The sequence below is a fragment of the Chlorocebus sabaeus genome, chromosome 6 (assembly GCF_047675955.1).
Source record: "Chlorocebus sabaeus isolate Y175 chromosome 6, mChlSab1.0.hap1, whole genome shotgun sequence".
NCBI classification, from domain to species: domain Eukaryota; kingdom Metazoa; phylum Chordata; class Mammalia; order Primates; family Cercopithecidae; genus Chlorocebus; species Chlorocebus sabaeus.
Window position 1 is genome coordinate 45605431 of NC_132909.1, and position 69100 is coordinate 45674530.

The 69100-nt window shown below is 51.5% G+C and overlaps 4 protein-coding genes across 4 annotated transcripts in view; 3 read left to right on the forward strand and 1 right to left on the reverse strand.

The window, feature by feature from the left end:
- The first annotated feature begins 10029 nt into the window (after window positions 1–10029).
- Window positions 10030–12711, forward strand: BST2 (bone marrow stromal cell antigen 2). The gene is made up of 5 exons (XM_007995721.3): window positions 10030–10440; window positions 11251–11317; window positions 11499–11559; window positions 11868–12009; window positions 12321–12711. The coding sequence occupies exons 1-4, from the start codon at window positions 10147–10149 to the stop codon at window positions 11992–11994; spliced, it is 549 nt and encodes a 182-aa protein (XP_007993912.2). The 5' UTR covers window positions 10030–10146; the 3' UTR covers window positions 11995–12009; window positions 12321–12711.
- Window positions 12712–20428: 7717 nt separating this feature from the next.
- On the forward strand, window positions 20429–24433 carry CCDC194 (coiled-coil domain containing 194). Its single transcript, XM_073016817.1, has 4 exons — window positions 20429–20999; window positions 23011–23107; window positions 23513–23645; window positions 24197–24433. The coding sequence occupies exons 1-4, from the start codon at window positions 20529–20531 to the stop codon at window positions 24345–24347; spliced, it is 852 nt and encodes a 283-aa protein (XP_072872918.1). The 5' UTR covers window positions 20429–20528; the 3' UTR covers window positions 24348–24433.
- Window positions 24434–37097: 12664 nt separating this feature from the next.
- Window positions 37098–59649, forward strand: PLVAP (plasmalemma vesicle associated protein). Its single transcript, XM_007995720.3, has 6 exons — window positions 37098–37540; window positions 45837–45933; window positions 46033–46745; window positions 51230–51290; window positions 51455–51536; window positions 58708–59649. Exons 1-6 carry the CDS (start codon window positions 37172–37174, stop codon window positions 58712–58714), a joined length of 1329 nt encoding a protein of 442 aa, XP_007993911.1. The 5' UTR covers window positions 37098–37171; the 3' UTR covers window positions 58715–59649.
- Window positions 59650–68491: 8842 nt separating this feature from the next.
- GTPBP3 (GTP binding protein 3, mitochondrial) overlaps window positions 68492–69100 on the reverse strand; it is a 5439-nt gene continuing 4830 nt past the window's right edge. Inside the window, exon 9 of the mRNA XM_007995716.3 lies at window positions 68492–69100. This exon is cut by the window's right edge and continues 688 nt beyond it. The gene's annotated coding sequence lies outside the window, so the exon portion shown is untranslated.

The window sequence follows — 69100 nt, forward strand, 5'->3', positions numbered from 1 at the left end:
ATAGTGCCAGGATTACAGGCATGAGCCACTGAGCCCAGCCAGAAACATATTAATACTATGAACAACACTCAGCCCTGGGCTGGTTAAGAGGCTGGAGACTGAAAGGTGGTGTTGATTGACCATGGACCCGGGGAAATACCTGCAGTGGGTTAAGGTCACTCTTGTGTGTCTTACAAAACAGAGACACAGATGCTGCCTAAGAACCAGGTCCTCCTGGACCCGGCGCCAGGGAAGGATCTGAAAGGAAAAGAAGAATGCCTGTGATAGGTGTGAGAGAGGAGTGCCACTCACCGTTCACTGCAGCAATAGGGGACAGGTGAATTCTGAATTCTTTTTTTTTCTTTTTGAGACAGAGTCTGTTGTGACCAACCGAGTTATAGAGAAACACCACGCTTTGAGACAAATTAAAGAGTCCTTTATGAGCCGGCGACCGAGAGGCAGCTAACGCCGAAAATTCTCTCGGCCCTGAGGAAGGGGCTACTTTTGTTTTCATACTGTGGTCTAAATAGGGGAGGGGGATTTTAGCTGAAGCAATTTTTACAGAAGCAGAACTGGCAAAAAGTTAAAAAATGAATTGGTTACAAATGCAGTTACGAAAAATAAACAGTTCCAGGTGCAGGGGCTTAAACTATCACAAAGAGATAAATGTAGGGGTTTTGGGTGCCATCCGCCGAGCACGTCCCCAGGAGCTGCTGTGCAGCTCGCCTCAGTATCTTATCAGCAGGTGCATTCCTGGACATGCTTTGAGTCAGTTTTACACTAGCTACGCCTGGAGGGAGGTGAAAGGGTTACAAGTGAAGAAACTAAAATGGAGTCTGTCCAGCTGTCTGCTAGGAGAGAGTCACTCAGGTTAAAACAAGGTAGGGTATCACAAGTCTTACTCTGTCGTCCAGGCTGGAGTGCAATGGTGCGATCTCAGCTCACTGCAACCTCCGCCTCCCGGGTTCAAGCAATTCTGCTGCCTCAGCCTCCCAAGTAGCTGGGATTACAGGTGCCCACCAGGACATCCATCTAGTTTTCTATTTTTAGTAGAGACAGGGTTTCACTATTTTGGCCAGGCTGGTCTCGAACCCCCGACCTCCGATGATCCACCCGCCTTGGCCTCCCAAAGTGCTGGGATTACAGGTGTGAGCCACCACTCCTGGCCAAATTCTGAATTCTTTAGGGGAAGGGAGAGCCTGGGACATAGGCATCCCCTTGGACCCAGTAACCCCGCTTCTGGGAGTTCAGTTTAAGGAAAGCCTGCAGTGAAGTCTGAAACTTACCAAATGACAAGGGCAAACTCAGACGGGGAACTGTAACGTACAAAGTGCTAAGCTAAGCACTTTCTATATATTGCTTTTTCCTGTCAAAGAAAATAAAAATATGAGGATCTTCCAAAGGCAATTTGCCAAAGGAAAAGTTGTTGTTGTTGTTTGTATTGGTTTGTTTTTGAGACATGGTCTCATTCTGTTGTCCAGGCTGGTGTGCAGTCATGCAAACATGGCTCACTGCATCCTTGACCTCTTGGGCTCAAGGGACCCTCCTACCCCTTGGGCTCAAGGGATCCTCCTACTCAGCCTCCTGAGTGGCAGATGACCTGAGGTCGGGAGTTGGAGACCAGCCTGGCCAACATGGTGAAACCTGGTCTCTACTAAAAATACAATTAGCCAGGCGTGGTGTCAGGTGCCTGTAATCCCAGCTACTCAGGAGGCTGAGGCAGGAGCATTGCTTGAATGTGGAGGCTGCAGTGAGCCGAGATCACACCACTGCGCTTCAGCCACCACAGGCGCAGCCACCATGTCCAGCTAATTTTTAAATGTTTTGGCCGGGCGCGGTGGCTCACGCCTGTAATCCCAGCTCTCAGGGAGGCAGAGGTGGGAGGATAGCTTGAGCCCAGGAGTTCGAGACCTGCCTGGGTAATATAGCGAGACCCCGTTCTCCACAAAAAGGAAAAAAAAAAAAAGACAAAAAAAAATTTTTTTTAATGTTTTGTTGAGGTGGGGGATGGGGGTGGAGGGAAACTCACTTTATTGCTCACGCTAGTCTTAAACTTCTGGGCTCGAGTGATCCTTCTGCCTCGGCCTCCCAAAGTGTTGGGATTACAGGCAAGTGCCACCGTGTCTGTACCAAAGGGAAAGTTAGGTCTGGAGACTGAGCCACACAGTACTGAAATTCATTTCCCAAATGCATGGCTGTTGCTTCCTGATTGTCTTAAGTGGTTAAGCATTGTACATTACCCAGATGCCAACAAAAAGAGAAAAAAAAAAAAGCCCTCACACATCTCCAGATGATCACCCTCACGAATTGTTCATATGTAAATTCTTTGCTTACCCCTAAATCTTTTCAAGATGTCCCATAAACAAAGAGGTAACCTTAGGTTTTCAAGCTCTATCTGACCCCTTGTCCAGGCTGTTGAATTTCATCCTGACAGCACTGATTACAAGCTTACTTTCCCCAGTGCAAAACAAAGACAGGATGACATCCATCAGCCCTCCACCAGACCCTGAGACAGCTGCAAAATTAATCTTTCCTTTACTCCTTCTTCAAATGTTTGCCTTATCTTAGGTATAACCATAGTTTCAGTTTCCCTGGCACTAATTAAATTCAGAAGAATGTAACTGATGAGAAATGTCATCACCTACTTTCTTTTTACTGTTTTCTCTGAGTTGATGGAGATACTGTTTCAGTTTTTAATTTATGTGGACATTCCAGTCGACTGGGAAGCAACTGTTATCACACTCCTGCTTTTAAGAAAGTAGAGGCGTAAACCCGGGAGGCGGAGCTTGCAGTGAGCTGAGATCCGGCCACTGCACTCCAGCCTGGGCGACAGAGCCAGACTCCATCTCAAAAAAAAAAAAAAAAAAAAAGAAAGTAGAGGTTGGCGCCCGGCGCGGTGGCTCAAGCCTGTAATCCCAGCACTTTGGGAGGCCGAGACGGGCGGATCACGAGGTCAGGAGATCGAGACCATCCTGGCTAACACGGTGAAACCCCGTCTCTACTAAAAAATACAAAAATCTAGCCGGGCGAGGTGGCGGGCACCTGTAGTCCCAGCTACTCGGGAGGCTGAGGCAGGAGAATGGCGTAAACCTGGGAGGCGGAGCTTGCAGTGAGCTGAGATCCGGCCACTGCACTCCAGCCTGGGCGACAGAGCCAGACTCCATCTCAAAAAAAAAAAAAAAAAAAAAGAAAGTAGAGGTTGGCGCCCGGCGCGGTGGCTCAAGCCTGTAATCCCAGCACTTTGGGAGGCCGAGACGGGCGGATCACGAGGTCAGGAGATCGAGACCATCCTGGCTAACACGGTGAAACCCCGTCTCTACTAAAAAATACAAAAATCTAGCCGGGCGAGGTGGCGGGCACCTGTAGTCCCAGCTACTCGGGAGGCTGAGGCAGGAGAATGGCGTAAACCTGGGAGGCGGAGCTTGCAGTGAGCTGAGATCCGGCCACTGCACTCCAGCCTGGGCGACAGAGCAAGACTCTGCCTCAAAAAAAAAAAAAAAAAAAAAAAAAAAAAAAGAAAGTAGAGGTTGGCTAGGGGCAGTGGCTCACACCTGTAATCCCAGCACTTTGGGAGGCCGAGGCGGGTGGATCACTTGAGGCCAGCAATGGCTCACACCTGTAATCCCAGTGCTTTGAGAGGCCGAGGCGGGTGGATCACTTGAGGCCAGGAGTTTGAGACCAGCCTGGCTGACATGGTGAAACTCCGTCTCTACTAAAAATACAAAAATTAGCCGGGCATGGTGGCGCACACCTTTGATCCCACCTACTCGGGAGGCTGAGGCAAGACAATCACTTGAACCTGAGAGGCGGAAGTTGCAGTGAGCCAGGATTGCACCACTGCACTCCAGCCTGGGCAACAGAGTGAGACTCCATCTCAAAAAAGAGAGAGAGACAAAAGCAGAGGCCTGAGGGAAAGGAGCTGGTCCACCATGATAGAATTTGAGCCCAAGTCTGACTCCAAACCTGCACTCAGGTTCCCCCAGGGCAGGGCTTGTCACGTTTGGTGGCACCTCTGACACTTGGGGCTTAATCATTTACTGTGGGGGGCCATCCTGTACCCTGTAGTGTGTTGAGCAGCGTCCCTGGCCTACATCCCTAGATGGCAGGGGCACTCCCAGCCCCCACGGTGACAATAAAAATGTCCCCTGGAGCAGAATCGCCCCCGCCCAGTGAGTGCCCCAGGGCCAGTGACTTTCCACAGGCATGGAGTTGTCCTCAGATGCCCACCCGGGGCCACATCTCAGTATCCCAAAGTAAGTGAAATATACATGTAGTGTAATAAACAGAAATGAAACAGCTAAGGGACGATTGCAGATGATCTTTGCTCCTTAATTTTTTTTTTTTTCCTTAGCCAGGTGCAGTGGTTCACATCTATAATCCCAGCACCTTGGGAGGCTGAGGAAGGAGGATCACATGAGCCCAGGAGTTTGAGACCAGCCTGGGCAACATACGGAGATCCTGTCTCTACAAACAATATAACTGGGCGTGATGGTGGTGAGTGGCTGTAGTCCCAGCTACTTAGGAGGCTGAAGCAGGAGGATCGCTTTGAGACAAGCCTGGTCAACATAGTGAGACCCCATCTCCACAAAAAATTAAAAATTAGCCAGGTGTAGTACTGTGCATCTGTGGTCCCAGCTACTCGGGAGGCTGAGGTGGGAGGATCACTCGAGCTCAGGAAGTCAAGGCTGCAGTGAGCTATGATCACACCACTGCACTCCAGCCTGGACAACAGAGCAAGAACCTGTCTTTAATAAATAAATAAAAGAAGGGAAATTGGGTGTAGGGAATGTGGGAAATTCTTTCTATTACCCTCCCTGTGTGTTTTTTTTTTTTTTTTCCTGCAAATCTAAAACTATTCTAGAATAAAATATTGGCCGGGCATGGTGGCTCAGGCCTGTAATCCCAGCACTTTGGGAGGCCGAGGTGGGCAGATCACGAGGTCAGGAGATCAAGACCATCCTGGCCACATGGTGAAACCCCATCTCTACTAAAATACAAAAATTAGCTGGGCGTGGTGGCACATGCCTGTAATCCCAGCTACCTGGGAGGCTGAAGCAGGAGAATCGCTTGAACCAGGGAGTTGGAGATTGCAGTGAGCGGAGATCATGACATCGCACTCCATCCTGGGTGACAGAGTGAGACTCTGTCTCAAAAAATCAATTAATTAATTAATTAAAATAAAATGTTTCTTTTTTTCTTTCCTTTTTCTTTTTCTTCTTTTTTTTTTTTTTTTTTTTTTTTTTTTTTTGAGAGAGTCTCACTCTGTCGCCCAGGCTAAAGTGCAGTGGCTCAAACTCAGCTCTCTGCAACCTCTGCCTCCGGGTTCAAGCGATTCTTCTGCCTTAGCCTCCCGAGTAGCTGGGATTACAGGCACCCACCACCACACCTGGCTAGTTTTTGTATTTTTAGTAGAAACAAGGTTTCACCACGTTGGCTAGGCTGGTCTCGAACTCCTGACATCAGGTGATCCACCCGCCTCAGACTCCAAAGTGCTGGGATTACTGGCATGAACCACTGCACCCAACTGAAATATTTCTCTAAATAATAATAATAATAATAATAATAAATAAGAATAAAAAATAAATTTAAAAAAAAAGCTAAAACCAAAAGAATGCCAGGGGCGGGTGCAGTGGCTTACTCCTGTAATTCCAACACTTTGGGGGCCTGAGGCAGGAGGATCTTTGGAGCCCAGGAGTTTGAGACCAGCCTGGGAAACATAGTGAGACCCCCATCTCTACAAAAAATAAAAAATTAGCTGGGTGTGGTGGTGCACACCTGTAGTCCCAGCTACACCGGAGGCTGAGGTGAGAGGATTGCTTGAGCCCAGGAGGTCAAGGCTGCAGTAAGCTATGATTGCACCACTACACTCCAGCCTGGGCAACAGGACAAGATTCTGTCTGAAAGGAAAGGAAAGGAAGGGGAGGGGAGGGGAGGGAAAGGGATAGGGAAAGGGAAAGGAAAGGGAAATAGCATAACAGTCTCCATTTCTAATTTTATTGCAAAAGTAATTGTGGTTTCTGCCATTACTTTTAGTTAACATAATTAATGTAATTAATGCCATTAAAAGTCATGGCAGGCTGGGCGTGGTGGCTCATGCCTATAATCCCAGTACTTTGGGAAGCTGAGGTGGGCGGATCACGAGCTCAAGAGTTCGAGACCAGCCTAGCTAACACGGTGAAACTCCGTCTCTACAGAAAATACAAAAATTAGCTGGGCGTGGTTGCAGGTGCCTGTAATCCCAGCTACTCAGGAGACTGAGGCAGCAGGATTGCTTGAACCCAGGAGGCGGAGATCAGAGGTTGCAGTGAGACAAGATCATGCCAATGCACCCCAGCCTGTGTGACAGAGCGAGACTCCATCTCAAAGAGAAAAAAAAAAAAAAAAGGCTGGGCGCAGTGGCTCAATCCTGTAATCCCAGCAACTTGGGAGGCTGAGGCAGGCGGATCACCTGAGGTCAGGAGTTTGAGACCAGCCTGACCAACGTGGAGAAACCTAAACCTCTCTACTAAAAATACAAAATTAGCTGGGCATGGTGGCACATGCCTGTAATCCCAGCTACTCAGGAGGCTGAGGCAGGAGAATTGCTTGAACCCAGGAGGTGGAGGTCACGGTGAGCCAAGATTGCATCATTGCTCTCCAGCCTGGGTAACAAGAGTTAAACTCTGTCTCAAAAAAAAAAAAAAGTAATGGCAGAGGCTGGGGGCGGTGGCTCATGCCTGTAATCCCAGCACTTTGGGAGGCCAAGTCGGGCGGATCACTTGAGGTCAGGAGTTCGAGACCAGCCTGGCCAAAATGGCAAAACCCCGTCTCTACTAAAAATACAAAAAGTAGCCGGGCATGGTGGCAGGCATCTGTAGTCCCAGCTACTCAGGAGGCTGAGGCAGGAGAATCGCTTCAACCCAGGAGGCAGAGGTTGCAGTGAACTGAGATCACACCACTGCACTCCAGCCTGGGCGACAGAGGGAGTTTCCCTCTCAAAAAAAAAAAAAAAAAAGTAATGGCAGAAACCACAATTACTTTTGCACCAACCAATATGTATAAATATATTATATATTTTAAAATATAAAATAAAATATAGGCTGGGCGCAGTGGCTCACGCCTGTAATCCCAGCACTTTGGGAGGCCGAGGTGGGCGGATCACCTGAGGTCAGGATTTCGAGACCAGCCTGGCCAACATGGCAAAACCCTATCTGTACCAAAAGTACAAAAATAAACCAGGTATGGTGGCAGGTGCCTGTAATCCCAGCTACTTGGGAGGCTGAGGCAGGAGAATCGCTTGAACCCGGGAGGCAGAGGTTGCAGTGAGCCAAGATCGTGCCACTGAACTCCAGCCTGGGCATCCGTCTCAAAAAAAATTAATGAATTAAATAAAATAAATATGTATGTACTAAATATATATATGTATTTTTAAGTCGAGATAGGGTCTCGCTATGTTGACCAGGCTGGTCTCGAACTCCTGACCTCAAGCAATCCTCCCATCTTGGCCTCCCAAAGTACTAGGATTGTAGGCATGAGCCACTGCACCCATCCCATCATTTGTAATTTTAAAGGGAAGAGCAACAAACTTTCAGTTTGCAGAGCTGGGACTGTTTGCAGCTGCAAAATTTAGAGAGGACATCAATCTTTTATTATCCACATTTTACAGCTGGGGAAATCAATGCTAAGAGAGGAAATTCATTTGCCCAGGGGCGCGCCACCCCAGTCTCCAATGTGCAATTCATGCAATTGTGATTTCCGACCTGGTCCCAAACTGACCCTAAAGTTTGCAGGCCAGAACACTGCTGCTCAAATAAGTCAGCTTAGTCAAATAAGTCAGGCAAAGGTCGTGTCTTTTCACCTGGAGTCCTGGCCAGGCTGGTAGGTCCCTCCTCCTGGGACGAGTTCACCCTCAGACTTTTCAGCAAGATCATCTCCCACAGCTTGTTAATTGGTTCTTGGTTCTAAGTGTTTTTTTGTTTGTTTGTTTGTTTGTTTAAGAGATGGGGTCCCACTTTATTACCCAGGCTTGAGTGCAGTGGCACAATCATAGCTCGCTGCAGCCTCAAACTCCTGGGCTCAAGTGATCCTCCTGCCTCAGCCTCCCGAGTAGCTGGGACCACACGCACATACCACGATGCCTGGCTCTAAGCGGCTTTAATGGGGTCCTTCTGAGGGATGTTGGAGTGAGGGCCTGGGGGGCAGTTCCCCAGGCCTTCTGGGAGGCCTGGGCTCTGGCCTTGACCTCGCCTGCTGTCTGGCCCTGCTGAAAACAGAAAAACATGGAAATGGCAGACCTGACAGAATCTGGGCTGTGGTCAGGATGTGACTGAAGAAGCCACAAGAAAAACACTCAGTCCCCTTTCAGCCGTCATGCCCAGCAGTCGGGCGCCTATAACGGGGCCTGATTTCCTGTAAGAAGCCCTGGCTCTCTTGGCCCCATGGACAGCAGGTCGGTGCAGCCTGAGTGCTCCCCCAGCCCCGGTGTCCAACAACCCTAGCACCCGCCCCATCCCAGGCTTCTTCCAGGGATGTCTCCCAGGACCGTGGGGTTTAGCACATCCCAAATGGAGCCAACTATCTTTCCTCAAAGAAAAATCCCCACTAGGCCAGGCACGGTGGCTCATGCCTGTAATCCCAGTACTTTGGGAGGCAGAGGCAGGCAGATCACTTGAGCTCAGGAGTTCGAGACTAGCCTGGTTAACATGGTGAAACTCCGTCTCTACTAAAAATACAAAAAAACTAGCCAGGCGTGGCTGGGCGTGGTGGCTCATGCCTGTAATCCCAGCACTTTGGGAGGCCGAGGCGAGTGGATCATCTGAGGTCAGGAGTTCGAGACCAGCCTGACCAACATGGAGAAACTTAAACCTCTCTACTAAAAATACAAAATTAGCTGGGCATGGTGGCACCTGCCTGTAATCCCAGCTATTCAGGAAGGCTGAAGCAGGAGAATCGCTTGAACCCGGGAGGCAGAAGTTGTGGTGAGCCAAGATCGAGCCACTGCACTCTAGCCTGGCCAACAAGAACAAAACTCAGTCTCAAAAAAAAAAAAAAAAATTAGCCGGGCCGGGCCACACCCGTAGTCCCAGCTACTGGCAAGGCTGAGGTGAGCAAATCAGTTGAATCTGGGAGGTAGAGGCTGCAGTAAGCCGAGATCACGCCACTGCACTCTGCATTCCAGCCTGGGCGACAGAGCAAGACTCTGTCTCAAAAAAAAAAAAAAAGAAAAGAAAAGAAAAGAAAAGAAAAAGGAAAGAAAAGAAAAGAAAGATCCTCGCTGTATGTCCATGTTCAAGCATTATCTTCCCATCCATCTGCCCTGAGCCACAGGCCTGGCAGGTGGCATGCGCATCCATTGAGCACCTACTGGATACCAAAGCACTTTACTGGCATCTTCTCCCTGGCCACTCCTGGAGAGGCTGGCCCTGTTATTCCCCTCTACAGATGAAGAAACAGGCTCAGAGAGTTTACTTGGTATCCTGGAGTCCCAGGAGCACTTTTTCTGAAAGTTGAAGCCTGTTTCCTGCGGGTGCCAGGACAGAGTCCAACATTGTTTGTTGACTGGGGTATCCTCTCACCTGGGTTGTGTGTGCCTATCCAGTCCCCCAGTTTTCAGCTGGCTCCAGTCTCACCTGCTGCTCACACACCTTCCATGGCTTCCATGGCTCCCATAGGCCCCTCGGTGGGGACAGGGGCACTGGATGAAGCCCTGCTAGTCACCACAGAGACACCTGAACACAAAACCAAGTCCCTAGGGTCAGACCCAGGCCCTGCCCTCACTCAACTGTGCAATCTCAGTTTCCCCAGGTGGAGACTGGACCAACAATGATGGCCTCTGCCTCTTCAGGTCATGGTACGATGAATACCATGGCCTAGGCACTCAGTAACACACAGCAGAAGCACAGGGACTTAAGATGGAGTGTCCCAGGCAGCCACAGTTGGGAAGGGCCCCGAGGCCTTTTAAAGCAGGGTTGAAAAAAAAGCCCACCTCCTTTCTGGGAAACTGAAACTGAAAGCCTAATTAATCCTCTGCCTGTAGGTGCCTCATGCAAGAGCTGCCGGTCAGAGCACTTCCTGGAACTTGCTATTGGTCAGGACAGCTCCTATGCTAATAGGGGGTGGCCCATAGAAGATTCCAGTACCCTCCCCTAACTTCAGGCCCGACTCCCTTCAGCTAGAGGGGAGATCTGGATGGCACCTATTTTGTATGACTATTGCAAAATGCCCATGGATGACACTTGCAAGGAAGACGGGGACAAGTGCTGTAAACTGGCCGTAGGAATTCTGGGGCTCCTGGTCATAGTGCTTCTGGGGGTGCCCCTGATTTTCTTCATCATCAAGGCCAACAGCGAGGCCTGCCAGGATGGCCTCCGGGCAGTGATGGAGTGTCGCAATGTCACCTATCTCCTGCAACAAGAGCTGGCCGAGGCCCAGCGGGGCTTTCGGGACGCAGAGGCCCAGGCTGTCACCTGCAACCAGACTGTGGTAAGCACCTCAGCTCCTTTGGATGGCCTAGTACTAGGGGGTAGGGAGGACAATAATCTCTCCCCAGAAATCTGGCACAGGGTGGGTCTCCAGGGAGATGCAAGGGAGGTCCCAAAACTGTTCCTGGGCCCCCACGTCAAGGGACCTAGGTTCCCTTACCAGAGTATGGGGGCCTCTAACCCAGTCCAGAACACTGGTGTAGGGGCAGGGTGTTAAAACTCTCCAGAGCCCCCAAATCAGGGACCTCAGTATTCCCCCCGGGACTTAGGTGAGTTGATAAATTCTTTCCACGGCACTGGTGTTGGGAGCCTTGAAGCTCCTAGTGGGCACCAGTCCTGGGGGAGTAGAAAGCCCTATTCAGGGTTGAAGGGGGACCTCACCAGACCCTGAAAAAGGGGGCTTTTGAAATTTTCACTTCATCACTAAGAAACTGAAATATTCACCTGGGTCCTGATATGGGGGATCTTGAAACTCTTGCTGAGCATGTCACTTGGGCTGGGAAATCCCACTGCGTTCTGGATTTGGTAGGGCCCTCTAACTTTTCTTGAGCCATAGACCAGGCAATCTGGAAACGTCTACTAAAGTGTGGTTATCGACAGTCTCCAACTTGCCATGTAGGGGGGTCTCAAAACTCCCATTTTGAGGACCCACATGCTTATGGGTGGCCCTGGGAGAGTATGTGGTTGTGGCTGTTCTTTAAGGTTGGAGAACATGGTGCAGAGAGGGTTGGAAGAAAACCTGAAAGGGTTTGCATTTAAGGGCAGCAGCCAAACTCCCCAGGCCAGAACCCCAGATTCTGACTCTTCTTAGATGGACCTAATGGCTTCCCTGGATGCAGAGAAGGCCCAAGGACGAAAGAAAGTGGAGGAGCTTGAGGGTGAGAAACAGAGAAGGGAGAGGGCGAGGGAGGGGTGACTCAGCTATGGAAGAGGGGGTGGGGGCAGGGAGACCAGGGCTGGAGGTTGGGGGAAGGGGGAGGTCCTGTCCCAGAGTGGGGCCCGGCCCCAGCATGGCCACGTGCTGCCCCGCCCCCTGATTCTGTCCTCCCACCCCACCAGGGGAGATCACTACATTGAACCACAAGCTTCAGGACGCGTCTGCGGAGGTGGAGCGACTGAGGTCAGAGATAACCTTCCCCGCTACCCTCCACCCGCCACACTCCTCTCACCCCCACGTCCCTACCCCGAGACCCAGAATCTCTCCTTTGCTCCCAAAATCCCCATTGCCCCAAGGGGTAAGGTTTGAGTCCCACAAAAGGACAACTTAGCCCCCAGGGTCACAGAGCCATGGGTGGCCCCAGTCCACTCCCTCCCCAGTGACTTGGATTGGGGCGGTGCGGGGGGAACTCCCGGGGGCGATGGGCTTACAGGGAGGGCGGCAGGAGCCAGGACGAGCAGATGCCTGATTTGCCCCCATTTGCACCGCAGAAGAGAAAACCAGGTCTTAAACGTGAGAATCGCGGACACGAACTCCGCCAGCTCCCAGGACTCCAGCTGCGCGGCAGAGCCCCCGCTCCTGATTCTGCTGCTGGGCTTGGGCGCTCTGCTGCTGTGACATCCCAGGAAGCTGGTCAGTGAGGAGGGGGTGGCCCCGGGAGGGAGAAGAAAGCTGGGGAAGGGGGTCGGGGAAGCAAGGACTCCGAAGTCTGGAGAGAGGGGCTGCAGGGGGAGGGACTGGGTGCTGAGGAGAGGGGCCTTGGGGAAGGAGGGAGAATCCAGCGAGAAGGGCGACCTGGAGCGGGGGTGGGGCTTATAGCAGTATGGGGCGGGGCTATGAATGAGGGCGGGTCTATCGATGGAGGGGAGGGGCTTATGATGGGTGGGGCGGGGCCAGTGTCTACTGCCTCCAGTCTGCCCTGAGTCCCTCTTCTGGTCCTTTAGGCATATCTTGGAAGGTCCGGTTCCTGCTTGGCTTTTCGCTTGGACATGCCCTTGATCTCATCGGTTCTGAGCGGGTCATGGGGCAGCACGGTTAGTGGGGAGGGCACGGGGTAGCTGGAGAAGGGTCTCTGGAGCAGGTCTTGAGGGGCCATGGGGCAACCCTGGGTGTGGGGACACAGTCGAGTTGACCCAGGGCTATCTCCCTCCAGAACTAGGCAGGGAATGAGTCCCCCCTCTTGCTTCCCGCCCTGAGATTGGGCATGGGGTGCGGTGGGGGGGCACGTGCTGCCTGTTGTTACGGGTGTTTTATTATTTTGCCGGGGGGTGTGCTTTTTCTGGGGTCTTTGAGCTCCAAAAAATAAACACTTCCTTTGAGGGGGAGCACACCTTACTCTCGAGTTCCTGAAGTGTCATTGTGTTAGTCCCTAAGCGTCGGGGCCGCCCCTGCCGGTGAGAGTGGACTCCCCGTTGATGACAACACCTCCCTTCCCTGCTCCAGGACGTTTTCAGGAGCCCACGGAGTTCGGGGAGGCACCACCCCGGTTCCTCCCAGCCCTCGTCTCTGCTGGGATCAACGTAAGGACTGTGCACCCTCATCAGGGCTCACCGTTTCCCACGTGTTTTTTTCTCATCTCCTCCCTAGAGCCTCTCCTGATTCCTGGGGATCCAGTGAGGAAACTGAGGCTGTAACTGAGAGTAACCTCGCCTTGCTGCCCCTCCGGCCTGCAGAAAATGCTGGGCTGGGATTTAAACTGGGATCTGTACACACACATTGTCAGAATGTGTCCCCCTCCTTCATCCCCCCACACTTCTTTTTTTTTTTTTTTTTTTTTTTTGAGACAGAGTGTCACTCTTGTTGCCCAGGCTGGAGTGCAGTGGTGCAATCTCAGCTCACTGCAACCTCCACCCCCTGGGTTCAAGCGATTCTCCTGCCTCAGCTTCACCAGTAGCTGGGATTACAGGCACGCACCACCATGCCCGGCTAATTTTGTATTTTTAGTAGAGATGGGGTTTCTCCATGTTGGTCAGGCTAGTCTTGAACTCCCGACCTCAGGTGATCTGCCCACCTCGGCCTCCCAAAGTGCTGGGATTACAGCCGTGAGCCACCGCCCACAGCCCTTTTTTTTCTTTTCTTTCTTTCTTTTTCTTTTTTGAGACAGAGTTTCACTCTGTCACTCAGACTGGAGTAGAGTGGCACGATCTTGGCTCACTGCCAACTCTGCCTTCTGAGTTCAAGTGATTCTCTTGCCTCAGCCTCCCGTGTAGCTGGGATTACAGTACTACACCACCACACCTGGCTAATTATTGTATTTTTAGTGGAGATGGAGGTTTCATTACGTTGGCCAGGCTGGCCTCAAACTCCTGACCTCAAGGGATCTACCCATCTTGGACTCCTAAAGTGCTGGAATTACAGGCATGGGCCATCACACCTGGCTGGATTCCCCAAACTCTTATTTATTGTGCAGTACCCAGCTCTGGGAACCTCTCCCCCGGAGAGTCTCTGTGCTTCTTCACAGTTGAGGGCTGCAATCCCGACAGACCCTTCACCCACCTTGTTGGATACTCGAAGACCTCTTAGTCCCTTCCTTATCTGTTATCTTACTTCCTCCAAGTTCTCTCCGAATCCCGGCCATTGTCTCTGCAACTGCAACTCCTGTTCGTGGTAATGGGGCCAGGAGCCTCTTGTCCCAGATTTCTGTACTGTCCTAAGGTCCCACAGTCCCCGGCCCAGATGGTCAGTGGGATTAAAAAAAACAAAAAAAAAAAACAAAAAAAAAACTCTCTGGCCAGGCACAGTGGCTCATGCCTGTAATCTCAGCACTTTGGGAGGCCGAGGTGGGTGGATCACTTGAGCTCAGTTCAAGACCAGCCTGGTCAACATGGTGAAACCCCATCTCTATTAAAAATACAAAAAAAAAAAAAAAAAAAAAAAAAAAATGGCCAGGCGTGGGGGTTCATGCCTGTAATCCCAGCACTTTGGGAGGCCGAGGTCGGTGGATCACAAGGTCAGGAGATCCAGACCATCCTGGCTAACACGGCGAAACCCCGTCTCTACTAAAAATACAAAAAAATTAGCTGGGAGTGGTGGCACGCACCTGTAGTCTCAGTTACTCGGGAGACTGAGGCACGAGAATCATTTGAACCCAGGAGGTGGATGTTGCAGTGAGCCGAGATCACGCCACTGCACTCCTGCCTGGGTGATAGAGCGAGACTCCATCTCAAAAAAAAAAAAAAAAAAATTAACTGTGAGTGGTGTCTCGTGTCTATCGTCCCAGTTACACAGGAGGCTGAGGCAGGAGAACCACTTGAACCCAGGAGGTGGAAGTTGCAGTGAGCTGAGATCACGCCACTCTACTCCAGCCTGGGCGGCACAGCAAGTCTGTCTCAAAAAAAATAAAAATAAAACCAGGCCTCCACCTCCATGGTTCCTACTGCTCTCCCAGGGAAGGGTCCCCAAATACCCCCCCTGCCACAGACCTCCCTGGCCCTCTTGCCCCCTCACTTCCTCTTGCTCACCACCTCCACCTTTCCTGATCCCAAGCTCCTTTTTGCCTCAAGGCCTTTGCCCAAGCTCTGCCTGCTTCCTGGAGCACCCGTTCCTCACTCCCAAGGTCTAGGGCAGGCTCTCAGCCTCAGCAGCGTTGATAGTTTGGGCTGAATGGTTCTCCGGGTGTGGACCATCCTGTGCATTGTAGGATTTTTGTTTTTGTTTTTGGTTGGTTTTTTGTTTTGTTTTTTTTTTTTTGAGACAGAGTCTCGCTCTGTTGCCCAGGCTGGAGTGCAGTGGCGCGATCTCAGCTCACTGCAAGCTCCGCCTCCCGGGTTTACGCCATTCTCCTGCCTCAGCCTCCAGAGTAGCTGGGACTACAGGTGCCCGCCACCTCGCCCGGCTAGTTTTTTGTATTTTTAGTAGAGACGGGGTTTCACCGTGTTAGCCAGGATGGTCTCAATCTCCTGACCTTGTGATCCGCCCATCTCGGCCTCCCAAAGTGCTGGGATTACAGGCTTGAGCCACTGCACCCGGCCTTTTTTTTTTTTTTTTTTTTTTTTTTTGAGACGGAGTCTGGCTCTATCTCCCAGGCTGGAGTGCAATGGCGCGATCTCGGCTCACTGCAACCTCCGCCTCCCGGGTTCAAGCGATTCTCCTACCTCAGCCTCCCGAGTAACTGGGATTGCAGGCACCTGCCATCATGTCCAGCTAATTTTTGTATTTTTAGTAGAGATGGTGTTTCACCATGTTGGTCAGGCTGGTCTTGAACTACTGACCTGAAGAAATTCACCCACCTCAGACTCCCAAAGTGCTGGAATTACAGGCATGAGCCATGGCGCCCAGCTGCATTGTAGGATGTTAAAGGGCATCCCTGGCCCCCACCCACAGATGCAAGTAACACCCTCCCAAGTTGTGACAATTAAAAATGTTTCCAGGCTGGGCATGGTGGCTCACGCCTGTAATCCCAGCACTTTGGGAGGTCAAAGGGGGAGGATTGCTTCAGCCCAGTAGGTCAAGACCAGCCTGGACAACATAGGGGAACCTCCATCTCTACAAAAATTTAATAATTAGCTGGGCATGGTGGCACATGCCTGTAGTCGCAACTACTTGGGAGGCTGAGGCAGGAGGATCGCTTGAGCCTGGGGTGTCAAGGCTGCAGTGAGCCAAGATGACACAATTACACTCCAGCCTGGGCAACAGAGCCAGACTCTGTCTCAAAAGGGAAAAAAAAAGTCTCTAGATGTTGCTAAGTGTCCCCAGGAGCAGGGCGGGCCCTCACTTCTGTGGCCCTGGCTTGCAGAAAAGCTAAAGCCGCTTTGCAACTACTAAGCTATTTCATCCCCACCAACAGCCCCGGTGAGGCCTAGGGTAATTAGTGGACTTTTTCAGGGTTTTTTTGGTCTTTTTTTGTGGTTTGTTTGCATTTGTTTTGTTTTGTTTTGTTTTGTTTGAGATGGAGTCTTGCTCTGTTGCCCAGGCTGGAGTGCAATGGTGCGATCTCGGTTCATTACAACCTCCACCTCCCAGGTTCAAGTGATTTCTCCTGCCTCAGCCTCCCAAATAGCTGGGATTACAGGCACACATCACCACACCCGACTAATTTTTATATTTTTTAGTAGCGAATGGGTTTCACCATGCTGGCCAGGCTGGTCTCGAACTCCTGACCTCAGATGATCCGCCCGCCTCAGCCTCCCAAAGTGCTGGAATTACAGGCGTGAGCCATCGCGCTGGCCAACGTTTGTATTTTTAGTAGAGATGGGGTTTCACCATGTTGGCCAGGCTGGTCACAAACTCCTGACCTCAGGTGATCCATCCGCCTTGGCCTCCCAAAGTTCTGGGACTACAGGCATGAGCCACCGTGCCTGGCCCTAATTTTTTTAATATTTTGTAGAGATGGGGTCTCACCATGTTGCCCAGGCTGTTCTCAAACTCCTGGGCTCAAGTGATCCTCCCACCTCAGTCTCCCAAAGTGCTTGGGTTACAGACATGAACCACCATGCCAAGCCTTGTTAAAAGAGTTTTTTCCAGGGCAAAGTGTGAGGGCAGAGTCTATCCAGGGCCACAGGGACACCGAAGAATGAGGATGAGTGACTCCCATGCAGGGAAAAGTGTGGATCACTTCTTTTTTATTCGAGAAGGAGTCTTGCTCTTGTCACCCAGGCTGGAGTGCGATGGCACCATCTCAACTCACTGCAACCTCTGCCTCCCGGGTTCAAGCGATTCTCCTGTCTCAGTCTCCTGAGTAGCTGGGATTACAGGTGCCCACCACCACGCCTGGCTAATTTTTGTATTTTTGGTAGAGACAGGGTTTTGACATGTTGGTCAGGCTAGCCTTGAACTCCTGTCCTCGTGATCCGCCCGCCTAGGCCTCCCAAAGTGCTGGGATTACAGGCGTGAGCCACCTCTCTTCCCGGCCTGGATGGGTTATAAAGCCACAAACAGAGGTGCTGAACAGAAATACATTTCCCATACAAAGGCTAGCATACAGATAGGAGATTAGATTGGCTACTATTGACTATGCCCTAAGGGGGTTGCTTAAACATTCTATTGTAAAGAGGTGACAGTCACAAGAGTCTCTATCTCCAACAACATTTAGTCTAGGCTTGAATGAAGACTAGGAAGTCTAGTTAATGTGGAATATCTCCCCACAAAGAAAGGTCAGGGGCTGGGCATGGGGTGGCTCCGTGGCTCCCAGTGGTGGTAATCCCAGCATTTAGGGAGGCTGAGATGGGGGCATCGCTGGAGGCCCAGGTGGGGCATTGCTTGAGCCCAGGAGGTCAAGGCTGCAGTGAGCCGTGATGGCGCCACTGCACTCCAGCCTGGGTGACAGAGTGAGATCAGGTCTCAGGAAAAAAAAAAAAAGAAAGAAAAGAAAAAAGAAAGAAAAGAAAAAAGAAAGAGGCTGGGTGCAGTAGCTCACCCCTGTAATCCCAGCACTTTGGGAGGCTGAGGTGGGCAGATCACTTGAGGCCAGGAGTTTGAGACCAGCCTGGCCAACATAGTGAAACCCCATCTCTACTAAAAATACAGAAGTTAGCTAGGTGTGGTTGCAGGTGCCTGTAATCCCAGCTACTTGGGAGGCTGAGGCAGGAGAATCTCTTGAACCTGGAAGGCAGAGGTTGCAGTGGGCTGAGATTGTGACATTGCACTCCAGCCTTGGCAACAGAGCAAGACTCCATCTCAAAAAAAAAAAAAAAAAATTAGCTAGGAGTGGTGGCAGGTGCCTGCAATCCCAGCTACTCAGGAGGCTGAGGCAGGAGAAGCGCTTGAACCCAGGAGGCAGAGGTTGCAGTGAGCTGACATTGCACTCCAGCCTGGGTGACAGAGAGCAAGACTCCATCTAAAAAAAAAAAAAAGAAAGAAAGAAAGAAAAGGAAGGAAGGAAGGAAGGAAGGAAGGAAGGAAGGAAGGAAGGAAAGAAAAGAAAAGAGAGAAAGAAAGAAAGGTTGATTCAGTTTCCAGGGCTTAACTATTACCCCTTGACATAATAAATCTGGACGTTCCTAAAATTTTATTTTTTTTTACACGCCTAAATTCTGGACCCACCAAAAAAGAGAACAATTACTCTGATTCTTTGAGTTTTCATTAACTGAACTCATATCACTGGCAGAAAGACTAAAGTCTATCAACATACCTGAATAGACTTTTTTTGTTGTTTTTTGAGACATGGTCTCACTCTGTTGCCCAGGCTGGAGTGCAGTGGTGTGATCTCGGCTCACTGCAGCCTCCACTTCCTGGACGCAAGCAATCCTTCTGCCTCAGCCTCCTGAGTAGCTGGGACTACAGGTGCACACCACCACATCAGGCTCATTTTTAAATTTTTTGTAGAGATGGGGTCTCACTGTGTTACCCAGGCTGGTCTGAAACTCCTGGGGCTCAAGTGATCCTTCCACCTCCACCTCATTGCTCCTATTAATCTTCCTTTTGTGAGTTGATTTTTCAAGGAACCTTCAGAGGGTGAAGGGGAAGATCACCCAGTTTGATGGGAAAGGCGGGGGTTGGGGGGAGAATCAGTCACACACATAAAGATACAATCACTTTTTATTTTTGAGACAGAGTCCCACTCTGTCACCCAGGCTGGAGTCCAGTGGCACCATCTCTGTTCACTGCAACCTCCGCCTCCCTGGTTCAAGAGATTCTCCTGCCTCACCCTCCTGAGTAGCTGGGATTACAGGTACCAGCCACCACACCTGGCGAATTTTTTTTGTTTTTTAAAATAAGACGGAATCTTGCTCTTGTCGCCCAGGCTGGAGTGCAATGGCGTGATTTCAGCTCACTGCAACCTCCCCCTCCTGGGTTGAACCCATTCTCCTGCCTCAGCCTCCCAAGTAGCTGGGATTACAGGCACCCGCCAGCAAGCCTGACTAATTATTGTATTTTTAGTAGAGAGGAGCTTTCACCATGTTGGCCAGGCTGGTCTCAAACTCCTGACCTCAGGTGATCCACCTGCCTCAGCATCCCAAAGTGCTGGGATTACAGACGTGACCCATAGCACCTGGCCTACAATGATCTTTTTAATGTCAGGGCGCTAGGAGCTGATCAAAAGCGGGTAGTGTTGGAGAGGGGGACTTTCTGTAGGAGGGGACCTGACAGCAGAGCAGCAATTAGCCAGGCAGAGGAGGAGAAGGTGTAAAGGCCCTGCGGTGGGAATGCACTTGGAAGAGCTTTGGGGAGGCCACAGGAAGGCGTGAAGAGGAAATGACCATGAAGGTGTGATCAAGTCCTTTGCAGGTGTAAGGAGGGAGAGAAGGGGGAGAGGGAGATAGAGGAGAAACAGGAAGAGGAGGGAGGAGGGGGAGAAGGGGGAGTAGGAGGAAGGAAGGGGAGGGGAAAACGGGTTGTATTCTAAGAGGGAAGGGGAGCCAGAGCCCAACTGTAATCACGTTGTAACATCGCCCCCTGGCGGCCCAGTGGGGAGCAGGCGGGAAGACGGGACCGGTCCACTCTTGTGTCTACCCTCTGGTCCTCTTAACAGCTAGTGTAGCAGCCTAAGCTCCACCAACTGTAAGTCAGTGGTGTGTCCTCCCATCTCCCAACTCGGTTACCCCATCAACAGAATGGGAACCACAGGCCGGATGCGGTGGCTCACGTCTTTAATCCCAGCACTTTGGGAGGCCGAGGTGGGACGATTGCTTGAGCTCAGAAGTTCAAGACCAGCCTGGGCAACATAGCGAGACTCTCTCTCAAAAAAACAAAAAACTTAAAATGAGTCAGGCGCAGTGGCTCACGCCTGTAATCTCAGCACTTTGAGAAGCCGAGGTAGGCAGATCATCTGAGGTCAGGAGTTCGAGACCAGCCTGGCCAACATGGTGAAACCCCGTCTCTACTAAAAATACAAAAACTAGCTGGGCGTGATGGCGTGCGCCTGTAATCCCAGCTACTCAGGAGGCTGAGGCAGGAGAATCGCTTCAGCCAAAGAGGCGGAGGTTGCAGTGAGCCAAGATCCTGCCATTGTGCTCCAGTTTGGGCAACACATACACACAAACTTAAGATTAAAAAATAATGGAAACAACATATCCCCAAATGATAGCCAAGCACTTCCTTTGCAGATGTGGTCTTTGGCGCTTCCCACAGATGTGCCAGCTTGATTCCTACCAAGCCCTATCGAGCAGGAGTTAATACTCTCCCCATTTCACAGAGGGAGAAATTGAGGCACAGAGGGCAGCACGTGGGATGCAGGAACCCAGGATCCCTCGTCCTTTCTTGGGCTCGACGGGATGGACCAGTCCCTGGAGGGGGTCCAACCCCTCCCAACGGACTCGGGAAGCCACGGCCAGGCTGGGCGGAACCGTGGGTGTCCCTGGCGCCCCAAGGTGCCAATTAAATATTCGTGGCCGTCTGGGGCCAGAGTTGTGGACCGCGGCATGGCCGAGCCGGGGCCGGAGCCCGGGCGTGCCTGGCGGGTGCTCGCTCTGTGCGGGGTGGCCGTTTTCCTGGCTGCAGCAGCGGCCGGCGGGGCCCTAGTAGCCTGGAATCTGGCCGCCTCGGCTGCTCGGGGATCTCGCTGCCCGGAGCTGGGGGCCAATGCCACGGCGCCGCCCGGGGACCCGCCGCCTGAGGTCGACGAGCTGCGGCGCCTGCTGGCAGCGGCTGCCGAGCGGGAGGAGGCCCTAGCCAGGCAGCTGGACCAGGCAGAAAGTATCCGGCGAGAGTTGGAGAAAGCATTAAAGGCCTGTGAAGGCCGCCAGGTAGGTGGGCCGGGTGGAGAGGGAGCTCGGGAGTCCAGAATGTTGGGATAAGAGAGGGCCTGCCCACACATCCCCAGGATTCCCTCCCTGTGCCTCGGTTTCCCCAGTTCCTAGACTTGAGAAGGCATTGAGAATAGCGCCCTAATGCCTTCCAACCCTTAGATGTCAAGTTCACCATGGAGGCTACCTTCTGATCAGAAAAGCGGATCACCTGAGGTCAGGAGTTTGAGACAAGCCTGGCCAACATGGCGAAACCCTGTCTCTACTAAAAATACAAAAATTAGCCTGGCGTGATAGTGAACGCCTGTAATCCCAGCTACTCAGGAGGCTGATGCAGAAGAATCGCTTGAACCCGGGAAGTGGAGGTTGCAGTGTTCTGAGATTGTGCCACTGCACTCCAGCCTGGGAGACAGAGCAAGACTCCATCTGAGAAAATAAAAAAGTCTCATTGTCCTTCGCTATTTGCCAGATAAATGGTGTCTGGAGAAACCCCAGACCACTGGAGGCCCTCCCCCATGTGCCCACTCAGCCCCACTCCAGCCAGTTTCCAGCAGCCCTATTTTGAGAGAGGAACACACATGTCACCTGTAATTAGGAGGCTAAAGTTGGCCTCTTGGGGGAGGTACCTGCTAGGTTCTCCTTTTCCTCTAACCCTTCAGACTTTTTTTTAACCCTTTCTAGCCCTGAGCCTTTCAAAAGAACTGTCCTCAAAATCCCAGCCATTTCCATTTATGGAGTGACTACTGTATACCTCTGGGCACACCCCCCATTCCACCCCAACCTCCCAGCCCAGCCGAGGTAGTGCAACATCTGAATATTAAAAAATCAAAATGCAGCCGGGCGCAGTGGCTCACGCCTGTAATTCTAGCACTTTCGGAAGCCAGGGTGAGTGTATTAGTTGAGGTCAAGTGTTCGAGACCAGCCTGGCCAACCTGGTGAAAACCCATCTCTACTAAAAAATACAAAAATTAGCCAGGTGTGATGGCACATGCTTGTAATCCCGGGCGGAGGTTGCAGTGAGCTGAGATCCCACCACGGCACTCCCGCCTGGCTGACAGAACAAGACCCCATTTCAAAATAAATAAATAAATAAATAAATAAATAAATAAATAAATAAAATCAATCCAAATAAATCCCTACCCCTTTTCTGCCCCCACCAAGAGAAGGGACTGGGACAGTCGAGGTTAAGAGCAGCCTACTCTGAGTTCAAATTCTGGCTCTGCCCCCTTACTGTAAGATGCACTGAGGGAGCCGGACCAGTCGTTTTGCAGAATATCCAGAGGAAACCTACACATACCCCAGAAATTCAATCATTGTCAACCATCAAATTGCCCTCTGTTGGTTTTTGTTGTTGCTTGGTTTTGTGTTGTTTAGTTTTGTTTTGAGACGGAGTCACACTCTGTTGCCCAGGCTGGAGTGCAGTGGCGCGATAGCTCACTACAACCTCCACCTCCTAGGTTCAAGCAATTGTCCTGTCTCAGTCTCCCAAGGAGCTGGGATTACAGGCGCCCACCACCACACCTGGCTTTTTTTTTTTTTTTTTTTTTTCGGAGAGATGGGTTTTTCACCATGTTGGCCAGGCTAGTCTCAAACTCCTGGCCTCAAGTGATCCGCCCGCCTTGGTCTCCCGAAGTGTTGAGATTACAGGTGTGAGCCACAACGCCCGGCTCACTGTGTTGGTCTGAAATCCCTTCAGCGAGTCCCAGATGGAGCTGAAAGTGGAACTTGAATCTGACAGCAGAGCTAAGCACTCTCCACTATCCAGTGGCTTAGGGTTGGTGGCACTGGACCTGGGTAGAGATCTCCCCCCAGGCAGGCAGCTGTCACCACTCGGTGCCCCAGGCTTCAGAAGCCACTTCTGTGTTTTACAACTACAAGGCCCCAAAGGACGTTCCACACAGCTTAGGACACAGGGTTGCAGGTGGCTTCTCACTCTCCCCAAAAGGGCCAGGCCGATTCACTCCTCCCCTCCTCCGCCTACACCCCCTCCCACTTCCCCTCCACTCTTCAGAGCCGGCTTCAGACCCAACTAACGACACTGAAGATTGAGATGGACGAAGCCAAGGCACAGGAGACCCAGATGGGGGCCGAGAACGGGGCACTGACAGGTGCGTTGTGGTATAAGGGAGTGGGCAGGGATAGAGGTGGGAGGAGCCTAGGTGAATCCTAGTTATCCAAACCAGCATAATTGCAAACGTAATGCAAACAACACAGAAATAAACGCAATAACTTATTAAACGAATGAAAACAACATGCAGAGGCCATGCAAATGTCACAAAAACAACGCAAACATTACAAAACATGCAAACGCCTTGTAAACGACTCACAAAAGCAATGCAAACCTATGAAAAGCTATGCAAATGGCACGTGGAAGCCATGCAATGGTACGCACAAATTTAATTCAAATAAAGGAAAGCGTGCAAACGGCATGCAGACTATCAACTTGGATTCCGGCGTGCGTGGGGCGGGTGGGCGCCGGCTCTCCAGCCTGACCCCGACCCCTGCGCCCGCAGAGGCCCTGGCGCGCTGGGAGGCGGCGGCCACGGAGTCTGCGCGGCGGCTGGACGAGGCTCTGCGGCGCGCAGGCGTGGCGGAGGCCGAGGGCGAAGCCTGTGCGGCCCGGGAGGCGGTGCTGCGCGAACGCTTGTGAGTGAGGGGCGGGCCCGAGGGCGGGGGCGGATGGACGGGGAGGGCGCGACCAATGCCTGCGCAGGGCTACATTCTTTAGGCCAATCATTAATTTGGGCGTGGGATTGTGGGCGGGGCATTGTTATTTAATAGGAGGTTCCTGGAGTTGGAACCTAAAGATGGAGAGGGGAGATGGGAGCGCTCTCTCTTGGGATTCCAGGCTGGGGCGAACATTCTAGAAACTTAGGTCTCCAGGATCCAGCGTCGGTGGGAGCCCCGAGAGGGACGGGGAACGGAAGAGAAGGGTGCAAAGAAAAGGAAGTATCGAGGAAGAGACTGGTGGTCTGGAGATAGAGCTTCTGGGGATGTAGCTGGGAGTCTCTAGGGAGGCGTCCCGGGAATGACTGGTGGTGGCGAACGGATGCCGGATCCTGGGGAGCGGGAACCCTGGGAGATGGGGATCTCTGGGGATGGAGTTCCCAGCAAAGGGACGCTTGGGCGGATGAGGGCTGGCGATGTCTGGGGACAGGGGACCAGAGGCTGACAGCCCCCTTCCCCCTTCCCGGCAGTAACGCCCTGGAAGCCGAGATGAGCCCCCAGCGCAGATCGCCTCGGCCGCGTCCCCGTTCGGGGTCCCGACCCCGGCCCAGCCCTCGCTCGCGCTCTCGCTCCGGACCCTCCGGGGGCTGCCGGCGGCCGGCGCGGCGCGCACGAGGGTGAGTCGACCCCCAGCCGGAAGGGGGCTTTGGCCAGGAGGACAGACATGGTGGGGGGGTGTCTGCGGGGACGTGTATAGAGGCGCCCCCACGCTGGATGCGACGCTCAGCTTTAGACCGTGGAGACGCCCTGAACGGAAACTTCACAGAAAGGAGCCTCAGCCCTCTCTCCCCGACCATGTAAAGTGCTTATTCTACAGACAGGGAAACTGAGGCCCAAGTGATCATGCAGTGAGCTAGTGCTTAGCTGGGATTTGAAGTCCCCTCTAACAACAATGTTACCGACATCCCACAGATATGAAGACTGGAGGTCTAGCCCTGGCTCAGGAGTAACCGGAAAGGGTCACTTTCCCTCTCTAGGTCTCAGTTTACCCTATCTGTAAAATGGGTGATTGGACTCATGATAGGGAGCTGATTTGACAACAGAAGCTGACAAAGGTGGCACAATAGGAAAACTGCAAATCCCTCACCCTGTGAGAAGGGTACAAAACTCCCAGATGGAATTTAAACAAAAATAACCAAGTAACACGTTTGTTTTTGGTTTGGTTTTGAGATGGAGTTTTGCTCTTGTTACCCAGGCTGGAGTGCAGTGGCGCAATTTGGGCTCACTACAACCTTCATCTCCCAGGTTCAAGCAATTCTCCTGCATCAGCCTCCCAGGTAGCTGGGATTACAGGCCCCCACCACTACGCCCAGCTAATTTTTGTATTTTTAGTAGAGACAGGGGTTACACCATGTTGGCCAGGCTGGTCTTGAACTCCTGAGCTTAGGTGATCCTCCTGCCTCAGCCTCCCAAAGTGCTGGGATTACAGGCGTGAGCCACTGCTCACGGCCCATGTTTTTAACCTACACTGCAACAAAGGTGACTTATGCCTGAGATGGAGCAATGGTTCAATATTCCCAAGTCTGTTAATTGCTATACTAATAGATCAAATGAGGAAATTTATAAATTGTAAGGAAAAAAACACATCAAAATCAGTACCAAGGTGAGGACGTCCACTGTCAAGTAGTTTTTTCTCTGGGAGTACTAGCCAATGCAATCACACCAGAAAAATAAAAGCTGCAACTAAAAGGAAGAGAATCTATAGGTTGAATCACAAGAAAGTGCTGTTTATTTGGGTAAAAAACATTGAAATATGGACAATTTTATATTGCTCAATTTCACATGAATGTATTAGTGGGTTTTCTTGTTTTTCTAACCTTTAAACATTTTTAGCTTGTTATCTAAATTTAACCTTTATGTTTGGCATAACTTCAGACTTACAGAAAAATTGGTAGATTAATCTCCAACTTCTGAACAACACGAAGGTTATGGACGCCAGTCTCCCATGCAGTTGAAAATTCACACATAACTTTGACTCCTCCAAACTCAAGGCTGGCCAGGTGTGGTGGCTCATATCTGTAATCCCAACATTTTGGAGGCCATGGCAAGAGAATCACTTGAGCCCAGGAGTTCGGGACCAGCCTGGGCACCATAGCAAGAACCTGTCTCTACAAAGAATATCAATAATTAGCTGAGCATGGTGACATGCATCTGTAGCCCCAGCTACTTGGGAGGCTGAGGCGGGTGGATCACGTGAGCCCAGGATGTCAAGTTTGCAGTGAGCCATGATCACACCACTGCACGTCAGTCGTCTGAGTGACAGAGCAAGACCCTGTCTCAAAAATTAAAAATGAAAAATGAAAACTAGAAAAAAATTATTAAGAAAGTCATACTGGGCATGGCGGTTCATGCCTGTAAGTCCAACATTTTGGGAGGCTAAGGCGGGACGATTTCTTGAGACCTGAAGTTCAAGACCAGTCTGGGCAACATAGCGAGACCCTGTCTCTACAAATAATTGTTTTAAAATTCTTTGGGAGGCTGAGGCGGGTGGATCACTTGAGCTCAGGTGTTTGAGACCAGCCTGGGCAACATGGTGAAACCCATTCTTTACCAAAACACAAAAAAATTAGCTGGGCATGGTGACATGCACCTGTGGTCCCATCTACTCAGGAGACTGAGGTGGGAAGATCACTTGAGCCTGAGAAGCAGAGGCTGCAGTGAGCCAAGATCATGCTACTGCACTCCAGCCTGGGTGACTGGAGCAAAACACCTTCAAGAAAAGAAAGAAAGAAAAAGAGAGAGAGGGAAAGAAAGAAGGAAGGAAGGGAGGGAGGGAGGGAGGGAAAGAGAGAAGAAAGTAGCCAGGCTTGGTGGCATGCACCTGTGGTCCCAGCTACTTGGGAGGCTGAAGCAGGAGGATCACTTAAGCCCAGGAGGTGGAAGCTGCAATGAGCCGTGATCATGCCACTGCACTCCAGACTAGGTGACTGAGTGAGACCCTGTCTCAAAAAGAAAGGAAAGAAAAGAAGGAAAGAAAGAAAGAAAGAAAGAAAAAGGAAGAAAGGAAGGAAGGAAGGAAGGAAGGAAGGAAGGAAGGAAGGAAGGAAGGAAGGAAAGAAGGAAGGAAGGAAGGAAGGGAGGGAAAGAAGGAAGGAAAGAAGGAAGGAAGGAAGGGAAAGAAGGAAGGAAAGAAGGAAGGAAGGAAGGAAAAAGAAAAAAGAGGCCGGGCGCGGTGGCTCACGCCTGTAATCCCAGCACTTTGGGAGGTTGAGGCGGGCAGATCACGAGGTCAGGAGATCGAGACCATCCTGGTGAACACAGTGAAACCCCGTCTCTATTAAAAATACAAAAAAATTACCAGGCATGGTGGTGGGCATCTGTAGTCCCAGCTACTCAGGAGGCTGAGGCAGGAGAATGGTGTGAACCCGGGAGGCAGAGCTTGCAGTGAGCCGAGATTGTGCCACTGCACTCCAGCCTGGGCAACAGAGTGAGACTCTGTCTCAAAAACAAAAATAAAAATAAACAGAAAAGAAAGAAAGAAAAAGAAAAAGTGTCTGTCCATCCACAGTGGAACGCTATGCAACCACCATTTTTTTTTTTTTTTTTTTTTTTTTTTTGAGACGGAGTCTCGCTCTGCCGCCCAGGCTGGAGTGCAGTGGCCGGATCTCAGCTCACTGCAAGCTCCGCCTCCCGGGTTTACGCCATTCTTCTGCCTCAGCCTCCCGTGCAACCACCATTTAAATGGCCAAAGCAGATCTTCTCTAACCTCCACCTCTCGGGTTCAAGCGATTCTCCTGCCTCAGCCTCGAGTAGCTGGGATTACAGGCACCCACCACCACGCTCAGCTAGTTTTTTGTATTTTTTAGTAAAGACGGGGTGTCACCATGTTGGCCAGGCTGGTCTCGAATTCCTGACCTCGTGATCCACTCTCCTTGGCCTCCCAAAGTGCTAGGATTACAGGCGTGAGCCACCGTGCCCGGTCCCCCGACATTTTTTTTTTTTTTTTTTTTTTTTTGAGATGGAGTCTCGCTCTGTCGCCCAGGCTGGAGTGCAGTGGCCGGATCTCGCCTCACTGCAAGCTCCGCCTCCCGGGTTTACGCCATTCTCCTGCCTCAGACTCCCGAGTAGCTGGGACTACAGGCGCCCGCCACCTCGCCCGGCTAGTTTTTTTTTGTTTTTTTTTTTTTGTATTTTTTAGTAGAGACGGGGTTTCACCGTGTTAGCCACGATGGTCTCGATCTCCTGACCTCGTGATCCGCCCGTCCCGGCCTCCAAAGTGCTGGGATTACAGGCTTGAGCCACCGCGCCTGGCCTTTTTTTTTTTTTTTTTTAATGCAGGGCTTAGGGAGGTGACTTTATCCAAATATCTCTGAAGAAGACACTGGTCACAGCCTCCATCTCTGGGGAGTAAACCAGGGCTCTGGTAATTGGCAGGGGACATACTCTCATGTTTCTCTATGTACCCTTTGTAAAAATTGCATTTTTAAAAACCATGCACATGTATTACTTATTAAAAATTAAAAATTGTTTTTAAAAGTGTCTGGGCTGAGTGTGGTGGCTCGTGTTTATAATCCCAGCACACTGGGAGGCTGAAGCAGGAGGATCACGTGAGCCAAGGAGCCAGAGACAAGTCTGAATAATGTAGGGAGACCACTATCTTTACGAAAAGTTTTAAAATTAGCCAGGTGTAGTGGTGCGCACCTGTAGTCCCAGCTACTTGGGAGGCTGAGGCAGGAGAATCGCTTGAACCCTGGAGATAGAGGTTGCAGTAAACCAAGATCACGCCACTGCACTCCAGCCTGGGCGACATAGTGAGACCCTGTCTCGAAAACTAAATAAATAGGCTGGGCACGGTGGCTCACACCTGTAATCCCAGCACCTTGGGAGGCCGAGGCAGGTGGATCATCTGAGGTCAAGAGTTTGAGACCAGCCTGGCCAACATGGTGAAACCCCATCTCTACTAAAAACACAAAAGTTAGCGGGGTGAGGTGGTGAGCGCCTGTAATCCCAGCTGCTCGGGAGGATGAGGCAAGAGAATCACTTGAACCTGGGAGGCAGAGGTGGTAGTTAGCCCAGATTGTGCCACTGCACTCCAGCCTGGGTGACAGAGCAAGACTCCATTTCAAAAAAATAAATAAGTAAATACAAATAAAAATTAGCTGAGCGTGGTGGTGCACACCTGTAATCCCAGCTACACAGGAGGTTGTGCCAGGAGAATTGCTTGAACCCTGAAGGTGGAGGTTGCAGTGAGCCAAGATCATAGCCACTGCGCTCCAGTCTGGGCGACAGAGTGAGACCCCTGACTCAAAAACTAAGTAAATAAAAATAAATTTAAAACATTCCTAAGAGGCTGGTGTAGAGAGGGGATTGGAAGCTCTTGGAACTCTGTCAGAGTTCCACCCCCTTTAGCCAGTCCTGCTCATGATCCTCCCACACACCTGGGGTTTGTGGGTGCCTGATCAGGACTTTCACCTGAGAGGGGCCTCACCTGGAGGCTCTGCCTATGGGGAAAATGAGGCTGCGGGAAGAGGAGATCTAGCTGTTGTGTTCCGCTAACGGCCACCAGGGGCCGCCCCAGCCAGCAGATCCGATTGCCGCCTCCTGAGGGCCCAGAGTTTTGAGAGTCGGACAGGGTGGGTCTGAAACCCCCTCCCCCGGCCCTGGCGTCAATCCAGAAGCCAGCAGGAAATGGTTCCTCCTTCTGGAGTCAGCCAGAGCTGGAAGCCTGGAGACTGGCCTCGCTCCAGCCAGGACCCTAGGGACTCAAGACCCCCTCACCACAGGACTGTGTGGTCCAAGAACTGGCCCGTGTAAAGGGCAGGGCACAGGGCTGTCCACGGGAACTGTCATTGTCACCATTATGCATTTATTTATTTCCCCTGCTGGCTCCATCTTGGCCATGCCTGAGGGACTCCTGAACATGAGTTCTGAGCCAGCCGTGGTGGCTCACTCCTGTAATCCCAACACTTTGGGAGGCCAAGGTGTGCTGATCACTTGAGATCAGGAGTTCGAGACCAGCCCGGCCAACATGGTGAAACCCCGTCTCTACTAAAAATACAAAAAATTAGCTGGGTGTGGTGGTGGGCATCTGTAATCCCAACTACTGGGGAGGCTGAGGCTGGAGAATTGCTTGAACCCGGGAGGAGGAGGTTTCAGTGAGCTGAGATCGCGCCACTGTACTCCAGCCTGGGTGACAGAGCGAGACTCCGTCTCCAAAAAAAAAAAAAAGAGTTCTGAGGATAGAGGGTGACAGGGAGCCATGACAGATGTGTGAGCAGGAGGGGCACAAGTAGAATTAGTGTCAAAGAATGTTGGGAAGCAGGGAATTTGAGGCTGGAGGCTTTGAACCCCAGGGAAGTCATAAGACAGAGAGTCGGTGAGTATTTGAGGTGACTTGAGAAGGACAGGCCGAGAACTAGGTCTGCACTGAGGCTCCCCAGATGCCCAGAGAGGCAAACAGCACTTCTCAGTGACACTTGCCTCCCACCCTACAGAGCCAGCCACTGAGCTGTCCTTGTTCTATCTCCCTGTCTCCACCTGTCTAATGATCCCTCTTGGTCTCTGTTGGTCATCTCTCTCTCAATCTCTCTCTCTCTCTTTCTTTTCTTTCTTTCTTTCTTTTTTTTTTTTTTTTTTTTTTTGAGATGGAGTGTCACTCTTTTTGCCCAGGCTGGACTGCATTGGCGCGATTTCGGCTTACTGCGACCTCCACACCCGAGTTCAAGTGATTCTCCTGCCTCAGCCTCCTGAGTAACTGGGATTACAGGTGTGCACAACCACACCCGGCAAATTTTTGTATTTTTTTTAGTAGAGATGGGGTTTCTCCTTGCTGGCCAGGCTGGTCTTGAACTCCTGACTTTGTGATCCGCCCGCCTCGGCCTCCCAAAGTGCTGGGGTTACAGGTGTGAGTCACCGCGCCGGGCCAAGTTTTGTATTTTTAGTAGAGACAGGATTTCACCATGTTGGGCCAGGCTGGTTTCGAACTCCTGACCTCAAGCGATTCACCTGCATCGGCCTCCCAAAGCGCTGGGATTACAGGCGTGAGCAACAGCACTGGGCCTCTGCTGGTCATCTCTCGAAGTGTCTTTCTGTCTCTGGTTATCTCTGTCTGTCTACCCCTGTCTCCAGGGCACCATCCTGGGTAATCCCTACCCATGGCCACACTGCAGCTCCCCTCCCATAGCTGGAGGAACAGGGGTAGGGGACAAAAATGGAAAGTCCATAGTAGCCATGGCAGGAGGGGACATGGGCCAGCTGCAACCTAACCTTTCCAGCCCCCCAATCACAGGCAAGGAAGTGGGTCCCTGTTTTTCTTTTGTTATTTATTTATTTATTTATTTATTTATTTATTTTTTGTTTATTTTTTTTTTTTTTTTGAGACGGAGTCTTGCTCTATCACCCAGGCTGGAGTGCAGTGGCCGGATCTCAGCTCACTGCAAGCTCCGCCTCCTGGGTTCACGCCATTCTCCTGCCTCAGCCTCCCGCGTAGCTGAGACTACAGGCGCCCACCATCTCGCCCAGCTAGTTTTTTGTATTTTTTAGTAGAGACGGGGTTTCACTGGGTTAGCCAGGATGGTCTCGATCTTCTGACCTCGTGATCCGCCCGTCTCGGCCTCCCAAAGTGCTGGGATTACAGGCTTGAGCCACCACGTCCGGCCTTTTTATTTATTTTTTATTTTTTGAGATGGAGTTTTGCTCATGTTGCCCTGGCTGGAGTGCAATGGTGCAATCTCAGCTAACTGCAACCTCCATCTCCTGGGTTCAAGCGATTCTCCTGCCTCCTCCTCCCCAGTATCTGGGATTACACACATGCGCCACAACACCTGGCTAACTTTGTATTTTTAGTAGAGATAGGGTTTCTCCATGTTGGTCAGGGTGGTCTCGAACTCCTAGCCTCAGGTGATCCACCCACCTCAGCCTCCCAAAGTGCTGGGATTACAGACGTGAGCCACTGTGCCCGGCCTAGGTCCCTATTTTTCAACAGGGAACACAGAGTCCCAGAGATCACAGGTTTCCCCCACCCCACAGAAGGACTCTCTTCGCTGCCTCTGTCACCTCCAAAAGCACAAAACTTAATTTCACTTCCATTAACCAAAAACCAAACACGTGCACGTAAAAGTGGAGGGTTGGCCGGGTGCAGTGGCTCCTGCCTGTAAAGCCAGCATTTTGGGAGGCCGAGGCGAGAGGATCACTTGAGGTCAGGAGTTCAAGCCCAGCCTGGCCAATACGGTGAAACCCAGTCTCTATTAAAAATACAAAAATTGGCCGGGCGTGGTGGCTCAAGCCTGTAATCCCAGCACTTTGGGAGGCCGAGATGGGTGGATCATGAGGTCAGGAGATCAAGACCATCCTGGCTAACACGTGAAACCCCGTCTCTACTAAAAAAATACAAAAAACTAGCCGCGCGAGATGACAGGCGCCTGTAGTCCCAGCTACTCGGGAGGCTGAGGCAGGAGAATGGCATGAACCCGGGAGGCGGAGCTTGCAGTGAGCTGGGATCGTGCCACTGCACTCCAGCCTGGGCGAAAGAGCGAAACTCCGTATCAAAAAAAAAAAAAAAAAAGAGAGAGAGAAAGAAAGTCAGGCGCCGTGGCTCACGCCTGTAATCCCAGTACTTTGGGAGGCTGAGGCAGGCGGATCATGAGGTCAGGAGATCGAGACCATCCTAGCTAACTCGGTGAAACACCATCTCTATTATAGGCACAAAAAACTAGACAGGCGTGGTGGTGGGCGCCTGTAGTCCCAGCTACTCAGGAGGCTGAGGCAGGAGAATGGCATGAACCCGGGAGGTGGAGGTTGCAGTAAACCGAGATTGTGCCACTGCACTCCAGCCTGGGCAACAGTGCAAGAATCTGTCTCCAAAAAAAAAAAAAAATAGTGGAGCGTTTACTGAACTTCACCGAAATCTTTCTTCACCAGAAATATCACTTCCTCAAGGACCTTCCTGAAGTTCTGAGTGATTTTTTTTTTTTAACTCGTGTCTCTATGAGGACTTCAGTGTCAGTTTTCAGGGAGTGACACAGAGTTGACTTCCTCATGACAGTTTTTCCTTCTCCACTCAAACAAACAAATGAAACCAAATCAATTGTTTTCTGTTTAGAAAAACAAAAGGGTTTAAAAAGCAAGCCTGATTTTCTGATGCCCCTCCAAGGGAATTTGAAGGGATTCATTTGCAAAATTTCCTGTGAACATGACAAATTGTTTTCAGGAAAAAACCCAACACTCACGTCAGGGCCGATGCATTTGACTTCATGTAGATTCTCGATCAGGCGCTCACGTTCTCCCTCCAGATTTTTCTGGTCAAGGACACAAACAGAACATTTTCATAAAGTCCATGTTGGAGATTTCAGACCTTGCAGGCAAGTATGTCAATGAAAACAACTTCTTTGAAGGACAAATTGGTGACAACTATCAAAATGTAAAAATGTGCCCACTTTGAGACCCAGTAATTTCATTCATTTCTGGAAATTTGATTTTCTTTTTTTCTTCCTTTTTTTTTTGAGACCATCTCACGCTGTCACCCAGGCTGGAGTGCAGTGGTATGATCTCGGCTCACTGCAACCTCTGCCTCCTGGATTCAAGCAATTCTCCTGTCTCAGTCTCCCAAGTAGCTGGGATTACAGGCGCCCACCACCATGCCCGGCTAATTTTTGTATTTTTTATAGAGACGGGATTTCAACATGTTGCCCAGGCTTGTCTTGAACTCCTGGACTCAAGCGATCCACCTGCCTTGGCTTCCCAAAGCGCTTTGGATTACAGATGTGAGCCACTGCACACAACCAGGAAATTTGATTTTTTTTTTTTTTTTGAGATGGAGTCTTGCTCTGTCACCCAGGCTGGGGTGCAGTGGCCGGATCTCAGCTCACTGCAAGCTCCGCCTCCCGGGTTTACGCCATTCTCCTGCCTCAGACTCCCGAGTAGCTGGGACTACAGGCGCCCGCCACCTCGCCCGGCTAGTTTTTTGTATTTTTTAGTAGAGATGGGGTTTCACCGTGTTAGCCAGGATGGTCTCGATCTCCTGACCTCGTGATCCACCCATCTCGGCCTCCCAAAGTGCTGGGATTACAGGCGTGAGCCACCGCGCCCGGCCGGAAATTTGATTTTAAATCTTCTTTTATTTATTGAAACAAAAAACTCAGCAACAATCTCAGTGCCCATGCGTCATTTTATTGTAATGTATCTGGTGAAAACCTAAACAGCCGGCCAAAGGAGTCAATGAATCTCAAAGACATAATACTGTGCAAAAAGAGGAAAGTCTATCTTTACCTTTTTTTTTTTTGAGACGGGAGTCTTGCTTTGTCGCCCAGGTTGGAGTGCAATGGCACGATCTCCGCTCACTGCAACCTCCGCCTCCCGGGTTCGAGCAATTCTTCTGCCTCAGCCTCCTGTGTAGGTGGGAGTACAGGCACCCACCACCACATCCAGCTAATTTTTGTATTTTTAGTAGAGATGGGGTTTCACCACATTAGCCAGGCTGGTCTCGAACTCCTGACCTCGTGATCCACCCGCCTCAACCTCCCAAAGTGCTGGGATTACAGGTGTGAGCCCCCGCGCCCGGCCTACCTTTTTTGTAAGGGGAAAAAAAAAAAAAAAAAAATCAGGCCTGGTGCGGTGGCTCACACCTGTAATCCCAGCACTTTGGGAGGCCGAGGTGGGTGGATCATGAGGTCAGGAGTTCAAGACCAACATGGTGAAACCCTGTCTCTACTAAAAATACAAAAAATTAGCCAGGCATGGTGGCATGTTCCTGTAGTCCCAGCTACTCAGGAGGCTGAGGCAGGAGAATCGCTTGAACCCGGGAGGCGGAGGTTGTGGTGAGCCGAGATGGCGCCACTGCACTCCAGCCTGGGCGACAATACCAGATTCCGTCTCAAAAAAGAAAACTGGCTATGTTGTCTTCACTTGATTTTTGTTCTGTGTTTGTTTTGGGAGGGTTTTTTTTTGAACAGGCTCTCAAACTTGTGGGGTCAAGCGATTGATTCTCCCACCTCTGGCTCCCTAATTGCTGGGATTACAGGTGTGATCCACTGTGCCTGGCTATCTCCACTTCGGACAGGAGAAAACTGAGGCCCAGGGAGGGAAAGTCACTTCTCCAAGGCCACAAAAGCTGGTAGGTGACACAGTCAGAACTCAACTCCAGAACTCTAAATTGTAACGCTGGGTTCACTCAGACTACATTGCCCCCATTACGGAGGATGTTCTTCTCCTGCACAGCTCTGGGGGGCTCTGGGTGGGGCTGGCCAACCTGGAGAAATGGCTGGTTGGGCATCCATGGCAACCCCCAGCCCTCCTTCCCCCACTAGCAGCCGCCGCCGACGCCGCTGGGAAGGGTCCGGAATCAGAATCAGGAACCACCGGGTAGCTGCAAAGGTCAAAGGTCAGACATGGGTTTCCTGCCCACCCCTGGGAACTTCCTTCTTCTCAACTCTACTCTTGCCTCACTGAGCACCACCCTGGAATACCCCTCTGCTCTGTCAACGACCCCTCCCCACTCTGTTACCCTGGCTAATGGGAGGACGGGTCTGCACGCCCCAGCCTTCACACTCCCCTACAGAAGACAGCAATTGCACACTTGTGACCTGTCCGGAGTCCAGCCTCCTTTCCAGCTCCCTGCTCCTGTCCCTCTAGCCCACCCTGACTCCACGGGGTCGGGAGGTACCCGTCCCAGTCTGTCTCCCAAGACTGGGAGTTGCTTGTGGCTGGGCTTGGGACTGATGCGTCTTGGGGGGTGCCTGGCATCACCCAGTGTGGAGCAAACAAAGAAGGGACTCCAGGGAGCGTTTTTCTGGAGCTCCTGATTCTGGGAGATAGGCAGGACACACAGAATCCTTTGCTTCCTGGTCCCCAAGACCCCTCTGGGTCCAACTGTGGGGGTGACCCACAGCGACGCCAGAAAACTCCCATGGTTTTTTGGTTGGTTTGTTTTTGTTTTTGAGACAGAGTTTCTCTCTTATCTCCCAGGCTGGAGTGCAGTGGCCTGATCTCACCTCACTGCAACCTCTGCCTCCTGAGTTCAAGTGGTTCTCCTGCCTCAGCCTCCCAAGCAGCTGGGATTACAGGTGCCCGCCACCACACCCAGCTAATTTTTGTATTTTTAGTAGAGATGGGGTTTCACCACATTGGCCAGGCTGGTCTGGAACTCCTGACCTCAGGTGATCCGCCTGCCTTGGCCTCCCAAAATGCTGGGATTACAGGTGTGAGCCACTATGCCCAGCCCCCCCATAGGGTTTTGAGTGTTGAGGGAGGAATCTCGGTCCCACCTATCCACCACTTCTCATTCACCATCTCACGGAGCCCCCAGCAGTGCCTCCAGCAGGAAATGATCCTAATCATAACAACAGCCACAGAGTGACCAGGCACCGGTTATACCCTGTCTCACAAAGGGGAAAAGTGAGGCACAGTCATGTGAGGCCTCCCGCCCAAGCTCTCACAGGGAAAGCCAGCTCTTCCCAGCTCTAAATTATTGAGCTCTTCATTATTCCTTGTGCTGCAGTTTCCTGGAGCATTTATTGAGCACCTAAGTGAACAGGGCTTTGTGGGCAATGACAGAGCTTAGGGAGCCAGCGCCACCACCATCCATGGCTCAGCCCTCCGTGATGCCCTCCTGTGCAATTACTGATCACCTACTGCTTGTCCATCCCTACGCTAGCTAAGCGTTTCACACTATTTTTGTTTTTTTGAAACATAGTCTTACTCTGTACCCCAGGCTGGAGTGCAATGGCACGATCTCTGCTCACTGCAACCTCCCCCTCCTGGGTTCAAGCAACTATTCTGCCTCAGCCTCCTGGGTAGCTGGAATTACAGGCATGCACCACCACACCCAGCTAATTTTTGTAGTTTTGGTAGAGACGGGGGTTTCACCATGGTGGCCAGGTTGGTCTCGAACTCCTGACCTCAGGTGATCCGTCCACTTTGGCCTCCCAAAGTGCTGGGATTATAGGTGTGAGCCGCCGCGCCCGGCGCATTTCCCACGTTTTGTGGCATTTAATCAGCACCGCCCCAGTGAAGTGGGTGCACGTCTGTAGCCAGCCTGTCTCAAGGTAAGTCAAGCCGCCTGAACTAACCGCGTGAGACCCTGAGGCAGCCCCTTCTCCTCCCTGTGCCTCAGTTTCCTCTGCCATCCAAGGGAGACAGTAACACACCTGGCATGATTCAGTGATCTAATCACAGCAGGGACTGAGAACAGCACCCGCCACCAAGTACAGGCGAACGCGAGGCTCAAAGAGGCCGAGAATGCCTGACCAGCCAGCCAGCGCCCCACCCAGCATTAATCAGAGGGGTCCAGCCGGTGCCCTGGCTCTGCGCCCCCAGCCCCACCCCCGCCCTCTCACAGCCAGAGTGGGAGTGTTGTGATAACCCGCAGCCCCCGTTTCCTCCGGGCCAGGAAGGAGCCAGGCAGAGGAAGTATTAAGAGGAGTAATATAAGCACTCCCCCCTGCGAGGCGGGGGCCAGAGCAGGCCGGGTGGCAAGCAGGGACGGTGCACTAGACGGCAGGAGTGAGCAAATGGGTCTGGCCATGGAGCACGGAGGGTCCTACGCTCGGGCCGGGAGCAGCTCTCGGGGCTGCTGGTATTACCTGCGCTACTTCTTCCTCTTCGTCTCCCTCATCCAATTCCTCATCATCCTGGGGCTTGTGCTCTTCATGGTCTATGGCAACGTGCACGTGAGCACGGAGTCCAACCTGCAGGCCACTGAGCGCCGAGCCGAGGGCCTGTACAGTCAGGTCCTGGGGCTCACAGCCTCCCAGACCAACCTGACCAAGGAGCTCAACCTCACCACCCGCGCCAAGGATGCCATCATGCAGATGTTGCTGAGTGCCCGCCGCGACCTGGACCGCATCAATGCCAGCTTCCGCCAGTGCCAGGGTGACCGGGTAAGGCTGTGGGCAGGACACTTGTCCTGGGGACCCTGGGCAAGCCCCCTCACCTCTCTGAGCCTGAGTTTCCTCATCCAAGAGAGGGGGACAATCACAGGACAAATATTCTATTTTCTTATGAGACACAGTCTCGCTCTGTCTCCCAGGCTGGGGTGCAGCGGTGCAATCTCGGCTCAATGCAACCTCCGCCTCCTGGGTTCGAGTGATTCTCCTGCCTCAGCCTCCTGAGTAGCTGGGATTACAGGCACGTGCCACCATAACCGGCTAATTTTTGTATTTTTGGTAGAGATGGGATTTCACCATGTTGGCTAGGCTGGTCTCAAACTCCTGACCCCAAGTGATCCACCCACCTTGGCCTCCCGAAGTGTTGGGATTACAAGCGTGAGCCACCACACCCAGCCGACAGATTTCTTTTCTTTTCTTTTTTTTTTTTTTTTAAGAGCCAGGGTCTCCATCTGTATCCTGGGCTGGATGGAGTGCAATGGCTATCATAGCTCACTGCAGCCTCAATCTCCTGGGCTCAAGTGATCCTCTTGCCTCAGCCTCCTGAGTAGCTAGGACTACAGGTATGTGCCACCACACCCAGCTAATATGTTTATCTTTAGCAGAGATGAGGTCTCACTATGTTGCCCAGGCTCGTCTCGAACTCCTGGGCTCAAGCAATCCTCTGACCTCAGCCTCCCAAAGTGCTGGGATTACGGGGTGAGGCACTGCGTCCAGCTAATTTTTTTTAAATTTCTTTTCTTTTTTTTGGAGACAGGGTCTCACTCTGTCACCCAGGCTGGAGCACAGTGATGTGAGCATAGCTCACTGCAACATTGACATCCTGGGCTCCAGCTATCCTCCTGCCTCAGCCTTTCGAGTAGCTGGCACTATGGACGTGCCACTATGCCCAGGTCATTTTTTATTTTTAGTAGACATGGGGTCTCGCTATGTTGATCAGGCTGGTCTTGAACTCCTGGGCTCAAGCAGTCCTCCCTCCTGGACCACCCAAAGTGCTAAGATCACAGGTGGGCACCACCATACCTGGCAATTTTTTTTTTTTTTTAGATGGAGTCTCGCTCTGTCACCCAGGCTGGAGTGCAGTGGCACGAACTCGGCTCACTGCAACCTTCACCTCCCAGGTTCAAGTGATTCTCCTGCCTCAGCCTCCTGAGTAGCTGGGATTACAGGCACGTACAACCACACCAGCTAATTTTTGTATGTTTAGTAGAGACGGGGTTTCACCATGTTTGCCAGGCTGGTCTCAAACTCCAGACCTCAAGTGATCCACCCCCCTCAGCCGCCCATAGTGCTGGGATTACAGGCATGAGCCGCCATGTCCTGCCCTGGCGCCCTGGATAACTTTTTTTTAGAGACAGAATCTCACTATGTTGCCGAGGCTGGTATGGAACTCCTAGGCTCACCCTCATAAAGTGCTGAGATTACAGGCATGAGCCACCATTCCCAGCCAGCAACCTTTTTTTTCTTTTTTTTACTGTAAGTATATTCCATACAATATTTGAGATATAATTTTGAAAAAATTATTCATTGTCTTTTTGGAATCCAAGTTTAACTCTCTTCCTGTGTGTTAACTGGCAGTCCTGAGCCCATAACTTACTATGCGTAAAGCTCCCAGAATGTGCCAGCACACACTAGCTGCAAATAAGTAGTGACTGAAGACTGGCTACAGTGGCTCACACCTGTAATCCCAGCACTTTGGGAGACCGAGGCAGGAGGACCACCTGAGTCCAGGAATTCAAGACAACCTGGGCAACATGGTGAAACATTGTCTCTACAAAAAGTACAAAAATTAGGTCAGGCAGGCCGGGCGCGGTGGCTCAAGCCTGTAATCCCAGCACTTTGGGAGGCCGAGACCGGTGGATCACGAGGTCAGGAGATCGAGACCATCCTGGCTAACCCGGTGAAACCCTGTCTCTACTAAAAAATACAAAAAACTAGCCAGGCGAGGTGGCAGGCGCCTGTAGTCCCAGCTACTCGGGAGGCTGAGGCAGGAGAATGGCGTGAACCCGGGAGGCAGAGCTTGCAGTGAGCTGAGATCCAGCCACTGCACTCCAGCCTGGGCAACAGAGCGAGACTCTGTCTCAAAAAAAAAAAAAAAAAAAAAATAGGTCAGGCGTAGTGGCTCACACCTGTAATCCCAGCACTGTGAGAGGCCGAGGTGGGTGGATCACTTGAGGTCAGAAATTCGAGACTAGCCTGGCCAACCTAGTGAAATCCCGTCTCTACTAAAAGTATAAAAATTATTAGCCTGGTATGGTGGCATGTGCCTGTAGTCCCAGCTACTCGGGAGGCTGAGGTAGGAGAATCGCTTGAACCTGGGAGGCAGAGATTGCAGTAAGACGAGATCTCACTACTGCACTCCAGCCTGGGCGACAGAGGGAGACTCTGTCTAAAAATAGATAGATAAATACATACATACATACATACATACATACATACATACATACAAAAATTAGCCAGGCATGGTGGCGCATGCCAGTAGTCCCACCTACTTGGGAGGCTGAGGTGGGAGGATGGCTTGAGCCCAGGAGGTCAAGGCTTCAGTGAGCCAAGATGGTGCCACTGTACTCTAGCCTGGGAGACTGAGTGAGATCCTGAATGGAAAAAAAAAAAACAAAAAAAGGATGGACTGAATAAAAGTTCAGAGTGTTTTGTTCCTATTCAATTCTAGCACGTATAAACAGTCCATATTTGCCGTATGCTGCGTGTTGAATTTAGAAATATTAACTCATTGCCAAATCCCAGGAAGTAGGGAGAAGCTTTCGTTGTTTTGTTTTGGTTTTTTTGACATGGAGTCTTGCTGTGTCACCCAGGCTGGAGTGCAGTGGCACGATCTTGGCTCACTGCAAGCTGGGCCTCCTGGGTTCACTCCATTCTCCTGCCTCAGCCTCCTGAGTAGCTGGGTCTACAGGCGCCCGCCACCACACCCGGCTAATTTTTTGTGTTTTTAGTAGAGATGGGGTTTCACTTTGTTAGCCAGGATGGTCTCAATCTCCTGACCTCGTGATCCCCCTGCCTTGACCTCCCAAAGTGCTGGGATTACAGGCGTGAGCCACTGCGCCCAGCCCAGCTAATTTTTCTATTTTTAGTAGAGACCGGGTTTCACCGTGTTAGCCAGGATGGTCTCGATCTGCTGACCTTGTGATCCGCCCACCTCAGCCTCCCACAGTGCTGGGATAACAGGCGTGAGCCACCGCGCCCGGCTGTTTTGTTTTGTTTTGTTTGAGACAGGGTCTCCCTCTGTTGCCAAGGCTGGAGTACAGTGGAAGGTCTTGGCTCACTGCAACCGCTGCCTCCCAGGCTCAAGCAATTCTCTTGCCTCAGCCTCCCAAGTAGTCAGGATTACAGGTGTGCCCCACCATGCCCGGCTAATTTTTGTATTTTTAGTAAAGACAGGGTTTCACCATGTTGGCCAGGCTGGTCTCAAACCCCTGACTTGAAGCGATCCACCTGCCTTGGCCTCCCAAAGTGCTGAGATTACAGGAGTGAGCCATTGTGCCCGGACAGCAGAAGTTTTAAACCCTTTGCAGGCAGGAAAGTGAAGGCATGAGAGGGGAGTTGACTTTCTTGAAGTGTCAGAAACAGGCGGGCTCTCTGGGCACAGTCACAGCTGCAAATCTGGGGTCTCCTGGAGACCTTTGCGCCACTCTCGCACCCTAGCTTGTGTCAAACACACTAGACAATTATCCCCATGTTCTCAGACACAACTTTGTCCTAGGGGTGTCCTGCCTGCCCTGAGACATTGTGGGGAGCAGGTGTGGGGCTCTCTCCTTAAGGGTGAGGTGGGTGAGAGATGGGAGGGTGGGGTGAGGAAAGGCTGAAGAGGCAGCTTCGAGGTCTTCCAAGGAGGTGACCTGGCTGGCCAAGGCCAAGGCAGTGGCAAAGACAGGCCTCCCGTAGGACCTCAGACGGCCCAGCCCTCCGCACTGGGCAGGAAGGTAAGCTCAGCCCCTCAGACCTGCGCAAGGCAGAACTCGGTCTCCTCACCTCAGACCCCTAATGGCAGGGCCATACTTTCACCTTAACCCCCTCGCTCAGAGCCCCAGGGGTAGGGCCCTGTCTCCATCCCCAAAACCCCAGGGCAAAGCACTGTCTCCCCAGATGCCCAGAGTATGGTGGGTCTCATCTCAGCCCTCTAAGATGGGGTGGAACACCCCTCAGTCTCCAGGGCACAACTGTGCCCCTTCCCTCAGACCCTCCTAATAGGGTCCTGCCTGCCCCCTCAGATCCTCAGATGAGAGCCCTGCCTCCCCTCTCAGACCAGAACCTGGCTAACTGGTGTCTTTTCTTTTTTCTTTTCCTTTTTTTTTTTTGAGACAGAGTCTAGCTCTGTTGCCAGGCTGGAGTGCAATGGCACGGTCTCCGCTCACTGCAACCTCCACCTCCTGGGTTCAAGCAGTTCCCCTGCCTCAGCCTCCCGAGTCGCTGGGACTACAGGCGCCCACCACCACGCCTGGCTAATTTTTGTATTTTTAGTAGAGACGGGGTTTCACCGTATTGGCCAGGATGGTCTTGATCTCCTGACCTCGTGATCCACCTGCCTCGGCCTCCCACAAGTGCTGGGATTACAGGCGTGAGCCACCACGCCCGGCCAATTTCATGATTTTTTGTACATTCACAGAGTTGTACATTCATCACCATGATCCATTTTAGAACATTATTTTAGAACATTTTCACCTTCCCAGAAGAAAACCCACATCCCCATCAGCAGTCACTCCCCATTCCCCTCCCCCAACCCCTGGCAGCCACCAACCTGCTTCCTGTCTCTATGAATTTGCCTGTTCTGGGCATTTCATGTCAATGGAATGTCGCACAATGTGGCCTTTTGTGTCTGGCTTCTCTCACTTGCACATCATGATTTTGGGGTTCACACACATTGCAACACGGATCAGTGCTTCTTTCCTTTTTATGGCTGAATCACGTTCTATGTATGGAAGGAACACATTTTGTGCCTCGATTCATCTGCTGACAGGCATTTGGGTTCTTTCCACCTTTTGGCTACTGTGAATTGAGCTGCTGTGGACGTTACTGGCAAGTTTATGTGAGAATATGTTTCCATTGCTCTGGGTATATGCTGAGAAGTAGAATTGCTGGGTCACGTGGTAACTATGTTTAACATTTTGAGGAACTGCCAGATTTTCCCAAAGCAGTTGCAACATTGTACATTCTCATTAGTACTGTCTGAGAATTCTGATTTCCGCATATCCTCATCAACACCTGTTACTGTTCATTTTGGGGTTTTATGGGTTTTTAAAATAGCCACTCTCGTGGGTGTGAAGTGGCATCTCACTGTGGTTTTGATTTGCATTTCCGTAATGGCTAATGATTTTGAGTATCTTTTGATATACTTGTTGGTCATTTGCATATCTTCTTTATTTTTAATTTTAATTTTTTTTTTTTTTTTTGAAACAGAGTCTCACTCTGTTCCCCAGGCTGGAGGGCAGTGGCACAATCTCGCCTCACTGCAACCTCTGCCTCCTGGATTCAAGCGAGTCTTCTGGCTCAGCCTCCTGAATAGCTGGGACTACAGGCATGCGCCACCATGCCCAGCTCATTTTTGTAATTTTAGCAAAGATGGGGTTTCGCCATATTGGCCAGGCTGGTGGTGGGCAGATCACTTGAGGTCAGGAGTTCGAGACCAGCCTGACCAACATGGTGAAACCCTGTCTCTACTAAAAATACAAAAATTAGCCAGATATAGTGGTGCACACCTGTAATCCCAGCTACTCAAGAGGCTGAGGCTGGGGAATCACTTGAACCCGGGAGGCGGAGGTTACAGTGTGCCAAGATCGTGCCACTGCACTCCAGGCTGGGTGACGGAGAGAGACCCTGTCTCAATAAAAAAAAAAAAAAGAAGATTGTTTTTTTTAAAGACTCTTGTTTGCCTCATGAGATGGTGCTAGCATTTGTATTAATTTGCTAGGGCTTCCATGACAAGGTATTACAGACTGGGTGGTACCAAGATCAAAGTGTTAGCGGTGTTGGTTCCTTCTGAGGCTGTGAGGGAAGGATCTGTTCCTGGTCTTTTTTTTTTTTTTTTTTTTTTTTTGAGACTGAGTCTCACTCCAGCACCCAGGCTGGACTGGAGTGCAGAGACGTGATCTCGGCTCACTGCAACCTCCACCTCCCCGAGTTCAATCAGTTCTCTGCCTCAGCCCCCCGAGTAGCTGAGATTACAGGCACCCACCAACACGCTCGGCTAATTTTTTTTGTATTTTCAGTAGAGACGGAGTTTCACCATCTTGGTCAGGTTACTCTTGAACTCTCCACCTTTTGATCCACCCGCCTCAGCCTCCCAAAGTGCTGGGATTACAGGCGTGAGCCACCGCAGCCGGCCTGTTCCAGGTCTTTCTAACTGGGCTTGCAGGTGGCATCTTCTCCCTGTGTCTGCTCTTGGTCTTCCTTCTGTCCGTGTCTCTGTGTCCAAATCTCTTCTCTTTATAAGGACATCAGCCATGTTGGATTAGAGCCCACCCTAAGGACCTCACCTTAACTTAATTACCTCTCTGAAGACCCTACTTCTGCCAGGAGAGGTGGCTCACGACTATAATCCCAGCACTTTGGGAGGCCGAGGGGGGCAGATCACCTGAGGTCAGGAGTTTGAAACCAGCCTGGCCAACATGGTGAAACCCCATCTCTACTAAAAATGCAAAACTTAGTTTGGCCAGGCGCGGTGGCTCACACCTGTAATCCTAGCACTTTGGGAGGCTGAGGCGGGCGGATCACCTGAGGACGGGAGTTTGAGACCAGCCTGGCCAACATGGAGAAACCCTGTCTCTACTAAAAAATACAAAATTAGCCAGGCGTGGTGGCACAGGCCTGTAGTCCCAGCTACTGGAGAGGCTGAGGCAGGAGAATCACTGGAACCCAGGAGGTGGAGTCTGCAATGAGCTGTGATCACTCCACTGTATACTAGCCTGGGCAACAGAGTGAGACCCCGTTTCTTAAAAAAAAAAAAAAAAAAAAAGGCCTGGCGCGGTGGCTCAAGCCTGTAATCCCAGCACTTTAGGAGGCCCAGATGGGCGGATCACGAGGTCAGGAGATCGAGACTATCCTGGCTAACACGGTGAAACCCCATCTCTACTTAAAAAAATACAAAAAACTAGCTGGGCAAGGTGGCGGGCGTCTGTAGTCCCAGCTACTTGGGAGGCTGAGGCAGGAGAATGGCGTGAACCCGGGAGGCGGAGCTTGCAGTGAGCTGAGATCTGGCCACTGCACTCCAGCCTGGGCGACAGAGCCAGACTCCGTCTCAAAAAAAAAAAAAAAAAAAAAAAAATTTAGGGCTGGAAGGCCCTGGCGGATGGATCCTTTGAGCTCAGGAGTTCCAGACCAGCCTGGACAACATGGTAAAACCACCATCTGTAAGGAAAATACAAAAAATTGGCCAGGAGTGGTGGCGCATACTTGTAGTCTCAGCTCCTCGGGAGACTGATGGAGGAGGATTGCTTGAGCCTGGGAGGTCAAGGTTGCAGAGTGAGCTGAGATAGGGCCACTGCACTCCAGCCTGGGTGACAAAGTGAGACTTTGTCTAAAAAAAAAAAAAAAAAACGAGCTGGGCACGGTGGCTCAAGCCTGTAATCTCAGGACTTTGGGAGGCCGAGGCGGGCAGATCACCCTGAGATCAGGAGTTCAAGATCAGCCTGGTCAACATGATGAAACCCTGTCTCTACCAAAAACACGCAAAAAAATTAGCGGGTCGTGGTGGCAGGCCCCTGTCATCCCAGCTGCTTGGGAGGCTGAGAAAGGAGAATTTCTTGAACATGGGAGGCAGAGGTTGCGGTGAGCCGAGATTGCACCACTGCACTCCAGCCTGGGCAACAGCAACAAGAATGAAACTCCGTCTCAAAAAAAAAAAAAAAATTCAGTTGACCATAAATGTGGATGTAATATTTTTAAAGTTCATCCATGTTGTAGCATGTATTTATACTTTGTGTCTTTTTATTTCTAGATAGTAGTAACTGTAAAAGCTTTTGAAAATCAGACAAATATCCACTATATTTTTATTTATTTATTTTTGTTTGTTTGTTTTATTGAGATGGGGATCTCGCTGTATTGCCCAGGCTGGTCTCAAACTCCTGGGCTCGAGTGATCCTCCCACCTCAGCCTCCTGAGTAATTGGGACGACAGGTGTGAGCTGCCACACCTGGCTTCCAACATCCCCTCAATAAAGGGACCGTGCTCTTGTGAATTCAGCTCACTCCGGCCACTAGGGTGCTCGATCTGGGTCCAGGCAGTCCCGGGGGCAAGACACTAAGCTCTGTCCTGCGCCCTTCCCCTCCCTTCCGGGCAGGTCATCTACACGAACAATCAGCGGTACATGGCTGCCATCATCTTGAGCGAGAAACAATGCAGAGAACAATTCAAAGACATGAACAAGAGCTGCGATGGTGAGTACTAAGGCCGCAGGGAGCCGGGGTGGTAGACTCCCCGCCCAGTGCTTGCGGCAGCCCCCAATCTTCCTGGGTCTCCTGGTCCTGTTTCCTTAGCCTTGCTCCTCATGCTGAATCAGAAGGTGAAGACGCTGGAGGTGGAGATAGTCAAGGAAAAGACCGTTTGCACTAAGGATAAGGAAAGCGTGCTGCTGAACAAACGCATAGTGGAGGAACAGCTGGCTGAATGTGTGAAAACCCGGGCGCTGCAGCATCAAGAGCGCCAGCTGGCCGAGGAGCAACTGCGAAAGGTTCAAGCCCTCTGCCTGCCCCTGGACAAGGACAAGTTTGAGATGGATCTTCGTAACCTGTGGAGGGACTCCATTATCCCACGCAGCCTGGACAACCTGGGTTACAACCTCTACCATCCCCTGGGCTCGGAATTGGCCTCCATCCGCAGAGCCTGCGACCACATGCCCAGCCTCATGACCTCCAAGGTGGAGGAGCTGGCCCGGAGCCTCCGGATGGGTATCGAACGCGTGGCCCGCGAGAACTCGGACCTCCAACGCCAGAAGCTGGAAGCCCAGCAGGGCCTGCAGGCCAGTCAGGAGGCAAAACAGAAAGTGGAGAAGGAGGCTCAGGCCCGGGAGGCCAAGCTCCAAGCCGAATGCTCCCGGCAGACTCAGCTAGCGCTGGAGGAGAAGGCGGTGCTGCGGAAGGAACGAGACAACCTGGCCAAGGAGCTGGAAGAGAAGAAGAGGGAGGCGGAGCAGCTCAGGATGGAGCTGGCCATCAGAAATTCGGCCCTGGACACCTGCATCAAGGCCAAGGTGGGCATGCGGGCCCCAGAGGGAGGCTGCAGTGGAGTTAGGTCCAGATGCCAAGGGGGTGGTGGTGACGTTGAACTTGGAGTTGGCTTTGAGGATGGCTTCCTGTTCTAGGCTGGGTGAATTACGACTCTCTAGGATCAGGCATTAAGATCAGGATAGAGCTTGGAATGGGGATGGGCATTGCGAAGAGTGTAGGGTTAAGAATGGAATTAGAGTGCCGGGCACAGTGGCTCATGCCAGTAATCCCAACACTTTGGAAGGCCAAGGCGGGTGGATTGCCTGAGGTCAGGAGTTCGAAACCAGCCTGGCCAACATGGCGAAACCCCTTCTTTACTAAAAATACAAAAATTAGCAGGGCATGGTGGCAGGTGCCTGTAATCCCAGCTACTCAGGACTCTATCTCAAAAAAAACAAAAAAAAACAAACCTGGAATTAGAGGTAGGGTGGATATTGGGTCTAGGGTTGGGTGAGGGGGTGGATCTAGAATTTCTGTTGCCTTTGGGTTTGGGTTGAGTTGAGGCATGGAGGGCGGATTTAGGATGGATGCTGTGATGACCCGTTGGTGGCTATCCACTCTACGGATGGTTATAGGATTGTAGTCATGTGGATGGAGAAGTTTGTTGGCATTAGGATTGGGGTAGAGTTTGGAATTAGGAATGACATTGAGGAAGGATTAAGAATTGAGGCTGGCTGGGCATGGTGGCTCACACTTGTAATCCCAGCACTTTGGGAGGCTGAGGTGGGAGGATAGCTTAAACTCAGGAGTTCAGACCAGCCTGGGCAACATAGCAAGACCCCCCACCCCAGGCTGGGTGTGGTGGCTCACGCCTGTAATCCTAGCACTTTGGGAGGCCGAGGTAGGTGGATTGCCTGAGCTCAGAGTTTGAGATCAGCCTGGGCAACACGGTGAAACCTCGCCTCTACTAAAATACAAAAAATTAGCTGGGCATGGCAGCGTGTGTCTGTAATTCCAGCTACTCGGGAGGCTGAGATAGGAGAATCTCTTGAACCCAGGAGGCAGAGGTTGCAGTGAGTCAAGATCACACCATTGCACTCCAGCCTGGGTGACAGAGCAAAACTCTGTCTCAAACAAACAAACAAAACACAAAACTCCATCCCTACAAAAAAAAAATACAAAAATACAAAAATTAGGCCAGGTGCAGTGGCTCACGCCTGTAATCCCAGCACTTTGGGAGGCCGGGACGGGTGGATCACGAGGTCAGGAGATTGAGGCCATCCTGGCTAACATGGTGAAATCCCATCTCTACTAAAAATACAAAAAAAAATTAGCCAGGTGTGGTGGCAGGCGCCTGTAGTCCCAGCTACTCAGGAGGCTGAGGCAGGAGAATGGTGTGAACCTGTCAGCCAAGATCATGCCACTGCACTTCAGCCTGGGCGACAGAGCAAGAGTCTGTCTCAAAAAAAAAAAAAAAAAAAAAAAAAAAAAGCCAGGTGTGGCAGCACACACCTGTAATCCTGGCTACTTGGGAGGCTGAGAAGTGGGAGGATTGCTTGAGCCCAGGAGGTTGAGGCTGCAGTGAGCCGGAATTGCACCACTGCACTACAGCTTGAGTGAAAGACCAAGACCTTATCTAAAAAAAAAAAAAAAAAAAAAAAAAAGGAAATCATGTCCTTTTCAGCAATACGGATGCAACTGGAGGTCATTATCCTAAGAGAATTAATGCAGAAACAGAAAATCAAATACCATATGCTGTCACTTATAAGTAGGAGCAAAATATTAGGTACAAACAAGGATGGGAACAACAGACACTGGGGTTCCAAAATGGGAAAGGGAGGGAGGGAGGCAGGAAAGGGTTAAAAACCTACATTTTGGGTACTGAGTTCATTGCTTGTTCAATGAGACCATTGGAAACTCAGACCTCTATGACTGGGTGCAGTGTCCCACACCTGTAATCCCAGCACTTTGGGAGGCCAAGGTGGGTGGATGACCTGAGGTCAGGAGTTCGAGACCAACCTGGCCAACATGGTGAAACCCTGTCTCTACTAATAATACAAAACTTAGCCAGGTTTGGTGGCAGACGCCTGTAATCCCAGCTGCTTGGAAGGCTGAGGCATGAGAATCGCTTGAACCCAGGAGGCAGAGGTTGCAGTGAGCCCAGATCGCGCCACTGCACTCTAGCCTGTGTGACACAGCAAGACTCTGTCTCAAAAAAAAAGAAACCCAAACCTCTGCATCATGCAATATACCCAGTGTAACAAACCTGCACACGTCCCCACTAAATCTAAAATAAAATAAAATCTGCTCCAAATCCTAAAAAAGAAAAGTGAAAGAATTCAGGCTGGGTTTGAGTGTAGGGAGCTGGTGGATTATTCTACTGTTGGGATTGGGATTGGGGTTAGGGTCAGAGTTAAAATCCTGTATTTCAGTTGAGTTGAGGAACCAGGGGAGTTGGTTTAGCGTTGGGAGTGATACTGGGGTGAGGATGCCTAGAGGAAGAGTTGATGTGAAGGTTGAACTCGTGTTTAAGTTGGGCTGAGATGAGTTGTTGGTCACTGCTGTGTCTAGAGTTGACTTGAGTTAAAGTTAGGATTTCACTTAGGATTTCGTTGATTTTAGAACGGGGTTGAATTTGGAATTTGGATGGTGAGAAAAGCTTGCAAATTGAGTCAGGGATGCTTGTAGGGGGTGAGGTTGGGTGAAGAATGATCTAGGATCTCATTTGCTTTGGGACTGAGTTGAAGCACTGAAGTCGGATTTGAGGCTCTGGTAGTTGGAGGTGACTGGTGCATCTAGAGATGCTTAAAGGTTGCAGCCAAGGGTGAATTTCAGATTTCACTGGCATTGACATAGGGATTGGTATTGACAATGGGTTAGGAGTTGAGCTCGGGTTGGTTTAGGGTGACTGGTGGAAGGCTGAGTGGGCTTGGAGTTGAGTTGAAGGATTGGGTGACCCTGGGTTATGGCTGGGGAGACATTGGGGTTGAGTGACGATCAGGGCTGGGTTGAGAGTAAAATCTGGGGTAGATGCCAATCTTGGGGTGGAACTGGGTTGAGGTGGATTTGGGGTAACTGACCAGCTTAGGACGGTTTCGGGTTAATATCAGGGGCTCTATAGGGCCTTAGAATTAGGGTGAAGTTTGGGTTGGGATTGGAACTGAGTGTGGGTTTAGGATGGGAGCTGGGTAGAGGCTGGGGTCTGGGGTTGAGTGGGTGTTGAGCATGACATTGCACAAGTGTTTGTAGGAGGGCATGGTGGAGGCCAGGGCTGGGGCTGGGGAAATGGATATTTTCTCTCCTTTTTTTTGAGACAGAGTTTCGCTCTGTCGCCCAGGCTGGAGTGCAGTGGTGCAATCTCAGCTCACTGCCACCTCCACCTCCCAGGTTCAAGTGATTCTCCTGCCTCAGCCTCCCTGAGTAGCTGTGATTGCAGGTGCCTGCCACCACGCCTGGTTGATTTTTTTTTTTTTGTATTTTTAGTAGAGATGGGGTTTCACCATGTTGGCCAGGCTGGTCTCGAACTCCTGACCTCAGGGGATCCGCCCTCCTCGGCTTCCCAAAGTGCTGGGATGACGGACGTGAGCCAGCACGCCCTGCCGGAAATGGATATTTTCATAGTGGTTGGGTCAAGAGAATGGTTGAAGTCAGAATGAGATCTGAAGATACGGTCAGATCCAGTTTATAATTAGGATTGGGTTTAGGTTGGGGCTTGATTCTAAGTGAGACTGACTTTTCATGTTGGGATCAGATTTTAGGTGATTGAGTTCAGAACTGGCCTTGGATTTCAGGTTTTGGGGGATTGGCTCAGGGATATTCCAGGGGTGGCATTTAGGATCGGGGTCCAGTTGGTCTACAGGGTAGGCTGACTTCAGTCTGAAGGGGGCTGTGGTGGGTGAGTAGACTCCGATGGGGTCATGGGTTGGACCTGGATTCACCCTGAGGCTCTGATGGAGATAGGGGTAGGCCAGCTCTGCAGCATGGGGCCTCGGGACTGCTGAGGTGAGCAGTCCCACAAGTCCCCAAGCCATCTGAAGTCTTGTGGTGGGTGCAGGTGATTCTATGTTCATGACCATGTGTGTTTTTCTTCATGGGGTCTGTTACGCTGCCCTGGAAGGACTTTAGAGACACTGGTCTTGACGGGCATGAAAGGGCAGAACCCGGCTGGGCGCAGTGGTTCATGCCTGTAATCCCAGCACTTTGGGAGGCCGAGGCAGGTGGATCACCTGAGGTCAGGAGTTCGAGACCAGCCTGGCCAACATAGTGAAACCCCACCTCTATTAAAAATACAAAAAATTAGCCAGGCATATTGGCGCGTGCCTGTAGTCCCAGCTACCCAGGAGGCTTAGGCAGGAGAATCGCTTGAACCTGGGAGGCGGAGTTTGCAGTGAGCCAAGATCACGCCACTGCACTCCAGCCTGGGCAAAAAGAACGAAACTCCATCTCAAAAAAAAAAAAAAAAAAAAGGGCAGAAGCCTGTCTGGGAAGCCCTGGCTTCTACCAACCTCCCTCCATCTTTCTTTCACAGTCGCAGCCGATTATACCAGTGCCACGGCCCATGGGCCCTGTCCCCAACCCCCAGACCATCGGTGAGTGACAAAAGACAGAGCCAGGTAGGGGAGGGGCCCCTTTCCACCTCAAACCCCACCCCAGCCCAACTCTCCAACTCCCCTGGGCTGCCAGCCCATCCCTAGCCCAGGGGCAGGGGCTACTGAAGCTATAGTTCAAGCCTCACCTCTCCCTCCCTCCACAGACCCAGCTAGCCTGGAGGAGTTCAAGAGGAAGATCCTGGAGTCCCAGAGGCCCCCTGCAGGCATCCCTGTAGCCCCATCGAGGTAAGGCACTAGGCAGGCTGCAGTTGTTCAGTCTTAGGGCTGTGGGCAAAGCTAGGACCAGGACTGAGGGTGGAGGGAGGCTGATCTCACACTTGCTTCTTCCTTAATTGAGCACTTGCTGTATACGTGTATGGTTGGGCATAAGGGACACAGCAGTATCCAAGACACACCCAGTTCTGTCCTCACGAAACTCCCTGAGTAGTGGGTGAGACAGTGTCATGATGGGACTACCAAGGAGCCTACAAGTATTAGGCACCTACTGTGAGCCCCACGCCGTTCTAAGTACTTTGCAAGATTAATTCATGTAATCTTCACAACTAAACAACAATAGTAGGGCAAACTACTATTCTACCCACTTTCCAGATGAGGAGAGTGAGGCACAGAGAGGGCATGCATTGTACCCCAGGGAGCACAGCACAACTGAGACACGAACCCAGGCCATCGGACCCCAAACAGGCAAGAGAGAGCCTTGGTGAGGAGGAGCTGGAGCATGCGGAGCTGGCCTCAAGGAAAGCAGGGGGAACCGTGTTCCAGGCAGCAGGAACAGCCAGGTCAAAGGCCTGGAAGCTGGATAGGGGTGAGGGAAGGTAATGAGCAAAGGAAGAGAGTGGGGAGTGGCATCCAGGAGTGATTCCTGACCTTTAATTTCTAGAAAATGAGTCTCAGCTGGGCATGGTGGCGCATGCCTGGAATCCTAGCTACTCAGGAGGCTGAGGCATGAGAATCGCTTGAACCTGGGAGGCGGAGGTTGCAATGAGCCGAGATCATGCCACTGCACTCCAGCCTGGACAACAGAGTGAGACTCTGTCTCAGATTAAAAAAAAAAAGAGGCCAGGTGCGGTGGCTCACGCCTGTAATCCCAGGCTGAGGCGGGCGGATCACAAGGTCAAGAGATCAAGAGCATCTGGCCAACACGGTGAAACCCCGTCTCTACTAAAAATACAAAAAGTAGCTGGGCATGGTGGCGGGCGCTTGTAGTCCCGGCTACTCGGGAGACTGAGGTAGGAGAATCACTTGAGCCCGGGAGGCGGAGATTGCAGTGAGCCAAGATCGTGCCATTGCACTCCGGCCTGGCAACAGAGTGAGACTCCATCTCAAAAAAAAAAAAAAAAAAAAAAAAAAAAAAATCCAGTTACGGTGGCTCACGCCTGTAATCCCAGCACTTTGAGAGGCCGAAGCGGGTGGATCACCTGAGCTCAGGAGTTCAAAACCAGCTTGGCCAACATGGTGAAACCCTGTCTCTACTAACAAAAAAAAAAAAAGAAAAATACAAAAATTAGCCAGGTGTGGTGGTGGGCACCTGTAATCCCACCTACTCCGGAGGCTGAGGCAGAAGGACCACTTGAACCCGGGAGGTGGAGGTTGCAGTGAGCCGAGATCACACCACTGCACTCCAGCCTGGGTGACAAAGAGAGACTCTGTCTCAAAAAAAAAAAAAAGAGTCTCAACTAGGCACTGGCTCACATCTGTAATCCCAGCACTTTGGGAGGCTGAGGTGAGAAGATAGCTTGAGTCCAGGAGTTCAAGACCAGTCTGGGCAACATAGTAAAACCCCCTCTGTACAAAAAATACAAAAATTACCCAGGTGTGGCAGTGTGCACCTGTAGTCCGAGCTACTCAGGAGGCTGAGGTGGGAGGATCGCCTGAGCCCAGGAGGTGGAGGCTGCAGAAAGCAAAGATCGCATCCCTGTACTCCAGCCTGGGAGACAGAGTGAGACCCTGTCTTGGGAAAAAAAAAAAAAAAAAAAAAGACAGTCTCTGAAGTCAAGGGCCTGGAAATGCTTTGCCAATTGCAAGGTGCCATCCAAAAATGGCCAGAGCAAGGGGCTAGGGGCCTCTGTAGGAAGCAACAGGGGCTCCTGGCACACACTCAGGTCATGGCTTGAGGCCTGTGCCCCTGGCCTCCTCCCAGAGTCAGTCACTTCTCAGAGGGCGGCCTGTGCGTCACAGGGATGGTGACTCAGGCCACCGCCCCAAGAACTGCCTGTGCTCTCTCTGGGGTCCTGCTGCACCACTGACGGAGTCAGGGCTGGCACTGCCATTTGCAGTTTAGGACCCGAGGCTCAGGAAGGCACCAGGACTTTAAGTCAGATCCCTTTGACCCCAAACACTGTGCCTATGACCATTTTGCCACAGGGCTATTGTCAATCTGGGTCTATTGCAGCCTCAGAGGGATAATACGCGATTTCTGGCCAAGTAGATTTCCGAAAGCTTTGCTGCCAACTCCCCAGGATACAGCATGTCCACCTCCATTTCCACCTCTTCTTTTTTTTGTTTTTTGTTTTTCCTTCTTGCATTCCCTCTCCGACAGGGAGCTCACTCCCTTGCCAAGCTGTCTCTCAACCCCTTTGCTCTAGATGGCTCAGTTCTCAGCCCTGAGCAGCCCACAGGGAGGGAAACAAAAAGGTGAGGAGATTCCCCACTCCAAGCAAACACAATTTTCCTCTCTCCATCTTGGCCCAAAGCCCTCATGGCAAGGAAGGAGGTTCTATTATTATCCCCACTTCTCAGAGGAGGAAACTGAGGCCCCAGGGAAGTGAGCAGCCCGGGGTCACACAGTGGAGAATCAGGGCCAGGCCCGGGCTCCCAGCCCAGGACTGTCAGGGCCTCGGCTGAGAACCGGGGAAGCTCTTGACATTGTTTACCCCAAAATGACGTCCATCTGCTGAGAAAACAATGTGTGCTTAAGCCTGAATCTTGCCTCCTTCTCTCCTCACGGTTGCAGGAAGGGCCTCTGGCCTGCTGGCTTCTGCCCTTGACTCGCCTTCCCCTGAGAGACGCTGGGGGCAAGTGGGCTGGGGTTGTCTGCTCTGGGTTCACTGGGCAACTTGGGGAGAGTCACTGGAATTTTATTTATTCATTTATTTATTTATTTTTATTTTTTTTTGAGACGGAGTCTCGCTCTGTCCCCAAGCTGGAGTGCAGTGGCGCGATCTCGGCTCACTGCAAGCTCCGCCTCCGGGGTTCATGCCATTCTCCTGCCTCAGCCTCCCGAGTAGCTGGGACTACAGGCGCCCGCCACCGCGCCTGGCTAATTTTTTGTATTTTTAGTAGAGAGTGGGTTTCACCGTGGTCTTGATCTCCTGACCTTGTGATCCGCCCACCTCGGCCTCCCAAAGTGCTGGGATTACAGGTGTGAGCCACCGCGCCCGGCCTTGTGTGTTTTTTTTTTTTTTTTTGAGATGGAGTCTCACTCTGTCCCCTAGGCTGAAGTGCAGTGGCGCAGTCACAGCTCACTGCAACCTCCGTCTCCTAGGTTCAAGCAATTCTCCTGCCTCAGCCTCCTGAGTAGCTGGGATTACAGGAGTATACACATCACACCAAATTTTTGTATCTTTTTTTACAAAATTTGTAAAAATTGTGGGGTTTCACCATGTTGGCCAGGCTGGTCTCAAACTCCTGGCCTCAAGCAATCTGCCCTCCTCAGCCTCCCGAAGTGCTGGGATTACAGGTATAAGCCACCCCCTCTGGCCTCCACTCTTATTCTTTCTTGTTTTGTTTTGTTTTTTGTTTTTGAGACGGAGTTTCGCTCTTGTTGCGCAGGCTGGAGTGTAATGGCCGGATCTCGGCTCACCGCAACCTCTACCTCCTGGGTTCCAGTGATTCTCCTGCCTCAGCCTTTCAAGCAGCTGGGATTACAGGCATGCGCCACCATGCCCAGCTAATTTTGTATTTTTAGTAGAGACAGGGTTTCTCCATGGTCAGGTTGGTCTTGAACTCCCGACCTCAGGTGATCCACCCACCTTGGCCTCCCAAAGTGTTGGGATTACAGGTGTGAGCCACCACACCTGGTCCACTCTTGTTCCTTCTAAGCCTTGATGAATCTCATTTTAGCGGGACGCAGTGGCTCATGCCTGTAATCCTAGCACTTTAGAAGGCTGAGGAGGGCGAATGGCTTGAGTCTAGGAGTTCAAGGCCAGCCTGGGCAACATAGCAAGTCTTCATCTCTAAGAGAGAAAAAATAAAATCCTCATCAATATAGTATAGTGTTTAGTTTAAAAAAATAAAATAGACAAAGTCTCAGCTGGTATTTACTTGCTCTAACGGCTTCCAGACACTTGCGCATCTCCCATGTTCCCAAATCGATGGCCGACGGAGGACCCCGCTTCAGCTGGGATTCAGCACGAGGTCTTGCTCTTATGGAAAAAAAATCTTTATTTTTCTTTTGAGATGGAGTCTTGCTTTGTCACCAAGCTAGAGTGCAGTGGTGCAATCTCTGACCACTGCAACCTGTGTCTCCTGGGTTCAAGCGATTCTCATGCCTCAGCCTCCCGAGTAGCTGGGATTACAGGCACGTGCCAGCATGCCCGGTTATTTTTTGTATTTTTTAGTAGAGACAGAGTTTCACCATGTTAACCAGGCTGGTCTCGAACTCCTGACCTCAGGCAATCTGCCTGCCTTGGCCTCCCAAAGTGTTGGGATTACAGGCATGAGCCATGGTGCCCAGCCTATGGAAAATTTTAAAGTCATTTTCTGTTGGTGGTATGTGCTCCAGCTTTCCTTTACTTGATGAGACTGAGTGTCCCTTCCTGATGATCACATGAGGCAGAGGAAAAACAAACAAACAAAAAAAAACAAAAAAGAAGTAGTAGAGACGGAGTGTCTTTGGAAATCAATGTAAGTTTCTTTAAACACGATATAAAGACAATAATGGCTGGGTATGTTGGCTCACACCTGTAATCCCAGAACTTTGGGAGGCTGAGGCAGGTGGATCACAAGGTCAGGAGTTCAAGACCAGCATGGCCAATACAGTGAAACCCTGTCTCTACTAAAAATACAAAAAATTAGCTGGGCATGGTGGAGCGTGCCTGTAATCCCAGCTACTCGGGAGGCTGAGGCAGGAGAATTGCTTGAACCAGGACCTGGGAGGTGGAGGTTGCAGCGAGCTGAGATCACACCACTGCACTCCAGCCTGGGCAACAGAGCGAGATTCCATCTCAAAAAAAAAAAAATTAACCAGAACTGATGGCATGCACCTGTAGTCCCAGCTACTTGGGAGGCTGAGGCAGGAGGATTGCTTTAGCCGAGGAGGTCAAAGCTGCAGTGAGCTATGATCACGCCACTGCACTCCAACCTGGGTGACAGAGGAAGACCCTGCCTCTAAAACATTTTTTAAAGGGCAAATATTAAGTAAATCTTGGTCCAGGAGCAATGGGGCTGAATATGGCAAAAATTGCAATGGGAAGAGCTTTTTTTAAAAAAGATTGTATTATTTTATTATTATTATTTTGAGATGGAGTCTCACTCTGCCACCCAGACTGGAGTACAGTGGTGTGATCTCAGCTCACCATGACCTCCACCTCCCAGGTTCAAGCGATTCTCCTGCCTTAGTCTCCTGAGTAGCTGGGATTATAGGTGCCCGCCACCACGCCTGGCTAATTTTTTTGTATTTTTAGTAGAGATGGGGTTTCCCCACGTTTACTAGGCCGGTCTTGAACTCCTGATCTCAGGTGATCTGCCCGCCTCAGCCTCCTAAAGTGCTGGGATTACAGGTGTGAGCCACCGCGCCTGGCCATATGGGCTTAAGATGGGAGTCCAGGCCTGGCTCTGAGCCGGGCACATGGTTAATGTTGTTCAAGTTCCTGTTATGACTCTCATGATTCGTTTGTCCATTCGAGCCGTATTTATTGAGCAACTGCTGGGAACTGGGCATGGTACTAGCTGCTGGGAACAAGGCACAGAAACCGCTGCCCTCAAGGGGCTCACAGTCTAGTGGGAGAGATGGATGACAAATCAGATGAACGGGTCACTCAAGGGCCCTTTGGTGATGGGGAGACAGAGAAAGGGGCAGGAAGCGTCAGAAGGTTGGAACTTTCTACCAGAGATAGGGCAGGCTACACCGAGGAGGTGATATTGAAGCAGACACCCAAAGGAGGTGAGGGAGGAGCCATGGAGGGATTCCGGGAAGGGTGCGCCAGACAGAGGACACAGCCAGGGCAAAGGCCCCAAGGTGGGACTGTGCCATGTGTGTTTGAGGGGAGGAGGCCAGTGTGGCTGGAGTGGAGTGATTGAGGGGAACAGGAAGAGGAGGTAAGGACAGGGAAGTGATGGGAGCTGATCAAGCCCTGTCTGTGGCTGCTGTGAGGACCTGAGCAGACGGGGGATGTGCATGACCCAGTTCAAGCATCCACAGGTTCCTCTGGTCACTGTTGGGGAACAGACTGGGGGACAAGGAGCTGGGGACCAGGACAGAGGCGGTTGCACTAGTTCAAGCAATGATGGGGGCTTCAATGCCTCCGTCTCTGAAAGATGGAGCCTTGCAGGCTGGCAGCAGGGACCAGAGCTGGGTAAATGCTGGTTGAGGATGGAGTCTGGGGCCGGGGCCAGGGCCAGGGACCAGAGCCAACCAAGGAACGTGAGGCCGCTCGGGCCCCAGGGAAGAGCCGGGGAAGGAAGGGAGAGGACCAGCGGAAGCGGGACTTGGCCACAGCCCCCTCCTCCCCCAGCAGGAAACAGCCTCTGAGCCAACCCCTGACCCCTCACAGGAACCTCTGCCAGGCCCAGGAGGGGGAGGGCATCCCGGATAGCAAGACAACTCCACTCGTGCAAAGGCAGCGGGACTGGGGGTGCGGAAGCAGTGTGATGGCTCTTGGAATTGTTGGGTCTTTGGCATAGTAGGAGTCCCTGATGGGGATGCCTGGGAGGGGCAGAGGGGTGGAGCCCTGAATGCCATGTCGTAAGGCTTGGACTTTGTCCTGAGGGCACTGGGGAGCCACAGAGGACGTGTGAGCAGGAGCAGGCAAAAGAGGGAGACTGAAGCCTTACCTTGGCAACCAGCGTAGGTGTCTGGGGGAGCGGAGGCTTTGGGGTAAATTCTCAGTACTCCCAGAATGTTGGGAGGCACTGGGGAGAGTCAAACAAGCTGTAGCAGAGGCTTGGGGCTTGGAAGTGGCCACTCTGAACCTAAGTATCTTCATCTGTATAATGGGGAGGAACACACCTCAGTCTCACCATCCTGGGGAGGTTCAACACATGCGACTTTCATGGCGAGGCTGAACCTGAAGGAGCCCTGGGGTCCTGAGGAACAAGTAGGGGCCCAGGGTGGGAGGAGGCAGGGCCGGGGTCCCCAGGATGTTGTGCCCCCACTGAGGACGAGCCTCCAGGGCCCGGCGAGGTTTGCCCTTCCCTCTGTCTGACACTCTGTTGTGTTACTATCCCCTTCCTGCCCTAGTGGCTGAGGAGGTTCCAGGCCTGAGGACCAAGGGATGGCCCGACTCGGCGGTTTGCGGAGGATGCAGTGAGATGCTCACAGCGCCCGACACAACCCCCTCCCGCCGCCCCCAACCACCCAGGGCCACCATCAGACAACTCCCTGCATGCAAACCCCTAGTATTCTCTCACACCCGCACCCGCGCCTCAAGATCCCTCGCCCAGAACACACAGCTGCGGAGATGACGTCACGCAAGACCTGGCGCTGACGTCACATATCACCGTGGTGATGGCGTCACGTGGCCATGTAGACGTCACGCGGCCATGTAGAGGTCACGAAGAGATTCAGCGATGGCGTCGCGCAGATGCGCACGTCACACACAGACATGGGGGGCGTGGCATGACGTCACAATAAGATGCAGCAATGACGTCACGGGCCACGTTGACGTCGCACGTCATGTCAATGTCACATAGAGGCGGCGATGGCATCACACAGATGGTGATGATGTCATACACAGACACAGTGACAACACACACCGTCACAACGTCACCTATAGATATGGCACCAACATCACATGCCCGCATGTCCTTTCACACACTCTTTCTACCCAATTCTCACCTAGTGTCACGTCCCCCCGACCCTGGCACACGGGCCAAGGTACCCACAGCATCCCACCCCCTCCCGCACAGCCCTGGGCCCCAGCACCTCCCCTCCTCCAGCTTCCTTGCCTCCCAGCCACTTCCTCACCCCCAGTGCCTGTACCCGGAGGTGAGAACAGGAAGCTATTCACCTCCGCTTCTTGAGTGTGAGTGTTTCCAGGCCCCCATTGGGGCCCTGATCTGGGGGTGAGGGTCACCTGCTGTCGGGAGGGGAGCCATTCCTTCTCCGCCCACTCCCAGCCCTGCCTGTGGCCCGTTGAAATGTTGGTGGCACTTAATAAATATTAGTAAATCCTTCAAAGACTCCAGAGGTGCGATTTCTGCTTTTAAAGGTACCACATGGTTTCTGGGCATGGTGGCTCACGCCTGTAATCCCAACACTTTGGGAGGCCAAGGCGGGAGGATCACTTGAGGCCAGGAGTTTGAGACCAACTTGACCAACATGAGAAACCCCATCTCTACAAAAAACACAAAGCCAGGTGTGGTGGTGCGTGCCTGTAATCCCAGCTACTTGGGAGACTGAGGCATGAGAACCTCTTGAACCCTGGGAGTCAGAGGTTTCAGTGAGCCGAGATCATGCCACTGCACTCCAGCCTGGGCAACAGAGCAAGACCCTGTCTCAGAAAAAAAGAAAAACGAAAAAAGAGAAAGAAAGTTCCAGGTTTGCAAAGAATTATCCAGAAAATGTACCAGTGTCCAGTTTAAAGACACTTTGGCTCACTGATATCACTAAATTAGCCAGCCATCAGGGAAAAGCAAATCGAAAGAACACAGGGAAATCACATTGCACCCAGCAGACTGGGAAAATGTCTTTTTAAGGCCATAACACGTAACACCTACTAAAGGTGTAGAAAAAAAGGGCCTTTTCCTACAAGACTAGTAGAAATTCAAGTCCTGTAATGGCCCTTCCAGGAACTAGTTTAGTGAAACGTAATAAAATCAGGCTGGGTGTGGTGGCACATGCCTGTAATCTCAGCACTTTGGGAGCCCTAAGTAGGAGGATTGCTTGAGCTCCAGAATTCAAGGTCAGCCTGGGCAACATAGCGAGACCTCATCTCTATGAAAAATTTAAAGAAAACCAGGTGTGGGCCGGGCACGGTGGCTCACGCCTGTAATCCCAGCACTTTGGGAGGCCATAGGCGGGTGGATCACGAAGTCAGGAGATCGAGACCATCCTGGCTAACACAGTGAAACCCCGTCTCTACTAAAAATACAAAAAATTAGCCGGGCATGGTGGTGGGTGCCTGTAGTCCCAGCTACTCAGGAGGCTGAGGCAGGAGAATGGCGTGAACCCAGGATGGGGAGCTTGCAGCGAGCCGAGATCGTGCCACTGCACTCCAGCCTGGGCGACAGAGTAAGACTCCGTCTCAATAAAAAAAAAAAAAAAAAAGAAAGAAAAAGAAAGAAAACCAGGTGTGTGATAGTGTGCTCCTGTAGTGCCAGCTACTTGGGAGGCTGAGGTGGGAGAATTGCTTGAGCCAGGAGTTGAAGGCTGCAGTGGGCTCTGATTCCACCACTGTGCACCAACCTGAGTGACAGAGCAAGACGCTATCTCAAATGCACGAATGCACAAACCTTTGACTCAGCAACCCCATCCCTGCGGCTTTATCTCTAACAAGTAAAAACTTCAGGACACAAAGCCAATGGCTATCGGGAAAACAGGCTTAAAATCGCTGTCTAGGGCCAGGCACGGTTTCTCATGCCTGTAATCCCAGCACAGCACTTCAGGAGGCCGAGGCAGGCAGATCATTTGAGATCAGCAGTTTGAGACCAGTCTGACCAACATGGTGAAGTCCCATCTCTACTAAAAATACAAAAACATTAGCCAGGCGTGGTGGCGCATGCCTGTAGTCCTAGCTACTCAGGAGGCTGAAGCAGGAGAATCACTTGAACCCAGGAGGTGGAGGTTGCAGTGAACCAAGACTGTGCCATTGCACTCCAGCCTGGGCGACAGAGCGAGACTCCATCTCGGGAAAAAAAAAAAAAAATCCGCTGGCTAGGATCTCAGCTTGTCTCCTCCCCCAACACCTCCCATCCTCTCAATCACTCAATTCCCTCCCAGCCCACCCCCTGGGGTCCTGGACTGGGACGGATGAGTCACAAGGACCTGGGAGCCGGCAGCGCCACGCTTAGGGCAGGCTAGTCTGGAGGGACAAAGGAGCGATATTTCCGGGATACGGAAACAAGGGCGAGAGATGGTCACCGCAGGAAGCGCTCAGCTGGGGCTCTGCCAAGACAGAGCAAGGGGGTCAGCCTGGCCAGACCGCCCAGACAGGCTGAGCTGGAGGCCCCAAGGAAGTGGGGACGTCCCTGCCACTAAGCCTACTGCCCAGACAGCCCAGAGTCCTTACGGGGAGACACTGATGCCAGCCAGTCCTAGCCACTCCAGAAGACCTGATCTCGGATTTTAGAGCCAAACATCCCCGGATTTGAATCTTGGCTCAGTCAGTCCCAGCCTCCACGTTCTCATCCAAGCATTGGATGTAATAATAATTCTAAGGCCAGGCATTGTTTTTGTAAATAAAGTTGTATTAGGGGTGGGTACAGTGGCTCATGCCTATTATCTCAGCGCTCTGGGGGGTTGAGATAGGAGGATCGCTTGAGCCCAGGAGTTTGAGATCAACCTGGGAAATTTAGCAAAACCCTGTGTCTACCAAAAATTTTTAAATTAGCTGGGCATAGTGGTATGCACCTTTAGTCCCAGCTACTTGGGGGGCTGAGGCAGGAGAATCACTTAAGTCCAGGAGTTGGGGGCTGCAGTGAGCTAGGACTGTGCCACTGTACTCCAGCCGGGGCAACAGAGCAAGACCCTGTCTCTAAAATAATAATAGTAACAATTCTAAAGTCTCCAGACACATGGGCACAGGCCTCCGGTCCTTTGTCCGTTTTGCCTTTCTGGAGCATTCCAGGAGCCATCATCCCTCTAACCAAACCCAGTGACCTCGCTCTGGCCCAGCCCCTGCACGCTTGCACCTCAGCCGCTGCCTCTGGTATGGCTCCTGTCCTGGTCCGGAGGAGTCTTTCCATTACAGACTCTGTCCAAGTCCCTCTGCTGCTCACACTCCACGGCTCCCTATTACCCTTAGAACAAAGTCTAACTCCTTAACACGTCTGTGACTCCCCTTTTGCCTCCTGTTATCCTAGACTTTTTAATTCTCTGCAAAAGACTCAACATGCGTTAATGCGTGCTGTGCCCTTGGATTAGAAAGCCGTTTTCATGTCTAATGAACCCTTCTTCAGAAGCCCAGCTCCAGAGACCCACTCCTCCAGGCAGCGATGCCCCAGGTATAGCCCTTGCTTCCCCTTTTGGAACCCCCACTCCAGCCTCATCCCTCCCTCTTTCCAGCCCTGACCTTAAAGCTCTGACTGTCCCAGGCTGGTGGTTCCTCAGGAACCGGGTGGCGGCTGAATACAGGGGTGGGGGTCGAGCAATTGGCGGATCAGGCCCCCTTCCTGACCCTGAGGTCCAACTGCCTGGCGAGTCTCAGACTCTTTGGGGATTTCCTGCAGCCTCTATAAATAACCCCCATGGCTGCTTCCCACAAACCACCTCACCCTTCTTGGAAAAAAGGGATTGTGGCCAAGGACCTCAGGCCAGCTGTGTGCCAGGGCCCCGGGGAAGGCAGGCGGGGCCCCAGCATCCTGTCCAAAGAGCATCTCCAACCCTATCCAGACACAGGCCCAGCTCACCCCTCCTGGGAGCCTTCAGGACCCTCCCCCCTTGGAGCCCACCCCTCATCCGCAGATCCACGTTATTGTTTTTCTTCTCTGGGCATCGGTTTGGTTTCCTGATGGGGGCAATAGTAACATCCGTGGACTCAGTTCATGGTGTGACCCTTTCCACTCTGGCCACCGCCCCTCCAGCCCCAATTTGTTGATTTGGTTGAACAAGCAAGGAAATGAACAAATAATGACATATTGCCAGGAACCCTGTAAATAAAATCAGGCCTGGGTCTCCTCTAGTTGGGTGGTCGGGAAACTCTGGTGGCCTCGTTAGGCCCTTGTCACGCCCTCTGTCTGCCCGGGATGTCTCCCAGGCTCTGTGTCCCCTGAAACCAGAGAGTTTCTATCTTCAACCTCTGGAGGTGGAGATATTTTTCTTTTTTTTTTTTTTTTAAATGTGAGATGGAGTCTCACTCTGTTTCCCAGGCTGGAGTGCCGTGGCACCATCTCGGCTCACTGAAACCTCTGCCTCCCGGGTTCAAGCGATTCTCCTGCCTCAGCCTCCCGAATAGCTAGGATTACAGATGTGCACCAGCACGCCCGGCTGATTTTTGTATTTTTAGTAGAGACAGGGTTTCACTATGTTGGCCAGGCTGGTTTCCTGACTTCAGGTGATCCACCCACCTTGGCCTCCCAAAGTGCTGGAATTACAGGCGTGAGCCACCGCGCCCGGCCCTGGGGTCTCCTTTAGTTGGGTGGTCAGGAAACTCTGCAGGCCTTCTTAGGCCCTTTTCACGCCCTCTGTCTGCCACGGATGCCTCCCAGGCTCTGTGTCCACTGAAACCAGAGGGTTTGTATCTTCAACTACTGGAGATGGAGATCTTTTTCTGATTCCAGAAAAGATCCTGATTCTCTTCGAGTCTCAGTTTCCACCCCGGTCAGGGGAAGTTAACCATTCACATGCCACCAGGTGGGTGCAGGAGGCCTAGATCCGCTCTCTGAGGGTGGGGCACCCAGAGCCTTGACGGGAGGATCGCCGGGGACCGCCTGTTAGCGTGACGCGCCCTCTGCTGGTCGGTCCCTGCCACGTCAGGCTCCCCAAAGAATCTCAGACGAACCCCTGCCTATCAGATCCCTCCATCCCTCCTCCAATGGTCTCCCTCCTCTCTCTCCTCCCTTCCTCTGCTCCAGCCACTCTGACCACCTCTGGTCGGGCGCGGTGGCTCTCGCCTGTAATCCCAGCACTTTGGGAGGCCGAGGACAGATCACTTGAGGTCAGGAGTTTGAAACAAACCTGGGCAACATAGCAAGATCCTGTCTCCACGAAAAAATTAAAAAATTAGCCGGGCGTGGTGATCGTGGTCCTAACTATTCAGGAGGCTGAGGTGGAAGGCTCACCTGAGCCCAGGAGGTTGAAGATTACAGTCAGCCATGATTGTGCCACTGCATTCCGGCCTGGGTGACAGAGTGAGACCCCACCCTAACCCCCCTCCTCCCCCCAGAAAAGGCCAGGCATGGTAGTTTACACCTGTAATCCCAGCACTTTGGGAAGCCAAGGCAGGAAGATCGCCTGAGCCCAAAAGTTTAAAACCAGCTTGGACAACATAGTGAGAACTCATCTCTAAATTAGCCGGGCATGGTGGCGCATGCCTGTAGTCCTAGCTCTTCAGGAGGCTGAGGTAGGAGGATCACCTGAGCCCAGAAGATGGAAGCTACAGTGAACCATGATTGAGCCACTGCAGTCCAGCCTGGGTGAAAGGGAAAGGACTTGTCTAAAAAAAAAGAAAAAGAAAAAGAAACAAACAAAAAAAACGGTCGGGTGTGGTGGCACACGCCTGTAATCCCAGCTACTCAGGAGGCTGAGGCAGGAGAATCGCTTGAACCTGGGAAGCGGAGGTCACAGTGAACCACAATCACGACACTGCATTCCAGTGTGGGCAACAGAGCAAGACCCTGTCTCAAAAACAAAAACAAACAAACAAACAAAAACAAGCAAACAAACAAAAACCCTGACCATCTCACTATTCCTTGAACACACTGTGAAGTTCCCGCATCAGTGGGATATGTAATCCAGTGAAATATGTGTCAGTGGGATATGCACATGAAGGGATTTGCATATTCCGTGCCCTCTGCCTGGGGTGCCCTCCCCAGCCTCCTCCATCTGGCATCCTCACCATTCAGATCTCAACACTCGTCACCTCTGCCAGGCAGCCCACCCTACGTTGCCTGACTAGGTCACGTCTCCTCTTTATGAGCTCACAAAGCAGCCATCAGACCAGGTGTGGTGGCTCCCACATGTGATCCCAGCTCTTTAGGAGGCTGAGGTCTGAGGATCACCTGAGGCCAAGAGTTTGAGACCAGCCTGGGCAACACAGCAAGATCCCCATCTTTACTTAAAGAAAAAAAAAAAAAAAAAAAAGAAGGCCAGGCACTGTAGCTTATGCCTGTAATCCTAGCACTTTGGGAGGCTGAGACAAGTGGATTGCTTGAGGTCAGGCATTCGAGACCAGCCTAGCCAACATGGTGAAACCTGTCTCTACTAAAAACACAAAAATTAGCCAGGCATGGTGGCACACACCTATAGCCCCAGCTACTAGGGAGGCTGAGGCAGGAGAGTCGCTTGAACCCGGGAGGCAGAAGTTGCAGTGAGCCGAGATCGTGCCACTGCACTCTACCCTGGGCAAAAGAGCAAAGACTCCATCTCAAAAAAAAATGCAGCCATCAGACCTCACTGTAATGACCTCTTGTCTCTTCTTTTTGTTGTTGTTTTGAGGTGGAGTCTCGCTCTGTCGCCCAGGCTGGAGTGCAGTGGCGCAATCTCCACTCACTGCAACCTCTGCCTCCCGGGTTCAAGAGATTCTCTTTTCTCACCCTCCTGAGTAGCTGGGACCACAGATATGCTCCACCATGCTCAGCTAATTTTTGTATTTTTTGTAGAGATGGGGTTTCACCATGTTGGCCAGGCTGGTCTCAAACTCCAGGCCTCAAGTGATCTGCCCATCCTGGGTTCCCAAAGTGTTGGGGTTACAGGCGTGAGCCACCATGCCTGGTCTCTTGTCGCTTCTTTAATGTGAACAGGTACCAAGCCTGTTGCTCCCCTCTGTGACCCCAACACCCTGCCTGCTCCACAGGAGGCCCTCAGCAAACTCAGATTTGGAGTCAAACAGACCTGTGTTCAAACCCCAAAGCTGGGGGAACTCCAGGAAGTAACAACTCCTGTAAGCCTCAGTTTTCTCATCTGCAAAACTGGAAGAAAATAGCCACGACATTGTGCTGTGGTGAAGATTCAATAAAATGGTGTGTACGATGCTGGATGCAGGAATCTGATGAATATTCATGGAGTGAGTGAATGAATGAATGAATAAAGATTCAGCTTGTAGAGGGAGAAAGTCCTCTAGGTTTTGCCAGTCAGATTTTTGTTTATTTGTTTGTTTTGAAACGGAGTCGGAGTCTCCCTCTGTCGCCCAGGTTGGAGTGCAGCGGCACGATCTTGGCTTCCTGCAACTTCCGCTTCCTGGGTTCAAGCAATTCTCCTGAGTCAGCCTCCCAAGTAGCTGGGACTATAGGCGCGTGCCACTACACCCAGCTCATTTTTTGTATCTTTAATAGAGACAGGGTTTCACCATGTTAGCCAGGATGGTCTCGATCTTCTGACCTTGTGATCCGCCCGCCTATGGCCTCCCAAAGTGCTGGGATTATCGGCATGAACCATTACGCCCGGCCTTGCTAGTCATTTTTAAGATACAAAAGGTTGTCCTGGTGTGGTGGCTCACACCTATAATCTCAGCACTTTGGGGAGCTGAGGTAGGAGGATCGCTTGAGTCCACGAGTTCAAGGCCAGCCTGGGCAACAGAGGGAGACACCATTTCTATAAAAAATAAGAAATTAGCTAGACATGGGACATGGTAGTGCGTGCCTGCGGTCCCAACTACTCGAGGGACCAAGGCAGGAGAATCCCTTGAGGCTAAGAGTTTGAGGCTGCAGTGAGCCATGAATGCGGCATTACACTACAGCCTGGGCAACAGCATGAGACCCTATCTCAAAAATCATTAATTAATTAATTAATAATTGAACTAATTACAATTTTTTTTAAAGATGCAAGAGGCAAGGTTGGGCACTGCGCCATGTGCATGTAATCCCAGTGCTTTGGGAGGCCAAGGTGGGAGGATTGCTGGAGCCCAGGAGTTCAAGACTGCAGTAAACCATCACTGCAGTCGAGCCTAGGACACAGAGCAAAACCCTATCTTAAAAAAAAAAAAGATAGCAGAGGCAAAATGTCCAGACTAATCTTACATTTTTCATCCATTGAGGTACAGAGTAAAAAATAAATTAACTTAATTTTTTTTAAAAAAAGGGTCGGTGTGGGCCAGGTGCGGTGGCTCACGCCTGTAATCCCAGTACTTTGGGAGGCCAAGGCGGGTGGATCACGAGGTCAGGAGATCGAGACCATCCTGGCTAACATGGTGAAACCCTATCTCTACTAAAAATACAAAAAAATTAGCCAGGTGTGGTGGTGAGCGCCTGTAGTCCCAGCTACACGGGAGGCTGAGGCAGGAGAATGGCATGAACCCAGGAGGCGGAGCTTGCAGTGAGCCGTGATCGCACCACTGCACTCCAGCCTGGGGGACAGAACGAGATTAATCCCAAAAAAAAAAAAAAATTGGCAGGCCCGGTGGCTCACACCTGTAATCCCAGCACTTTGGAAGGCAGAGGTGGGTGGATCACAAAGTCAGGAGATCGAGACTATCCTGGCTAACACGGTGAAACCCCGTCTCTACTAAAAATACAAAAAATTAGCCGGGCATGGTGGCGGGTGCCTGTAGTCCCAGCTACTCGGGAGTCTGAGGCAGGAGAATGGTGTGGACCCGGGAGGCGGAGCTTGCAGTGAGCCGAGATCGCGCCACTGCACTCCAGTCTGGGCGACAGAGCGAGATTCCATCTCAAAAAATAATAATAAATAAAAGGGTGGGTGTGGTGGCTCACACCTGTAACCCCAGCATTTTGGGAGGCCAAGATGGGCAGATCTTGTGAGGCCAGGAGCTTGAGGCCAGCCTGGGCAACATGACAAAAATCCCATCTAAAAATACAAAAGTTAGCCAGGTATGGTAGGGTACACCTATGATCCCAGCAGCTTGGGAGGCTGAGGCACGAGAATGGTTTGAGGCCAGGAGGCAGCGGTTGCAGTGAGCCAAGATCGCGCTACTGCACTCTAGTTGCCCAGGCAACAGAGCGAGACTCTGTCTCTCTCTCTCTCTCTCACACACACACACACACACACACACACAGGAAAAAATGAAATAAAGAAAAGAAAGACTAAAGACTAAAAAAGGAATGAGCCAGGCACAGTGGCTCACACCTGTAATCCCAGCACTTTGGGAGGTCAAGACTGCAGGATGGCTTAAGTCCAGGAGCTCAAGACCAGCCTGGGCAACCTAGTGAGACCCCTATCTCCATAATTTTGTTTTTTAAAAAAGAAATAACAATTTGTAGAACAATGAACACAACACCATTTATATATAAATCACAAGACAAACATATTTGAAAGATACATCCACAAGTATGTAAACATTCAAAGTTCTGGAAAGACGCACATTAAGCCATGACAACTGGAGAAGGGCTAAGGAAATTTTTCATGTTGAAACACTTCTGGGGCCAGTCGTGGTAGCTCACGCCTGTGATCCCAGTACGTTGGGAGGCCGAGGTGGGCAGATGACCTGAGGTCAAGGAGTTCAAGACCAGCCTGGTCAACATGATGAAACCTCGTCTCTACTAAAAACTCAAAAATTAGCCGGCCGTGGTGGCCCGTACCTGTAGTCCCAGCTACTCAGGAGGCTGAGGCAGGAGAATCACTTGAACCTGGGAGGCAGAGGTTGCAGTAAGCCGAGGTCGCACCACTGCACTTCAGCCTGGACGACAGAGTGAGTCTCTGTCTCAAAAAAACAAACAAACAAAATAAAAATAAACAACAACAACAACACCAAAAACAAAAACTAGCCAGGCATGCTGGCACATGCCTGTAATACCAGCTACTCAGGAAGCTGAGGCAGGAGAATCAATTGAGTCCAGCAGGTGGAGGTTGCGGTGAGATGCAC

Bases quoted from the DNA above. Each gene is read 5' to 3' on its own strand.
- BST2 (XM_007995721.3), top strand. From the start codon at position 10,147: ATGGCACCTATTTTGTATGACTATTGCAAAATGCCCATGGATGACACT. The intron at 11,318-11,498 runs GTGAGAAACAGA...CCACCCCACCAG, and splicing joins GAAAGTGGAGGAGCTTGAGG to GGGAGATCACTACATTGAAC. The intron at 11,560-11,867 runs GTCAGAGATAAC...TTTGCACCGCAG, and splicing joins GCGGAGGTGGAGCGACTGAG to AAGAGAAAACCAGGTCTTAA.
- CCDC194 (XM_073016817.1), top strand. From the start codon at position 20,529: ATGGACCAGTCCCTGGAGGGGGTCCAACCCCTCCCAACGGACTCGGGA. The intron at 23,108-23,512 runs GTGCGTTGTGGT...CTGCGCCCGCAG, and splicing joins CGAGAACGGGGCACTGACAG to AGGCCCTGGCGCGCTGGGAG. The intron at 23,646-24,196 runs GTGAGTGAGGGG...CCTTCCCGGCAG, and splicing joins GCGGTGCTGCGCGAACGCTT to TAACGCCCTGGAAGCCGAGA.
- PLVAP (XM_007995720.3), top strand. From the start codon at position 37,172: ATGGGTCTGGCCATGGAGCACGGAGGGTCCTACGCTCGGGCCGGGAGC. The intron at 37,541-45,836 runs GTAAGGCTGTGG...CCTTCCGGGCAG, and splicing joins GCCAGTGCCAGGGTGACCGG to GTCATCTACACGAACAATCA. The intron at 45,934-46,032 runs GTGAGTACTAAG...CTGTTTCCTTAG, and splicing joins CATGAACAAGAGCTGCGATG to CCTTGCTCCTCATGCTGAAT.